Raw genomic sequence first — 63,680 nt, forward strand, 5'->3', positions numbered from 1 at the left:
TCTTCTTCTTCTTCTTCTTCTTCTTCTTCTTCTTCTTCTTCTTCTTCCACATCAGCTGTCAGTAGTATCTGCACTTTAGAATCCCTACTAAAGCCAAATGTCTCCTTCATATCTTTTTTCCTAAATGCTAGGTTCAATAATACTGTTTTGATTTTACTTTTATTTTCTCCTGTCCTTTTTCTGAAATCTCTTTCCCAGCAGTATCTACCACATGGTAGATAGGTGCTCAGTCAAGGATGAATGATCAGGAACTACATAGTTTAGAAAGTGAGATTTGTACTAAGCTTTGGAGAAAATTAACTAGGGACTCTAAGAGGCAGAGGTGAGGGTGAAGGGCATTTTAAGGCTGAGGGACAGCCAGGGCAAAGGCAGAAAGAGACAAGATGATAGTAACTAAGGAGTGTGTATTCAACTAACCGTGGAGGGTAGTGACTGGTCATCACTTGAACCCTGCCTAATTGCATAGACTTATCTGGATTGACTGACATAGTCACAGTAGAGTCTGGGGACTTAGGGCTTTCTGACTTGGATTTGACAATTCAGGGCCAAGTAGGTTCATTCCAAAATCTCCAATTAATCAGGGCAACTAGAGTTCCATTTTTGCCAATTTATCTTTTGGCACCTCTATCAGTCCCTCTTGGTAGGTGGTACAGTAGATAGAGTGCAGGGCCCTGAGTCAGGAAGACTCATCTTCTTGAGTTCAAATCTGGCCTCAGAACTTTTTGGTTGTGTAACCCTGGGCAAGTCACTTAACCCTATTTGCCTTAATTTCCTCACCTGTAAAATGAGCTGGAGAAGGAAATGACAAACCCCTCTAGTATCTTTGCCAAGAAAACCCCAAATAGGATCATGAAGAGTGAGATATGATTGAAAAGAGACTGAAAACCAGTCCCTCTACAGCTTGCTTTTTTCAATTTCTTTCTTTTTTCTTTTCTTTTTTTCTTGAGGCAATCAGGGTTAATTAATTTGCCCAGGGTCACACAGCTAGTAAGAATCTGAGCTCATATTTGAATTCAGGTCTTCTTAACTCCAGGGCCAATGCTCTATCCACTATGCCACCTAGCTGCCCGACTTTATTCCCTTCCCACTAGCAAGTAGGTGGTCCAGAATACACTAGAGAAGTTGACAACCAAGCCCTGTCCTTTGAGCTCCTAGAGCTGTTTGTTGACAGTTTGGGTATGAAACAGATTCTCAAAATTGGCTCTGAACTAGGAGGCAAAATTCTCAAAGCTCTCCAGCTGGAGGTGACATGTATTGCAGCAGTGACATTCTATTTACAACAGAGACACCTCTTGTTGTGTCCTTTTGGATAAGTGGGATGTGTATGAACCAAACAATTGAGAATTAATCTTTGGGAAATTCCCATGGGCTAAATGCTGGGTGAAGTCTAATTTGGATCAAACAGTCAGTCAATTCTTTGGTTTTGCAGGATTTGTTGTCGATGTCCTTAACCTTAAAGTGGGGATGTATGTTTTACCTGCCACTGTGGCAATTCTAATTGTCTTCTAATAACCACTATGGCTTTTTGTCACTGGGTTACTTCTAGCAAGAGGTTGTAAGCTACAATGCTTTTTGGTTGGTTAGGTCTCAGGGAACACATGTGTGTCCTCTAGACATAGTACCCCAAAATGGGAATAATGGTGCTTTCCATCCTACAGGTGTGAAGAAATGTTTTTTTAAGGGTTCGAGTTATAGCCAAAGTTCTGTGCTGAAGGTGAGTGGGGCAAGCAAGAGATCATCCATAGGGCATGAATCATGAGATATTGCCAAAGAGCTCTAGAAGTGCAGTAGGCTGATATGGTAGAGGGAGTTGGTACTCAGGGTTGGAGCAGATGACCTCAGGGATACTTCCAACACTCATTCTAGGATTGGGTGACTTAAAAGGATTTTCTCTCAGGCAGTCACTAGGACTCCTTGATATGGTGAAATGAAATATTCAGTGACTCAGGGAAGCTAGGTGGCACAGTAGATAGAGCATCAACCCTGAAGTCAGGAGGACCTGAGTTCAAATCAGGCCTCAGACCAAACACTTGACATTTACTAGCTGTGTGACCCTGGATAAGTCACTTAAACCCAATTGCCTTAAAAAAAAATTCAGTGACTCCTACTTAATAGTGAAAAAGAAACATAATGCATTTATGCTACTATTCACATATATGGCCACAGCTTAGAAAGAAGATTAAGTCTAAATGCTTGCAAGTTACTCTTGAGTATTGTTATAAGGATCTATGACCATTTATAGATAGATCCCTCGATCTGCAAACTTGGCTATGTCTTTAGGCTATAAAACATTTAGGGTCTTTCAAAACCACTAAGATTACTAGTTCTGATCTCAGATAAGCAGAATACATAAACTTTTTTTTTCAAGTAAGAATGAGCTCTATTGTTTTATTCTTCTTTTCTTACTTAGTCAAGTCATACTCTCAAAGACTTTCTGCCCCTAAAATAGAGGACCTTTTAATGTATTTCAGTCTCCTTTATATTGCTTAAAACAAGTGCGCTCAATTTCATATCTCCATTGCAATGCATGGATCTTTTCATTGGTTTTAAGTGTGTCATAAAGATTTTCTGCTTTTATTCAGGGCTGACATGCCTGTTTGCAGATAGTTAACCTTTTCGCAAAATGACATCTTTCTGCAATGGGCTGTTATACATTTTCTCATTTCTGAGTAAAACAACTAAAGATTGAGTTTGGAAGGGAATAAACTGTTTTATTTACAGTATGCAGTGGGTATGCCCAGGCATTGTATAGATGCCTTGTTGCTCACTGATCAGAACTTTTCTCTTTGGTGATATTTCCTTAACAAAACTTGTGTTGCTTTTAAGATTAACTCCTTGATATGATATCAACATTTTCCTTATATAAGTCATTTGCTGCCTCATTGTCACTGCATTAATAATAATAATTATTATTATAGCTGACATTTCTATAACACTTTAAGGATCATGGAATACTTCATATATCTAAACAATTAATTTTCACATCAATCCTGTGAGAGAGATGCTATAATTATTCTCTTTTTAAGGACAAGGAAATGGAGACTGAGAGAGGTTAAGTGTCTTGTCCACTGTAACATAGCTAAGGAAATCTCTGAGACAGAATTTTAAGTCATGTCTTTCTGATTTTAAACCCAACACTCTATTTCCTGTCCCCCTTAGCTATGGGACAGTCTGTTGCCAAGTACTGAAGATTTTGCCTTCACAGTAATATCTCTTCTATCCCTTTCTTTCCTCTGACATTTCCTATAACCCTGGTGCAGGACCTAATCATGTCATGACTGGACTACTGCAAAAGCCTTCTGGTTGTTCTTCCTGTCTTAGGTCTCTCCCTGCTTTAGTACATCCTCCATATATCAATCACATCAATCTTTTTGAGTGCATCTTTGGCCATATCATTCCCCTATTCAATCAATTCCATTGGCTCTGCATCACTTCCAGGATCAACTATAAAATCCTCTGACATACAAAGTCTTTCATATCCTGACCCTCTCCTACCTTTCCTAAATTCTTTTACCTTACTCACAACCACACACTTTAAGATTCAAGGATAGTAGCTTCCTTATTGTTCTTTTCACAAGACAATGCATTTCTGGCTTGTGCATTTACATATGTGTGTGTCTTTATACACACATGTATATACATGTGTACATATATATATACACATATATGTGTGTTTTTACTGATATCTTCTGTATCTTACATTATCATAGTTATCCCCAGTATCTTACCTTCTTTGTCCCCCAGAGAACTATCCCATATAAGAAATAGTATTTTTTAAAGAGAGAAAGAAATCAGCATAACTGATACATTGAAAAAGTCTAAGAACATGTGCAATGTGTAAAACTTGTGACCTCCCACCTCCATGAAGGGTTGGGTTGGGAGTGTCTTCTCGTATCTCTTTATTCATGTCCTGTTTGATCTTTATAACTTTGTTACGTCACTTTTGTTGTTCTTTCCATTTTTATTTTGTATATTGTTTTCTTAGCTCTGCTTACTTCACGCTGCATCAGTTCATGTAGGTCTTTCCATATTTCTCAGTATCCATCACAAACATCATTTCTTACAGCACAGTAATATTTTATTACGTTCATATACTATAATTTGTTTAGCCATTCCCAATCAATGACATCTACCATATTTCTAATTCTTTGCTATTACAAAAAGTGGCACAATAAATATTTGGTGTATGCAGGGACTTTCCCCTTTATTGATAGCTTTCTTGAGGTATAATTTGAGTAATAGAGTCTCTGGGTTTGTTGTTGTTGTTGTTGAGTCATTATCAGTTGTGTCTAACTCTTCAAGACCCCATTTGGGATTTTCTTGGCAAAGATACTGGAGTGGTTTGCCACTTTCTTCTCCAGTTCATTTTATAGAGGAGGAAACTGAAGCAAACAGAGGTAAGTGACTTGCCCAGGTCACACAGCTAGTAAGCATTTTGAACAATTAAGTAATAAGATTTGAACTCAGAAAGATGAGTCTTCTCTGACTCCAGTCTGGACACTTGATCCACTGTACTACCTAGCTGCCTTTAGACATCTTAGTTACGTTATTTGCACAATTCTAAATTGCTTTCCAAAAATGGTTGTATCATCTCACAGTTCTATAATATATCATTGTGCCTGTCATTCCACAAGTCCTCTAACATTGAGTATTAGTATTTTTGTCATCTTTAATTTTCTTTGATATTCTAGATTTTTTGTTTTTCAAAGTTATTATTTTATCAAATACTACAAAGTATTCCCTTGGTAACTTTATTGATATAACATTAAAAGTATATATTAAATTTGGATGTGTTTTCAATTGTATCATACTGACACAGCCTAGGCCATGAGAACCAATTATTCTTCCAGCTATTTTAGTTGTACTTTATTTCTTTAAGGACCACTTTGTAATTGACTCGATACAGGGTTTTTGTGTCCTTTGGTAGGTGAATCCCCAGATATTTTATGCCTTTTGTAGTTATTTGAAATGGTATTTCCAATTCTCCAATCCAATTCCAAATCCAATTGCTCCTTAGATTTTGTTATTATTACACAGAAATACTGTTGACTTTTGATGACTTATTTTGTAACCTGCAAACTTGTTGAAGCTATTAGTGGTTTCAATCAGTATCTTTGCTGATTCCTTAGGATTTTCCAAGTACACCATCGTGTCATGAACAAATTAGGATAGTTTTATCTCCTCTTTTCCTATCTTTATCTTTTCTTTACCTGCCTTATTGTTATTGCTAGCATTTTTGAAACTGTGTCAAATAAGGGTAGGAAGAGTGAACACCTTTGTTTACCTTTGCTATTTGTTGGGAAAAATTCTAGTATATCCCCATTGTACATGGTGCTTCCCTTTGTTTTTGGATAGATGCTTTTTATGATATTAAAAAAAGGTTCCACTCCACCTATACTTAGTGGAGTTTTTTAGCCTAAATTAGTATTGTACTTTATCAAAGGCTTTTTCTATGTTTGAGATGATCATGTGATTTTATATGTTTTAATTTTCAATATGATTATGTTGATCGTTTTCTCAATCATTTTTGTATCCCTGATATAAAGCTCACTTGGTCATAATGAAGGATTTATTGGTTAAATTGCTGTATTCTGCTTGACAGGATATTGCTTGAAATTTTTGAGTCAATATTCATTGGTAATATTGGCCAAAGTTTTCTTTATATGCTTTTATTTTTCCTGTTTAGATTGTTAGGGTGATATTTATCTCATAAAAGGTAGTATGCTTTCTTTCTCAGTTTTTGAGAATAATTTGTGAAGCATGGGCACTAACTGGTCTCCAAAAGATTGACAGACTTCTCTTATGAATCCATCAGGACCAGAAGTTTTATTCTTTGGTATTTCCTTCATAGCTAGTTCTATTTCCATTTTTGAGATAGGACTATTTAAGATCTCTATTTGCCCTTCTGATAGTTATGATATTTTATATTTTAAAGATATTTCTCTATTTCTTTGTAATCTTGGTTTCATTAGAATATAACTATGCATAATATGATTGGATTGTTCTTTTTATTTCTTCTGGTTTTGTCATAATTTCACTGTGCTCATTTGTTTATTTTATTGATTTTTTTGCCCTCTTCTTTTAAATCAGATTTAGCTAAAAATGTGTCAATTTTATTTGTCCTTTTGTTTCTGTAGCCCTTTCTCTACTCTATAATAGAGATTTCCTCAACTTATGGAGTTATAGGTCACTCTTTAGAGTGGTACAATGATTATATATGACTTTGCCCACTTATTAAATTACATTAAATTTTAAAATTTCTGTGTGAGAATATAACTTGTTCCAGGGGCCATCTACCTAAAGAAAGCACTGTCTGCAGAGAATTCTAGTGGGGTTATAAAAACGTTCTGGGATGAAAGTTGGCAAGTAAGAGTTTTTTAAATTAAAGCTCATCCCAGATTTTTAAACTTGTAAAAGACTCAAGTTCATTAATTTTTAAAAGATTTTTTTTGAGCTCTTGTGATGAGGTGTTTGATCATATTTTATATTGAAGTGGCTAATGTGGCTAAAAAATTTTATTAGTATTTTCAAAGGACCAGCTTTTATGTCAAAAGGAACTCTGCAGGGTAAAAGCTTGGTAAGGAAAAATGTGGAGGATAATGGGTGAAGGATAAAAATTTGGCTAGGCATTTCTCAATGTGCTCAACTATTGGAAAATGTTGAGCTAGACCTTAACTCATATAATTGTTAATTATGTGGATAGAAGGAACATAGCAAAGTGTTACTGGCAGAGCAAGCACAATAATAATAATAATAATAACCAATATTCGTATTATACTTCAAGGTTTGTAAGGGGCTTTATACATACTACTTTATTTGATGCAATTCCAGAGTAGGTGCTAGTATTAGCCCAATTTTACAGATGAAGAAACTGGAGGGGGATTAAATGACTTTCTCAGGGTCACGCGGCTAATGCACATCTGAAGTAAGATTTGAACTCAGATCTTCCTTACTCCAAGTCCAGTGTTCTCTGCACTATGCCAAGCTGCCTCTTTCATATATGTGAAATTAAATGTGAAGGCAATAGAGTCAGCTTTGCAATCCTGACCATATTTTTTAAAGTTTCCTCAAATGTGTTCATACCATAAAGATCAAATCAAAATTCAATGAGGTAAACATTCTATACATTCATATGATGAGATCACAGTTAAATACTAACATATTTCACTCAAGTATTCCCTTGAAAGTGTTTTCATGCATTTTTCCAGGGCACACATATCTTTCCTTCTCCTTTCTTAATGCTAAACATTCTTTGGGCTGTTCAGAATTTTTTTCCAAACAAAATATGAAATCATATGTTACAGATGTGAAAAATACTAAGTGAACTGTTTTGATTAAAAATGGAGTGTGATTTAAAGGTTAAAGCAAAGTACTAGTTAGTGGTCAAAATTTATGGAGTCTACATATGATTGAGTGAATGTTATTGAACATCCCCAAAACACATGGTACAAAAGAATGTGTTACATACTAAAAGAAAATAATGTCTATTGATTTGTTGTAATCTTGGGAAATTTTTTAGTCTTTATGGGTTTAGTTGCCCATTTAAAATAGGTTTTATTGATTTCTGTTTTTCTATCATAGTCATTTCTTCCCCAATCCAGTTGAACCCTCCCTCATAACAAAGCAAAGCAATTAAGCAAAAATAGTGAATATAGTGATGCTCATGATAATAGTGACCTGCCCTCTAGTCTCCCACTTCTGAGACTTCATTTGTTTTCATTTTGTTCTAGATGTGAGATTTCATTATACAGGGTGCTCCAAAAATCTTAGTGCAGTTTAAGCTATTAAAATATGTAAGAGTTAAAGCTCAAAACAACACTAAGATTTTTGGGACACCTTGTATAAGGAGCTTGGTGGTAAGGAAACTCTCTACTAAGAAAGATTGGCAACTATTATGCAATTAGAGAGTTGTCTGTGAGTACTAAGAGGATAAATAACTTGTTCATGGTTACACGGGCAAAGGTGGGACTTGATCACAGGCCATCCTGATATCCAAGGTTACCTCTTTTTATATCCACTATACCCCTCTATCTCTTTGCATTATGTTACCCATCTTCCTCACTAGGGAATTCCTAATACTAATGAAATAACAGGTCCTGTCCATATTCCAATCCTACTTTTCCTCAAACCAAACATAATATAAGCTTCATTATAGAATTTTTTTTCACTAAATTAATATTTGTGGGAAGGAAAATTGTATTTTGAAATTATTTTATACACATATGTTACATATATATCCATATCTGTATTTCATATGTATCTCCTTGTAGCATTATATACACTGGGAACTGCTGAAGAAAAAAACAAACACATAATAACTTGGTTACCAAAGATTTAATGGCTAGAAAGCAATTGGGTTTCTTGAGAACAAGACAGAGTTTTCTTTATACTAGTAGGAAGAACTACTAAGAATATTAGACTGCCTATTCAGTCTCTTCCATTAACCTCAGCAGTAGTCACGGTAAAATTGTTCTCCTGCCACAGAATCTCAGAGTTGAAAGGCAATTAGAGTCTATCTAGTCTAAGCTGTACCTGCCTGAGGATACCCTGTATAATACCCTCAATAATCAGAAATCCAAGCTTTGCTTAAAGACCTCTGGTGAGGGGGAACCCACCATAAAGTATTGTTTGGGCATTGCTACTGTTCCTTTGGTGAAATCTACAGGCTAGTGTCTTATACAATTAACTTTTGTATTATGACAATGACTAATATTTTCATTTCTGGTGTGAATTACTCAGGAGAGTCCAAAAAAAAAAATCCAAACTCAAGACATTACTACATTGGTTCTTTGTCAAAAGCCATATGATAGTTTCCCTTAACTATGGTAAGAAATTATTTTGCAGTAGCTAATGAGAGTAAACTGAATAGGTATCAAATACACACATACATACACACACACACACAAATAGGAGCCACTAATCCATACATAAAGTTCCCTGCCAGCTGCATATTGACTTCGTTTTAAAATGTAATGTTAACTATGTATTATTAAATTTTATTTATTTTGTTAAATATTAATTACTTAATTATAATAATACAATTATAAAATTAATATTTAATTGATTATAATCATTTAATTGTAATAATAATTAATTATATTATATTTTAATCTGGTTTTCCTGGCAGCGGGGAGTGTTGCTTGTCCTCACCTATAAGCAGTGTGTTTGACACTCCTGGTTTAGAATATTATGACCAGTGTAAGTGGTTGTCTGCCTGAGAAAGCTTTGAGATGCATTGATATAGAGGAATACTGTCCACAATATAATCATCCTTCTTGGTTTTTTAGTAAAGGCAAAGGACTATTGCTGATATGATTTTCCATTTGTTTAAGTTTAAGTAAAAATTCAGAGTTTTGTGCTAGAACTGTGATATGGTATATGATATGATATGATACATAATATAATACAATTGTTCACACACATAACCTGTCCATTAGTCACCTAATTCATTTTATTATCACCTCATACTTTATTTTTTTCTTTGACCTTGGGAGGATTCCCAAGGAATTCTAAAGCCCATTAGTATCTCTGACCACTCACAGAAAATCTATAAATGATTTCTTAATGGTTATTACTAATCAGTATTAAGCTTTCTTGGCATGGCTAAACATTATCCTATGGATGTTTTTATTTAATAATTTAAAAGAAAAATTTGATACACTCATTTTCCTTTCTTATGAAATATGATTTTGGGGATAGGATAATAAAACAATATTTCTCAAAAAATAAACCAAGGATAGTGAATGCATTAAATTAAGTTAAATTATATTCCCATGTTAAATTATATTCCCTAGACCCTTTGTGTTTGGGAAACAGGGCGGAGCATTACAAAACAAAGAGGGTGAGAACTGCTCCAGCTTAGCCAAAAACAGGGATGAGACAGCTTTGAATTGTTTTACAGTTGGAAAGCAATAATGGCTAGGGGGAGACTTAGCAGCTTGCATCTGAGCAGCTATTAGACCCCTCATCCAGAAGCTATCAGGCAAGGGGATCATTGTAATCACTTCGAGGTACCAGGTGTCATGCTAGCATTTGTATCAGTTTTGCAAATTCTTCTTTCTTCTATGGAGCCTCTCACTGTACGTCCTTTTCTGTGTCTATCTTATCCTTTCATGGATTGGGACTTTCATGATATATCAAGGTAAGATTCAAAATGAAACAAAGTGAAGCTCTTTCTTTGACATCTTCTCTACTTCTTCCACTTCCCTACACACTTTGTCAAGGGATGCTGGCATCAGAACACTCAGTAAGCTCAATGCCAATACTCATATGCTATGTAATCCCCAAAGGAAAATTGCAAGACTTAAACTATTAATAGGAGAACCTAAAAATGAAACAAAATAATTTTTTAAAAACCTTATGGAACTAATGCTACATTGAGGCAATAATTTGTCAAGCTTTCCTAAGCAACTGAAACTTCTCCCATGAAGATTTACAGAAAAGGCTGGAAATTTGCTCCCAGAGTTACATTGAATAGACACACTTTACCCCATGCACTGTTGTATGAGTTAATCAGAGGTGTAGAATTGTATTTGTCCATGAGTTAGACATTTGGGTCAAGTGATTCTGACCTTTTGAGACTATTGGACTGTACCTGTCTAAGTACCACAAAAAATTTTCTTGTTTCAGCCAACATTCTCATAGGGTTGTAAGAAGTTTCTTGATCATGCTAACTTAGCTCAAGAAGTAGAAGGATGAAGTAGATGAAGCAGCATGATATGGTATGGAAAGCACTGAATTTGGAGTCAGAATGCTTGGGTTCTACTCCTGCAATTACCTCACTGTATGACCCACCCCCCTCCCCAGGCAAATCAGCTGACTTCTTTGGGGTCTCTCTATCTCACTCAGATTGGAAATACAGTGGCCACTCATGGGACTGATTCCATTACTGATTGGCACAGAAGCTTTAACTTGCTCCATTTTTTTTCAACTTGGACAGGTTCTCCCCTCATTAGGGAGCCTAAAATTCCTCCACTCCCGGGAGCTCACCATATTTGTATCAGACTTAATGTAGACACCCAGTCAGATTTAGTTCTATTGCAGCTCAGAACTCCTGAACTCAAATAATCCATCAACCTCAGCTTTCCTTACTAGTAGGGATTCTGGGCAAATGCCCCCATACATGTCTTCACTTGACCTATATAGCTCAGTTTCTTCATCTGTAAAACAAGGGACTTGCTCTAGATCATAGTTCCTAACCTGGGGTCTGTGGGCTTGGATGTATATATATATATATAAACACACACAGAGAAAGAAAGAGATGATATAGATATATAAATGTAGATATATCTATATCTATGTATACACACATATACACACACATATATATACAAATGTGTATATCTAACTGTATTTCATTATTATTGGTTTCTCTTGTAATCCTATGCATTTTTATGTATTTGAAAAACAGTTATTCTGATAATGTGTCAATAGGCTTCATCAATCTGATAAAGGGGTCCATATCTCTCTCTCTCACACATACACACACACACACACACCAACCAACTAATCAATAAACATTTATTAAGCATCTATTATATGGCAGGCACTGTACTAAGTGCTAGGGATACAAATAGAGGCAAAAGATAATCCTGTCCTAAAGGAGTTTACAATGAAATAGAAAAAGGTAAAGAACCTCTCCTGGTCTAAATATCTATAAGGACCTTTCAGTTCTAAAATTTTGTCCTCTATGATTATCTGATAGGCAACATACTTTTCTGTTCAGACACTATGATAGATATTTTGTAAAATAAATAAGTAAATAAATGAATGCATTAATTAATTAATATAGAATTCGGGAATGACACTCCTGAACCATTTCAAACCTAAATGTCTCAGGTGCCTACATTATATTTTGGTTTATTTGCATCATAAGGGAACAGGAGTTAAAGATAAATTAACTAACAAGCACTTACTATTAGTATGGAACATTGTACAAAACTATCTACGCTTTTGTACACATTAGTTGTTTCTGTGGTGAATAACTAGCAAAAGATGGGTATCTCTAACATACCAAGTTGAACTTGAAAATATCAAGTCACTTCAGCATAACAACATAGTCTGTATTACTGAACTTATGGAATTATGGGTGCCCTAACATAACAATCACAAACTTCCAAGCCATGTTATATTTCCTTCTCTCACTAAAAAAGTATGCTTTGTGTTATGTATCATTATGATTCATATATAAAGAGTAGGGTGTGAAATGGCTTTGTGTAGATTAATATTTAATTCTGGACAGTAGTTTAGAATCAGGACTCCTTGTAGTACTTTAGGGAAAAGAAAAATCTAATAGATCAGAGGGAAGCAGGTCCTATCTTTTGCATTATGATTAATGAATTAAAATGCATTTATTATGTTCTGAGCATTAAGGGATACAAGTAGAAAAATAAGATAATCAGTACTCCTACAGATTTATCATTCTGCTGGTACAGACAACACATTTAGGAAAGCTGACCTGCCAGTCAGATGGAAAGGTCTTATGGTCTTTATGGCACAGTGGCAGGGTAGATGGTAATGCGTCTTTAACGTCATTTCCTTTGAAAAAAAATATCAGTTTCTTATGATGAACCATTTGAGAGCACCAAGGTCTTTGGTGGTCAGAACTTTCATTTTGGGAGCTTCAAAGGTGGTGGCTACAGCACTCAAAGAAGCAATTGGTTCCTGATATTGCTTCCCCTGATGATGGCTTCTGAGGCTGGGCTAGGAGCAAGATCAGTGGTCTAGGAGGTGCTGTCATTCCCCATGGCTTTTGGTCTTTCCTGCCATTCAATGGCAGTTGGTAAGAGATTGGTGTTGGTGGTGTTAGTAGTGGTGAGAAATATCTGCCCCTTTTTAGCAGGGGTTGTTCCCTATAATGAGGATGGTAAGGCCCAGAATAGAGACAGGATCAGTGGTCTGGGAGGCACCGCTACACTCAGTAGAATTGGTTTCAGGGTCATGGGTTATCGCCATCAGGGTCTGAGGGGAGATGGTGGTTGAGGTGATAGTGGTTTTTTTATTTGCCTGGCACATGCTGTCTGCAGTCCCACCCTCTGGGTGCCTTACCACTTCAATTAGGCTGACATAACTATTGTTACATGTGAAGTTGTTTGTTTGTTTTTTCCAGACCAATAAAATCTCCTTTAGGTGAGATAAGTGGCTTATATTCTTGAAAATGGGATGCCATTTTGTGATAGTTTAGGACAGTTAAGTATCCTGAAAAGAAAATACATACTAGCTTTATTAAAAAAATACAGCAAAAGACTATGGATCATATAGAATTTGGAGTACAGTTTTTGATATTTCCCATGGCCATAAGGAGAAGGGAAAATTATGAACAATGGACACAGAATAGTAGACTCAGAATGTTTTTATGGCTATATGATTCGAGGTATTCTGATTGAAGAATCATAATAGAAACAAACAAGGAATTAATTAAGGAAACTACAATAATAAACATTTTTTCCCTTGAAATGATATTTGACAACTGTTAGCTGATGAAACAAGTCCAGAAACCAGCCTAAAACTGGAAGAGAAATACACGTCCTGGCACTTGAGCAGGGAGTTGCTTGGCCTGCTCTGGCTCTGTTTGGCTTCAGTTCAGCAGGGTCTTACTCTTTTTTTTTCCCCATTTTATAAATCAAATTCTTTCCTTTGAATATACCATATATTAGCTTAACAATAAGGAATTTCTTTGAAAAGAATCCTGTCTTCGGACAGTCTGTCAGATGTCAGTACCAAGAAAGGAAGGATGAGAAAGGATTCAAAATTACTGAATTATGTTACTGCAGCCCTATTCTGGCAATTACAGGGGCATCATCTATGGAAACTCAGAAGTGCAGACCACCTCAATGTCTACAAGGTCACTTGCATAACATTAGAGGTATGTAGGTTACTGGAGATCCTCTGCTGTGTGAGGTTACTCAAACAATTGAAAGGGGTCGTATTTAACTTCCTCAAGGTTTAGAAACAGGCCACAGAGTTTATAGTTGATTCAGCCTTTTCTCTGTTCCTGTGATCTTAATGTTTTTTAGTTTATGCTTTATTGTAAGGACATCATGGATATAGACAAATAAGTCTCCAGGAATATGTGCAGAAGGATCATAAGAATGTAGATTTACAGCTGGAATGGATCTTAAGCATTATGTAGTGCTTCTCCTTATTTTGCGGATGAGGAAATTGAGGTCAAGAAAAAAATAAGAGGCAAATAAAACCCAAGCTTTACACCAGTCCTATGAGTTTGAGATGACTGTGTTCTTCTCCATCTCCAGGAAAAAAAGAGAGAGAGGGGGAATGTGATTATCAGTCCCTTGGAGATGAGAGAAACAAGAGCCATTTGTGTTTGTGTTTAGTGAACATTTATCAACTCATTCAGTTCCTTGTAATTTACTTTGCTATGTTGTTTTCATTAAATGCCTTTAATTAAGAAAAGAACAAAGCTGAGACTTGCCCAAGGTCACACAAGCAATAAGTAGCAGAATCCACGTTTCAAATCCATTTCCTCTGACTCTAAATCCATTGTTTTTTTCCTCTCCTTCATATTGTGTCCATCAGATTCTGAAATAAATAGAATTTTAAAACTAAACTATTTGTATCTCTAGCACTTAACACTGTGCTTCACTCATAGCAAGCACTTAATCCAACACTTTTTCATTTATTTATTTATCTATTGTTCTCAACTAGGTGGTGCAATTGATAGTGTTGGACTTGGAGTCAGGAAGACCTGAGTTCAAACCCTAGCTCAAAACATCCCTCTGCCATGCTGGATCCCTCCACTCATTGGTAAGTCCCTCTACAGACTCCATTCTGGTGATAGTCCCAGGCTGGCCATACTTCATTCACTTCCCAGCTGTCCTTCTGACCCTTCAGATTTCACCACCCTGCCCCTGCATGAATTCCTTCTCAGTCCTCCCCTCTCACTTTTCTTTTTACTTCCCTTTTATGTGTTGTCTTCTCTCATTAGAATGGAAGTTCATTGAAGGCTTCATTTGCTTGTCTTTATACCATCCACCCCTAGCATTGTGTCTGGCACATAATAAGCACTTAATAAATCCTTACTATGTGCTTGACTGAATTATCTGATGTTTTAATCTGATTAATTGAGAGGTTGATACATCTACTAAAGAACTAGAACATAATAACAGAAGACTGAAGATAAACAATCATAAGATCTATCCCCCTTATAACATGTTTTATATGGCTTTTATTGATACTTTTTGACTGAAGCTTAAATTGTATTTTTAGTATTATGTTAAAGCTGATCCACAAAGTCCTACTCTGATGCCTGAGGAAGGCAATGAGGTGACATGAGTCTGGGTTCTCAAAGGCTATATGATAAAAAAGTAAACACGGGTAGATTTTACCATGCTAGATAGGTTTGGTCTTGCCAACAGATTGTGTCTGCTTTCCAAGGACCATCCTAGCTAATTACAGAAAAAGGCATCACTGGAAGGCTGGCAACTTGGTGATGAATACTTTGTCAAATTAAAAAAAAATGAAATGTCTCTCAGTCCAGCTCAAGACTTGTATCTCTTTTTTTAATCTTTGATTTAAACTTTTTTTTTCATTTAACCAGTATTTATTTTGTGTCTTTTGGCCTTTCCATCTTACAAGCTTTCAAAAAAAGAAGAAAAGAAAAAAAACTTTTTTTTTGTCAAAAATGTGCATAGTCAAACAAAACAAATTTCCACATTTTTCATGTCCAAAAATATTCATCTGGTAAGAGTTCATGACCAAACAAAGGATATAGTGGATCCTAGAAGACAAAATGGCAAATTTAATTTGATAACATTGAAAATGTTTTGCACAAACAAAACCAATGAGCTAAGATTAAAAAGAAAACTGTTAACTAATGGGAAAAACACTGTTGCAACAAGTTTCTCTGATAAAGATCTCATTTCTAATATATGCAGGAATTCACTGAAATTTATAAGAATGGCAAAACCATAAACTATAAGAATATCCAGTTCTCAAAAGAAGACAACCAAATTGTCAACAGCCATATAGAAAACACTCCAACTCACTAATAATTGGAAAAATAAAAATTCAGGCAACTCTGAGGTCCCACCACAAACATAAAATTGGCAAAGAAGACAAAAAAATGAAAATGACAAATGTTGGAGGGGTTATGGAAAAACAGGCACATTAATGTTCATGGAGCTATGAGTTGGTATAGTCATTCTGGAGAACAATTTGGAGTTTTGCCCTATGCTCTTCTGCATTTGTGACAGAAAAATGATAGACAAGGGGGTGCTTCAGTGATAAAGGTGTCTTTGGTGCTAAGACTCATCATTTGTTGACTTCTATAAATGCTAACTTAGCTATTGGTACTCAAAACCTGAGATAGTCCAGTGACCAAAAAGTAGACATAATATCAGAGCCACTGAATCATATCAACCACTTCAAAGCAATAATGAACACAGGAACAGTTGGCAAAATAATGTCAGAAGTCCTGGTTTAAAAGAAAGTAGAAAGGCCAAAGATCTATAGACTACACATATCCTGACACCTATACGTAACAAACACCTAGAAAACACCTTTTCTCCTAGGAAAGAACAGAAACTCACTGGATATGATGAACAACACCAAAAATATTTTTTAAATGAAATTGATTACATTTTAATACAGGTGAATTTAACCATTATTGATGTGTCATTTCTTAATGAGACATATAGACAACTCAATGATTTGCTGAAGCAAAGATCAACACAACTAAGATATAATGAAAAATGAGGGGAAAAGATATTACACAAAATTAAAAACTCTAACCTGACCTTTAATATGAGTTATTGCCCCTGAAATATGGGGAATATATGGAAAGGATATCAACAATGGCTAAGCAATTTCATACAGGAGTTTTACCAATGTTCTTCACCTGATAAAATGAGACTTGCAGTCAGGGGCTGTCTGTTTGGTACTTCTGGTATAGAATATCAAATGTTAGTTTAAGAAGTTTGTGTCTTATCCTATAGGCAGGGAGCCACTGGATTTGGCCTAGGGCTTGGGTTTTGGTAGCTATTTGAATGATAGATTGCAGAAAGAAGGGATTGGTGTCAAGGAAGCATACCAGTTAGGAAGCTATTAACAATGTTTTAAGAGAGGGAGGTGATCAGGGTCTATGCTAAGTTGAAGGTGTATATGGATATGTGTGTGGGAGAGAAGGTTTAATGACCAGACCTATGCTTTAGGAACCTTACTTTATCATGAGTAAAAGATGGAGTGGGGAAAGGTTTGAGTCAGAGTGACCAACCAGAAGGCTATTGAAATAGTCCAGACTTGAGGTCTTTCACCAGAGTGGTAGCTATGTGAGTGGAGAGAAGAGGAATATACAAAAGATAATGTGAAGGTAAAAATGGCAGAAGTTCCAAACACTTATTAAGCCCCAACTATGTGCCAGGCATTATGCTAAGCACCAGGCATATAATTAATAAAAGAAAGACAGTCCTTGCTCTCAAGAACCTTACAACCTAAAGGGAGAAACAACACACAAAAAGAGTTAGGAAAATGGGGGCTGGCACTAGGGGGACTTGGTAGAGGGGCATCATGTTCTGTGGAGTTGAAACCAGGCAGGACAGCAGATGCAAAGTGAAGTGAACTCAGTCCAGTTTCTTCTTCCTATAAAAAAAGGCATTGTGAGAAGTTTGGTACTTTGCCCTCATTTCCTCTAATAATAGGAAAAAAGAGGATGAGAGAGGTGGGGTCAGTCAAGGCTTGATTTAACCACATGATATTGAGTTTAGTGATGGTAAACTTATCCTGGGAGGGCCATCTTGTTCCATGGAATTGAAACTAGGCAAAGCTACAGATCAAAAGTGAAAGCTACTGATCAAATGTGTGGGGTGAGTGAGAGTGAGCAATTGTAGATGATACTGAGCTTATAAGCCTGAGTGAATGGAAAGATGGTAGTTCCCTTAACAGCAATAAGGAAGTTTGGAAGATGGAAGGCCTTGGGATGAAAGATGATGAGTTCTGCTTTAAACATGCTGAGTTTGAGATGCTTATGGAATATTCAGTTGGAGATAACCAAAACACAGTTAGTGATATGAGACAGGAGCTTAAGTAGAGAGGTTAAGGCTCTCTATATAGAAACAAGAATCATCTGCATAGAGATGATGGGAAAGGATGAGATTAACAAGGGAGAAAGCATGGAAGGAGAAAATAAGATGGCCCAAGACTGACCCTTGGAGTACCTCTATCGATAGTGAATGTGACCAGGATAAAGATTTAGCAAAGGAGAAAGGAGTGGATTGACAGGTAGGAGAGCAAGGGGAACAATAGCACAAAAACCTAGGGAGGAGTGAGTATCCAGGAGAAGAGAGTGATAGTGTTAAAGTCTTCAGAGAGTACAAGAAGGACACAGATTGCAGGGAAGAGGGATGACCACTACATTTGGCAATTATGAGGTCATGGCCACAGTTCTTTGTATAGAGTAGGTGTTTGATAATTGTGTGATGAGTTGATCTGGGAAACCTCTGATTTTCTGGTCTGGGGAAACTCCTATGGAGTTGGACAAGTATTCTGATCTCTTGCTGAGAGACATAAACTTATCCTGAATAACCCAACAATTAATTGATCCCTATGAATGAAGCATTGTATTGAAGATGATTGGTGACTAAATGAATATATCAGGACATGGATTCTTATAGAGAAAGTTTCTCCAATAAAACAGTGAAAGTAACCCTTACCCTATTCTTGGAGACCTTTCTTTCAGGAAACTCTGCCCCTTGGATTTCCAGGAAGATGGGGTAAAGGATTTATCTTCCCTCCCCAAATTCTGCAGTAATAGAGGCTTGTCCCCCAAGCATATAGGAGGGGGAACATACTTGCTGAGGTGAGTCTGACTTCCTGGTTACCTTTCTGTTTCCTTCTTTGAACACAGATTGGTGATTAGCAATCAAGAAAAATGGTCATTTCTAGTGTTGGCAGTTACTTTATGAGGTTGGGAGTTCTTGGTTTGGGTGCTGAAGTGATTTCTGCAACATTAAGTTTCTCAGAGAAGATGTAAGCACTACAGGAAATGCCTACATATGATATGTGAAGTGTAAAGCAAAACCATGGCCAACTGGCCAGGAGATCTAGACCTTGTAATTGCTCAAACTGCTGAGGTCTTAGCTGAATGTGAAATATTTGTCCATCTATCCCACAAAGAGCCTTTACCTTTCTCAGGGATATAATTATTGTAATGTGCTATTGGAAATGGTTTTTTTCTCCTTTTTTTATACTTGTTATTTAATACCTTTTAGTTGTTTGTGACTTATTTTCTGTGCTGGAGGGATTGAAAAGCTGTCTTCTGTCTACTATTTAATTGTGCATTGAGTAAAGGACTCTTTACCCATATTTTGGGGAAAACCCCAGATATGAGCCATATATGTTTTGTTTTAAAGATTTACCCATAGTTTCAATCCTGGGTGGGGGCAAAGCCAGAGGAAAACCTATTCCTATCACTCTTGGCAGGATGAATCTGGGTCCATTGGAGCCAAGAGCCCTTTCCCTTTCTGTCCCTCACCCTGCTCTATGGGTTAGGGTTACAAACATTTGTCGAACTGAATTTAAATTTAATTCTAAGATTCTGTGATTTTTTGATCTGGGGTCCTACAGTTTAGGAACTGCTATATGCTGGTGACTTCACTTTAAAAGTTCCCTTTGCAGAGGAGGAAAAGTTAACTTGAGGATCACTGAGGGCATATACCAGCTTGCTGTAGGGAAACTGTCTACGGAGACAAAAATTTTCATTAGCAATATGGACAGGAATCTTGTGACCTAGGTCACATACTGTCCAATGATGCATTGGCTAATGAGGATATTTGTAAGAACATTTCCAGTACGGTAGTTCAAACCACAAAGGAACCTCTCCAACCACAACTTCATACTTCCTCCAAAACTGACAATGCATTAGTACAACCACTGCCCTGGTATAGTTTTTCCAGATGATTTTAGGACCATTACTCAAACATTGAATTCCCTTCATTTATCCCTTTCTAACCAACCATCTACACTAGTGGAAGACTTCACATTCTCTTCTCTTCCCTGTTCCCAGAAAGGAAAGTTACTGGGTCTTATCCTCGGATTTTACATAATTTTTGTCATGCTAGTATGCCACCCAAACCCTATCGGGTTTTCTAATTCTAAACAGAGATTAAATTGTTTGAGAACATATTGAAAGCCTTAGTCCTAGTACCTTCTTCTGTCTTCTGCTCAGTATGTGTTGTCTGCTACTTTGTCATTTAGAAAATGTTTTCTCATTTACCGAGACATAAAAGACCTAGTAAATATAAGAAGCTCTTAGTACTTAGCATTGTCCATTACACTTTTTAAAAGCCTGATTATTGTAAAATTGTGATAGTCACACAGGAAATACCTGATGTAAATTTTAATTCCTACTGCCTATAATCCATATATGTATATGTGATTTATATATAATATATACACATATGCATACACATACACCTATGTGTGTTTTCCACTGACCATATCATTATTTCTACTTTTTTTTGAAACAACAATCATGCATTCTATTTTGTTTTTTTTTCCCTACAGTTGAGGTATTGAAGAACTTAGAATTGATATGGTCTCTATTTTTTCTAGGTCAAAAAAATAGGTAATACAGATGTATTGCAGAGGTTAGATCTTAGGCAAAGCCAAAAATTAAACATTGCAAGTTGATTTTACACTTGTCATGCTACCTGGAACCCTCATACTCCTTTTTTTTCTCATTAGCTTTCACAATTATTCTTTTCCTAAAGACATGATAGAACTTTTTTTTTAAACAAAACAACTCTAATGATATTTGCAGGTAAAAATGATCAAAAGGACTGATTGACCAGGTATGTTATTTTCCTTTTTAAGAAGGAGTTCTAATATACACATAAATGTGATTTTCCCTGGGCAAAGACAAGCTCTTTATATTCTCATAGGAGTCAGCAATAATATTGGTATGGCTGGAAAAGCTCTTTGTATTCTTGTAGGAGTCAGCAATAAAACTGGCATGGCTTTGGACAGTCATTCGGGTTGTGTCCTCATATCTAAAATGAGAAAATTGGCATAGATTTCCTCAAACGCTTCTTTCAGCTAACATTCCATAATTTTGTAGATTAATTCCATACTTGTGTAAGTAATATATAGATAAATTTTCAGAACTACTTTTCTTGTGATGTTTGGGGCAAGAGGGCTTTGCTCCATGGGAAGAATTCTTGGGGCTCCATTTCCTCTGAGATTGTCTATTTAGGTGCAGTGAGATTGAATTATTAAATGAGGTCTTTTATTTAAGTGTCTTCTGAGAGGACAAGGACTTGAAGAGGGAAGAGGCGAGCAGTCAGAGGAGTTATTTAGAAGGAGGGGGTGAGCCAGTATTGTAGCTGCATTCCTGAACCCAGGAGTGCTGGTAGAATCTTGACACAGAGCAGACTGAGATTAATGCCCATACAGAAGAGGTTTCAGCAAATTCTCATATCAGCAGCCAGGAATGGAAAAGAATGAAAATGGATCCAGGAGGATACAGACAAGAGGAGTTTTCAAAGTATGATGTAGGGAAGAATTCATTGAAGCCTAAACTTATTCCCACTGGTCCATAAGTCTGTAAGAGAAAGTACCGATTTGAGACATGGATGCTAAGAATGTTTTGAATATCTTACATTTCCTTTTCTTTTCCAGTTAAATACATTTATTGATCTTCTTTTAAAGCTAGGTTTTTATTTGCATGATAGTAACTTACTGTCTAGACTTGAGTTGATTTTAGAAATTCTTTGTTTTATACTGGATGGAGTCTTAGGACAAGAGTGGTCCACTTAACAGAAGAAATGTCAACACAGCTAGATGGTGCAGTGGATAGAGCACTGGCCCTAGATTCAGGAAGACCTGAGTCCAAATCTGGCCTCAGACTAGCTGTGCGACCCTGGGCAAGTCACTATACCTATTGCCTCGTTCCCCCCCCCCAAAAAAAAAGAAAAAAGGGGGGGTGGAGGCAAGATGGCAGAGGGAAAGCGGTGACTTGCTTGAGCCTCCCCCAAACCCCTCCAAATACCTGTAAAAAATGGTTCTAAACAAATTCTAAAGCAGCAGAACCCACAAAAGGACAGAGTGAAACAAATTTCCAGCCCAAGACAGCCTGGATGGTTGATCAGAAAGGTATATTGCGCTGGGTGGGGAGATGAGCGCAGTGTGGCGTTGGCGCTCAGGCCGCAGCAACCCTGGAGCAGGCCTCAGAGGCCTGAATCATGGGCAGCTGTGACAGTTTCCAGACTTCTCAACCCAGAAACACCAAAGACAACTTAGAAGGTCAGTAGGAAAAGTCTGTGACTGCGGTGAGAGAAGGAGCTAGGTCTCAGCCGCAAGTCCCGACCGAGCATGGCCTCTGGGGCAGCAGCTGGCTGATCAGAGGGGGATTGCAGGAATCTCTCTGCCCGTGCTGAGGCAAGAATCTCTTGCTGTGCCTGTGCTTGGATCTGGGTCACAGTTCTGAGGGGCGGTCCTAGGGCGAGGAGGAATGCTGGTGTGGTGAAGCTTGTTGTGGTGGTGGAGAGGAAACACCTCGCCCCTTATCATACCACCTTGGAAGAACTGAAAATTTACAGGTCCCTAGAAGTACCTCAGAAAACAGCTGTACAAACCCCCAAAGATTAGAACAGTGCATTCTACACATTGGAAGCAGACTCTTACCTTAACAAAGAGTTTAAAACTCAAGTAATTGACTGGGATCATGAGTAAGCAGCGCAAAAAGAGTCAGACTATATTATCATACTTTGGTGACAAAGAAGATCAAAACATACAACCAGAAGAAGACAACAAAGTCAAAGCTCCTACATCCAAAGTCTCCAAGAAAAACATGAATCAGTCCCAGGCCTTGGAAGAACTCAAAAGGGATTTTGAGAAGCAAGTAAGAGAAGTAGAAGAAAAACTGGGAAGAGAAATGAGAGTGATGCAAGAAAATCATGAAAAACAAGTCAACAGCTTGCTAAAGGAGACCCAAAAAAATGCTGAAGAAAATAACACCTTAAAAAATAGCCTAATCCAAATGGCAAAAGAGGTCCAAAAAGCCAATGAAGAGAAGAATGCCCTAAAAAGCAAAATTGGCCAAATGGAAAAGGAAGTCCAAAAGATTACTGAAGAAAATACTTCCTTAAAAATTAGAATAGAGCAATTGAAAGCTAGTGACTTTATGAGAGATCAAGACACTGTAAAACAAATCCAAAAGAATGAAAAATTAGAAAACAATGTGAAATATCTCATTGGAAAAACAACTGACCTGGAGAATAGATCCAGGAGAGAGAATTTAAAAATTATTGGACTATCTGAAAGCCGTGATCAAAAAAAGAGCCTAGACATCATCTTTTAAGAAATGATCAAGAAAAACTGTCCTGATATTTTAGAACCAGAGGGCAAAATGGAAATTGAAAGAATCCACTGATCTCCTCCTGAAAGAGATCCCCAAAGGAAAACTCCTAGGAATATTGTAGCCAAATTCCAGAGTTCCCAGATCAAGGAGAAAATATTACAAGCAGCCAGAAAGAAACAATTCAAGTATTGTGGAAACACAATCAGGATAACACAAGATTTAGCAGCTTCTTCATTAAGGGACTGCAGGGCATGGAATATAATATTCCGGAGGGGAAAGGAGATGGGATTACAACCAAGAATCACCTACCCAGCAAAACTGAGTATAATCCTGCAGGGGAAAAATGGTCATTCAATGACATAGAGGACTTTCAAGCATTCTTGATGAAAAGACCAGAGCTGAATAGAAAACTTGACTTTCAAATACAAGACTCAAGTGGAACATGAAGAGGTAAACAGGAAAGAGAAATCATAAGAGACTTATTAAGGTTGAACTGTTTACATTCCTGCATGGAAAGATGATATTTGTAACTCATGAGACCTTTGTCAGTATTAGGGTAGTTGGAGGGGAAAAATTATATGTATGTATATGTATGTAGAAAGATAGATAGATATAGATATAGATAGATAGATAGATAGATAGATAGATAGATAGATAGATAGATAGATAGATAGATAGAGGACACAGGGTGAGTTGAAAATGAAGGGGTCATATCTGGAGAATAAAATTAAGGGGTAAGAGGATTATACTAGGAGAAGGAGAAAGGGAGAGGTAGAAAAGGGTAAATTATCTCATGAAAAAAAACAGAAAAGAAAAGGCTCTTACAGTGGAGAGGAATCGGGGAAGGTGAGAAGGAATGCGTGAATCTTATTCTCATAGGATTTGACTTAAGGAGAGAATAACGTACACACTCAACTGGGTATGGAAATCTGTCTTACCCATCAGGAAAATAGGGGGGGAAAGGGACAAAAGAGTAAGGGGATGATAGAGAGGAGGCAGATTGGGAAAGGGGGTAATCAGAAGCAAATACTTCTGAGGAGGAACAGAGTCAAAAGAAAGAATAGAATAAATGGGTGGGTGGGATAGGATTAAGGGAAATAGAGTTAGTTTTTCACAACAAGTTTACAATGGAAGTGTTTTGCATAACTGCACATGTATAACCTCTATTGAGTTGCTTGCCTTTTCAATGAGGGTGGGTGGGGAGAGAGGAAGGGAGAAAATTTGGAACCCAAAGTTTTAAAAACACATGTTTAAGAAAAAATGTTTTCACATGCAACTGGGAAATAAGAAATGCAGGAAATGGGGTACAGAAATCTACTCTGCCCTACAGGAAAATAGAAGGGGAAGAGGATAAGAAAAGGGGGGGAGAGATAGCTGGGAAAGCAGACTAGGGGAAGCGGTATTCAGAATGCATGCCATCTTGGGGTGGGGGGAGGGGCGAGATGGGGTGAAAATTTGGAACTCAAAATCTTGTGGAAGTAAATGTTGAAAACTAAAAATAAATAAATTTATTTAAAAAATTAAAAAAGAAAGAAATGTCAGCACATGAAGGAGATATGATGTCATCAGAATCAGAGATTTCCAGGGTAGAAAAATTTTCCACCAATGCAGATCAACAACCTATCTAGGTTTTAGTACATGTCAGGGTTGTTAAGATTATTGAATCAGATAATATATGTTTAAGTGCTTTGTCGCCTGGAAAAGTTGGTCTGCTATTATTATTTCTGTGTAATTCAACAGAATAAAGTATTAAAGTTGGAGGTCACCTAAAGGATAATGGAGAGGCACATGGCAGAAAACATGTTACAAACCAAGAATTTCATAAGATAACTAACATCAAAGACTTCATCAGAAGGATATGAGGGGTTGGGGAAATGTTGTTTTCATGTGGTGAGAGAGAGGAATGACCAATGGACGATAGGTGTGCCCCACTGGCATTCATGCAATGTCAAGAGGTCTAGATAAAGGGTTCTTTTTTGTGTTATCAATCCCTTTGGCATCTGAAGAAGTTTATCCTTAGGATTATATTTTAAAAGGCATAAAATAAAATGTAAAGGATTACAAAGGAAACCAATTATATTGAAATATAGTTATCAAATTCATAGAGCCTAGGTTAAGAAGGCTGATCTAAATAAAGACTTCCTACATGTTGAGCAGTCCCTGTACAAAGAATTTATGGGTAAATATGGACAAGAGTTGTACAGGATAAGGCAAAGAAAATTGTCATCCACAATCTTTGCTACAGGAAGTCCCCATATCAATGAGATTACTGACCAATGAAACTATTGAAATACTTATATCTATGTATATGTGTATATATGTATGTATATATATATGTATGTATGTATATAGTAGACCTTTTAAAATAATCAAAGGGGGGAAATACCTTGACACTGTTCTAATACACTATACTTGTTAAATGAGATATTTGTGTTAGGAGCTTTGCTTAGGCATGCCTAGATCCTAACATGAAGGTGCCCTCAGTCCTTCTTTGATTGGCTGTGTAGCTACAGCAGGCTAAAACTAGCTCATGCTCCCTCCTAAACATTCTTTTCTGCTGCAATCCAGAGAGTGAAGATCACAGTTCATCTACATTGTGGACAAGATGAACTGAACTGGTGAGAAGTGAAGGACTTTCTTCCCCTCCCCCCCTTCTTTTAGTTCCAAGTTGGTTCGTTGTTGTCCTTTGTTCTCAGAGAGGACCAAAATGACATCACTATGCTATAGTCAAGTTTCAGTGTGTCCAACTGTGACTGATCAGACCAATATGAGCTCAGAATGCTCTACACAGCACAGGAAGTTCACATGAACATTTGGGGTGGATGCTCTAAATTTGTGTATCCTTTGTTTCCTTTGAGCTGTTTCAATTCTGCTTTACTCATAGAGCATGGCACCTTCTCTGGGCATGCCATTCTGAGCAGTCCTGTGCCACTGTCTTCCACATCACACAATCAATTCCAAAGTTCTTAAGAGAGACCTTGAGAGTATCCTTGTATCGCTTCTTCTGATCACCATGTGAATGCTTGTCCTGTAGTATTTGAACAATGTGGCCAGCCCACCAGAGTTGCGCTCTCTGAAACAGAGTTTGAATGCTTGGCAGTTTAGTTTGAGAAAGGACCTCAGTGTCTGGTATCTTATCCTGCCAGGTGATCTTCAGAATGGTTTCTTTAAGCTTCCCTTCTGGGTTGACTGACTGCAACATCCAGTATGGATCCTAGCTCTAAGGTCATGGCTTAAACTCCCAAGTCTGGTAGGGATTATTGCCGAGAAAGACAAATGAAAAGGAATAAGACAAATATCATTTCTCGAAGCCAGGGTAAAAGAAGGAGTAGAGGAACCTCTCATCAATTCAGTTCTTGGCACCCATATTATGGATTAACTATGATCTCCAATTTCTGGATGTAGCAGGAAGGAGAATTTAGGAAATTCTGAACCAGGAAGACAGTGACTATTTCAGATTGGCCAGTTTTATAAATGTAGTATGTTCCAGCTACACTGCCAATCAAAGGATGTTACATCCACCTATTTGATAGGGGATATAGGGCACCTCTGTGTTAGGTTCTGAACATGCCCAGGTAAGCTTCCTAATATTTGTAAAGCATTTAGCACAGTGCCTGGAACATAGTAGGTGCTTAATAAATGCTTGCTTTCTTTCCGCTTTCTCAATAACTTATTATCTTTGTATATTCCTAGACTTATAACTTTCAGTAGCAATTTGGTTGACTGTCAGCTATAGCCAAAGGTGAGATTTATGGAGCCTGTTAATGAGGAAAAATGGTGATAACATCAGAGAACCCCTGCCCAGCCTTTGAGTAGGTAGTACCTCATATGAGCATTTTTTCCAAAGGACTTTACCTCTCTGAAACTTTCCTGAATCGACTTTACCTACCTCCAGCCTCACTGATGGTCTTTGGCACTTACAAGTGTAGTTTCACAATTTTGCTTCACTTGTGTCTCCATGCATACTTGATTTATATAGTTCTTCTTTTTTATGAGATCATCATGTTGCTTTTCTACCTTGTCCCTGTTTCCTTATTAAATATTTAAGCACAAAGTGATGATGTCTTTTATTTCCTTAGTGATTCATTCGTTTATCATTTAATGTGTATTATAGCTATCTCTGTTGATGTCATCCCCCAAACACATAGTGTGATCATGTCTTATTTAAACTTTCAATGACCCCCAGTGCTTAGTGTCAATTTCTGTACACACATGAATTTAATTCATTCATTTGTTCCTTTTCCAAGCAATTGTTAAGCCTCCATCCTGATACAACAGAAAGCACACAGAATTTGGAGTCCTTTCCTGACTTCAGATCATGGCTTTGTCACTTATTACCTGTGTGACTATGGGTAAGCCATTTACTTTCTCTGGGTCTTATATTCCTCATCTATAAAGTGGAGGGTTAGGATAGATGGCCTGTTTTTGGCTCCAATTCCCACACTCTATCCACCATACCATCCTACCTCTTACTTCCCATATGTGTGGTATGTACCAAACAGCACTGACCGCTTATGAACTTAATCACTCATCTGGATGCTGCATGGGTTCATTAGGATTCTGCAGGATATGACTGTAATTCTGTCTCATCCCCTCTTTTAAACTGATCCTCCCACCTGCCAACCTCCCCAGTTTTAAATTTTCTATTGCTCAGAAGACTTTTCACTAGTCATGATCCTCATCTCATGATATGATCAGCCTGGGCCCAGTTACAATCCCATAGGAAGTTTAGTCCTGAAAATTTCTCCTCTTGAGCTTTGTTCTTTGGGTTCAAGCATCATGACCATGTTTACTACACTTTAATAATTCATTTTTATGCCTCAGGCATCTCTGAGCTCTTTTCTGTGTGTATGGTTCTTTAACTGATTCAGATGAAAACCTTCTAGACTGTTTTTGAGAGTTGCTGGGGCCCCCAAATTCTTCCCCCAATGGCTAATCAGTGGATGAGTCTCTAAACTTCCTCAGGACTAATTTGCAGATGAAAGACATAGGTCATTCTCAATCCCATATTAAAACCTTTCCAGCTTGTCCTCTGCTGGAATATCTTTTAATAATCCAGGTCATCACAATAAGGGATTAGAGCAGGAATTTAGGTGGAGGATAGTTTGATTCATATGGGTTTAATTAAATTATTGTTCTAAATGAATATAAGCACTTGATTTGATAGCATGTATACTTGGTATAATACAGAAAAGAGTAACATGGCCCCTGCGCAAGAATGAAAAGTAAAGTTATGAAATTCATATTTTTAAAAAAAGATACATGATAAGAAACACCAAACTTTTTAGATCTTAAGAATATTTTGTTCTACTCTTTTTTTATGTTGGGACCCAGAAGTTGTTCTCTACCAGACATAGTTCAAATTAAATCTGGGTGTTTTAAGTTAGATATGAAAGAAAGCCAAAATTTTTAAGTGTGAACAATTTTCCTTCAAGTATGTTTTTCTTTTCTTCTTTTAAAATAATATTCTATTTTTACCCAATTACATGTTAAAACAATATTTAACATTTTTATAAGTTTTGAGTTCCAAATTCTATCCATCCATCCTTCTCCTCCTCTCCCCTCTCCCTGAAACGGTAAGCAATCTGATATAGGTTATACGTGTGCAATCATGTAAAATATTTCCACATTAGTCATTTTGTATAAGAAGACTTGAACAAAAAAATGAAAGGAAGAAAGAAAGAAAAAGGAGAAAGTGAAAAATAGTATGCTTCAGATTGTATTCAGACAATATCAGTTCTTTTTTGGGAGGCAGATAGCATGTACCTATGCTATGCTTTAATCTAGGGTTCTTACTGGACATATTCATTGTTAAATATAAGAATTCAATATTAATTAATGTTCATTGGATCTATTTGGAAGTTCTATATTTGCTATGGAATAGATGTGGACAGATCTCAGTCATCGGGCATCCAGAGAAAAGATTTTGACCTGGCCTGCAACAACTAGAGAAAGCAGGAGAGAGAAACTGACTTTTGATGAAATGGAATCCATGAAGAGTGGTTAGTGCGGGCAGGTGGGACCATGAGGGCAGTTATGGTAGTAAAGGATCTGATGTAAAGACAAGGTCACTAGAGTATATCAATGCCAGAGGTCTTTTAGCAAGTACAAGAAAGCGGGGACCCCAAGGCTTTAGATATGAAAGGACAGGTGTCATCAAATATCAGAATCCAAGTCCATGTAAACCAATTGTTCCAAGAAGAGATGGCAAAACAGTACAGACAAAACCAGAAACTGAAGGAGGCCTCGATCACAAGCATGGTGAAGCTAAATGGACACTGAGAATTGCTCAGTGCTGAGATGAATAACTCAATGACAGGCCCTAGTTGATGCTTTACTCCTTTTGATGGAATATGGTTCCCTATCCATTTCAAAGTCATAAAGGACACATTATTCTTCTAGTTAGGAATTTCAGGTAGTAAGGAAATAAGTCAGAGTAAATCCTTCTGATTTTATTCTGCATTGGATCTCAGAACCCAAAGAGTATAATGCCTGCAACATCTGTACATTTGTCATTATATTTCCAAAGGAAAATACATTTAACTTTTGCAACTTCAAGCATTCAGTGATTTTATTAGTAATCTCATTTTCATTTTCACATTGGCAATCACACACATTCACATCTATGTGCAATAGAGAAAAAAATAAGAGGTGCAATGCCTGCAATTTTATAGAGTAGCTAGTATCTTACTAGGCACTTCACTGTAACCTCTCCCAGTCTCGTTGTAATCTCAGCAGCAACTAAAGTCCCAGCACCCCCTCCCTTGGTTTTCAGAGGGTAGCCAGGGTTGAGAAGTTTACATCAATATAATATACAGCACACTGCCATCTGATACAGAGGAAGGTAAAATTCAAGTTAAAAATGTTTTAGTTTAAGAACTTTATTTGCTCTATAATCATTATGGTACTATAGATTTCATGTGTTATGAAAAGTGAATATTGTCATGGAAATGTTTTATATGATTGCATGTGTATAACCTATATCAGATTGCTTTCCATATCAGGAAGGGGGCAGGGGAGGAAAGGAGGGATAGAATTTGGAACTCAAAACTTAAAAAAAAGGGTGTTAAAATTGTTTTTACATGTAATTGAGGAAAAATAAAATATTAAAAATGAAAAAAGTAAATATTTTCTGAAATCAATGTTTTTTAACTGAGATGCTAGTGTAAAACTTTTAGGGAATTACTAGCAAGAAAAAATGTTTCGCATGTTACCAATTTTTTGTGTACTGAATTTTCTGGGTTATTTCATGGTTACTGTGTTAGGAAAAGTGCATATTATCAGAATTAATGTTTTGTTATAAAGAATTACATGTGGAAAAATACATTTTCAGCAATCTCTGGTGAAAGATTATAGTTTTTAGTGGTTGCAGGAACCTAATCCCCTATTTCCCATAGGTTCAGTGCATCAACATCTGTATTTTTTATTTTTGTGTTTTCTAGGAACATTACCCCTGCAAAAGTTGAGGATTGACTATATCCGAGAAGTTGTGATATGATTTAAGTTATGCTTAACTGTTGATACTGGGTAATATTCAACACATTAGAAATGACAGTTACAATTATAATGGCAACTACACCCTGGTATTTTAATCTATTGCTTGATTATTTTTGGACTACAAAACTGTCTTTCTTCATTTTTGTCCATAGTGAAAGTTGGACTGTTTACGAATATTCATTACTGGGGATTAAGCAGTATGTGGCCCATTTACACTTACTCCAAGTGTGGTCTATTGGAATGTTATGCAGGAAAATAATACAGGAGAGACTTCCTTTGGGATTATTCCAACACAAAATACATCAACATAACTCTTTTCAGCCTTTTCCTTCTGCTAGTTTTCTTGATCACATTTATAAAAAATACTCTTTCCCCACACAATTTCTGTTTCTTGTAACTTTCCACTTCCCCACCCCCCTTTTTGATTCCTTAATTCTGACAACAATTTGGAGCAGGCTGTTTTCCTCGTGTTCAGTCTCTAGGTCTGCAGTCTTAGCCCTTGAGTCATATAGTTTCTGAAGCCTTTACTTTCTGTCTTGGACGTTAATAGTAATCAGGCATCCCCTCAAGACTTTCTTGGATATGTCCCAAAAATACCTAAGTTTTTACTTTGTTATTAGTTTGAGGGAATTCCAGTCAAGCTAGCAAAAGCCTCTTAATTATGGCTGGCCACCCAATTGAGAATAACCACACAGAATTCAAGTTTGGCAAGGTAGCATCTCTGGCTACAATCTGTGTTTCCCATTTGTCACATCATAGATTTACAGCATTAACATTCCAAAATCACACCCCAAATTTTAATTTCATGGGTGAATTTCTTAAAAGCAACAATTTGTGCTACTGACTCCTTTCTGTTTTACCTGATGGGAAACCTATAAAACCTTGGGAACCAAGGGAAATTAAAAATCATCCAAATTAAAGGAAAACTATGAAAGTTATTCTCCAAGTTTGACTTTATATAACAGACATTTTAAAAAATGTTTTACTTTGTTTTAAATCTAGGAAACACAGGCAATATCTGGGAGATAAATAATGTCCATGAATCCCTTTATTTAATTTTCAGTATGCCTGCCATTTAAATTACCACTCTTTTTGTTATTAACAATTCACATGGACATTTGTGAATTATAATTAGTTATTATTATAGTAAGGCACTCATATTGATGACAGATGCACAGCAAACTAATTGAAGGAATTCATGGACATTATTACCTACTAGCTACCACCTGGGTTTCCTAGATTTGAAACAAAACAAATCCTTATTAAACTGTTTCTTACATATGTAAGAGGGAGAATCCCAAGAGACTTTGGCAAAACATGAAAGTCTGGAGGGACTAAAGATAGAGACATTGAAATATAAAAGGAGATGGCCTTTTGATGCAAAATAGATATTCTCCCCAGAGAGGGCATGAGACTTAACCAGTTTAATTGCATTTGAACTTGTCTCAGATTAAATTCATACTTTTGTTCCTACCCACTCATCTGCATAAAAATCCCCAGTGGAGTATGGGAGGTAGAACTGATTGAATCAAAATTGATTACTCTACCACAAATGAATTAGAGGAACAAGGAAGAAATTACTTTTGAGATGTATGCATATTGGAAGAGTTCATGACCGAAAAAAGCAATAAGAGAAGATCATAGGTGATGATATGGTTCATTTTCATGCTGTTAAATTTTTAAAGTTTTGTACAAACACATCTAATATAGTTAAAATTAGAAGGAAAACAGGTAACTGAGGGAAAAAATCTGATAAAGGTCTCATATCCAAGATATATAAGGAACTGATTCAAATTTATAAAACTAAGAACCATTCCCCAAATAGGTCACAGGATATGAACAGGAAGTTTTGAAAATAAGAAATCTAAGCTATCACAACCATATGAAAAAAAAGTTCCAAATCATTAATGATTAGAGAAATGCAATTAAAGTAACTCTGAGTTTTTACCTCATACATATCAGACTGACAAAACTGACAAAAGAGGAAAATTGCCAAGGTTAGAGTAGCTTTGAGAAAACAGACACACACTGGTGGAGTTTTGAATTGTTCCAGTCATTCTGGAAAGCAATTTGGAATTATGCCCAAAACCTTACTAAAATGTTCTTACCCTTTAAACCAGCAATATCACTGCTAGGCCTATTTCCCAAAGAAATCAAGGAAAGAGGAAAAGTACCCACATGTACAAAAATTCTTATAGCATCTCTTTTTGTGATGATAAAGAACTGGGAAAAAAAAGTGGTACTCACCAGTTGGGGAATGATTGAACAAATTATAGTGCATGAATGTAATAGAATGATATTCTGCCATAAGAAATGATGAAAGTAGCAGTTTTATAGAAACCTGGGAAGACTTATAAGAACTGATTCAGAATGAAGTAAGCAGAACCAGGAAAACAATTGCTAAGGGCCCTGCCCATCCTAAGCCAAGAACAGCTGAGCCTGGCAAAAATTCAACATAGCTACCAAGTATCCTACTTGATTCAGCCCAGTAGTGTATTAGCCCACCCACCAGAAACACTGGCCCTTGTTGTTCCTCACACGAGGTGCTCCATCTCTAGACTTTGGGCATTTTCACTAGCTGTTTCTAATGCCTGGTATATTCTTACTCCTCATCTCTACCTACTGGCTTTCCTGGCATACTTAAGTTCCAGTTAAAATCCCACCTTCTATAGGAAGCCTTTCCTGATACCTCTCAATGCTAGTACTTTTACTCTATTGATTAACTCCAATTTATAGTTGTTTTCAGGTTATGTCCCCCACCAGACTATGAAATTTTTAAGAACAAAGACTTTGTGTTTTTTTATTTTTTAATCCCTAGCACATAGTACAATGCCTACATAGTAAGTGTTTAATAAATGTTTGTTGACTGACTAAAATTACACCCTAAGTCACCCCCAGGTGGCTTTGGAATGATCCAGGGGGGCAGTAGTAGCCTCAGATGCAATTGGAAGGCATTGAATAAAAATAAGGGGGCAGTGGAAGCATAAGAAAAGAAGAAAAGAGAAGAAAATTTTGAAAAACCATTTGTACATGTTTCATCTCTTGTGTAACAGAATTAAAGTCGTAGTGATTACATTATTTTCAAAATAAACACACAAAATGCAAGTTATAACTGATCAGTGGTCAAGTCCATCAACAGAGCTTAACAAACAAGAGTTGGCAAGTGAGTGTGTTATTGGGAAGTTCAGCATGCATCAGCAAGAATATTCTTGTAGTGACTTGTTTATAATATGATACTATATGGTTACATGACACTATATTGCATCATCAAAATTTCAATGCAGGAAAAAATTTATAATAAATTTTTAAAAAGCCACAAATTTACAATAAATTATTAAATTTAGGATGTGTCATTTAAAAAAATTATATTTTTTGAACTAATGCAAATTTTTTAAAATGTTAAAGGGTTAAAGAAAATAATTTCTAAGGGGTGCTGAGTAATTTTTTTTAAAAGGGGGAAGTAGGTCAAATAAGTTTGGAAACCTCTGTCCTAGGAAGAGCAATCCCAGTTAAGCAGCAAAACAACCTCAGCCATCACCACCATGCCCCATAGCAAATGACCAGAGAACCCTCTAGAAAGAGAAAAGACACCATCTTGCCATTTTGGGGTTGTGAAATTGTCTTAGCCATATATGTTCCCTATGTATATGCTTCATTGTAAGTTTATTCCAGTTAGTCTCCCTCTCTCTCTCTTTTTATATTCATCGGAGAATGCATTCTTAGTGCTGGTGGAAATGCTCTGTAACTCTTTTTTCTATGCTATTTGAGTAAATGTCTTTACTCAATATTTGAGTTTACTGTCTGAATTTTAAGACAAAACACACTTGTAGGGGCTTTCACAAGCTAGTTTTGGGGGATAGTTAGCTATAGGGTCATACCTAGAACCCTGAAAGTTGTTATAGCCACTTATTTGAGGACCCAATCTGACATTTCCAATGCAAGTTGAATGAGTGAATCTCAAGGTGGGGGGTAGGGTGTGGTGTGATGGTTATATTAAAACGTAATAAAGGACATGAACAAAAATTACACTGGATTGATAGACAAGGAGAGGTTGCTATCTACATCACTGGAGGAACCATTCACATGAATGAGCTTGCAGGTCTATTTGAGTTAATGGCTTACATTTATATAATATTTAGATGTTTACATAATGCTTTCTTCACAACAACCTTGTGAGCTAGGTAATACAGTAGGACATGTCTTCAAATTACAAAGACAGGAGCGACGTTCATCTGGTTTTCTATACCTCTCTGAAGTTTCCAACTTGAGCCTTGCTTATTTACTCATCCAAAAAAATTTGAGCATTTACTATGTGCACAATATCTTCCCATGCATTGTGGAGAAGAGAAAGAAATTTAAGAAAAGGTTACTTACACCGAGCAACTTATAATTCACATGACATGAAAAATTAAATAATAATTCAAAAATTAGATAGCAATACCAAACAATTGTACAAGACATGTTACAAGGGAGTACATGATTAGATGGCAAATGAGATATGTAGATAATAAATTATGTAAATCCACAAATATTTATGGATAGCCTGTTGTTGTTCAGGCATTTTCAGTTGTGTCTGAGTCTTTGTGATCCCATTTGGGGTTTTCTTGGCAGAGACACTGGAGTGGTTTGCCCTTTTCTTTTCCTGCTCATTTTCATGTGAGGAAACTGAGGCAAACAGGGTTAAGTGACTTGCCTAGGGTCACACAGCTAGTCTGAGGCTATATTTGAACTCAGAAAGATGAATCTTCCTGACTCCAGGTACCTGACCCTCTATCCACTGTGCCACCTAGCTACCCCTATGGATAGCCTATCATGTGTAATGCACTGCGATATGGAAAATACAAAGGAGGCACCTCTGCAAATTTATAATTTAGTGGAGGAGAAGCATGTGACTGATGTGAAATAAGTGAAAAGTGCCAAATAAGTCTATTCAGATAATAAATGCAGTCATTTCTGATTGAGGTTATCAAGAAAGACTTGCTAATCAAGAAAGATGGCATTTTCTCCAAAGACTTTACCAGTTCTGAATGTAATGGAAGAATAATTTTATTGTTCCTACTTGTTGTATATCTTTTGTACATTACTTTTACTAGAACATGAGCAAGTATGAGAAATTAAGGAAGCTATATGACACAGTGAATGGAACAATGGGCTTAGAGTTGGGAAGATGTGAGTTTAAATTCAGCCTTAGCTGTGTAATCCTGACCAAATCACTAAACCTCGGTCACTTTACTTTCCTCAACTGTAAAATGTGGATAATTAGCACCTACCTCCCCAGGTTGTTGAGAGGATCGCATGAGATAATATTTGTAAGTGCTTAACACAGTGCCTGGCACATAATAGGGGCTTATTAAATTCCTTTTCAAGACTTTTCTTTGCCAAACTTTGCATAATTGTAATGCCATAAGAAGGATTTATTATCATTACTCTAAGATCCTTGAACTCTAAAGTCCCTTCCAACTTTAAAATACATTGCTGATTTATAATAAATAATTATGGGCCTTAACTAGAATAACAACTTTAGTCTACATATTGTTATATATATATGAATGAACAAAAACAGTAAGAGTCTCTGGGATTATTTATTGTCTTGCACTATTCTCAGCTCAGTACAACTCATTTTTTTGGAATTCTGTGAGAGGATATTCTATCTTTTGTTAAGGGACTTAACTGACCACAATAATATTAATGTGCCTAGGTCTATAGAAAAATTTCAGGGAAAAGCAGAAAAAATATCAAGGTATTTGGCAAGAATCAAATGAAGCCAGTTTGAAACAAGAGTACAAGGAAAAATTTGTCTGAGTAGTAAAAGAAATTTCACAATTATTTTTAAAAGCACAATTGCATGCCATAGTTTTCTAGTCTTCTTTCCTGCAAATATCAATTTTTAAAATAATAATGAATAGTAAAATTAATTGGTTCAGGAGGATGTGGAGGAAGATACAACCCTAGTTCATAAATGAATCAATCAGCAAGTACTTCTTATTGCTAACCACTGGGGAAATAAGTACCAAGAAAGAAACAATCTATTCTAGCAATGAACTTACCTTCTAATGGGGTCTAATTCTTCTTTCATGTACACTTTAGCCCTTTATCATAGAAAAAACAATGTTAAGTGATGAAATTAAAATTATAGAGGCTACATGACATGATGGAAAGAGCACTGGAACACATAGAGACAGGAGACCTGAACTGCATTGAATGAATATATGCTTCTTGAATACAGGAAATGTATCATTTTTATCTTTGTATTTCAAATACTTAGCAAAGTATGTGGCATGGAGGAAGTACTTAGTAAATGTTTGTTGAATGAATGAGAAGTGGATTCTAGTTTTCTGGACCCATGGCTTATTATTGAACATCAAACATAACACTTACCTCCTGCCAGAGAGAGGATGAACTTAAAAGGCAGAAAGAAACACATGTTATTGGGCATGGCCAATAGGTGAATTAGTTTTGCTGAACTATGCATGTTTATAATGAGAATTTCATTTTTTATTTTTGTTGTTTGCTTATTTTTTATTATTAATCAATGGGTAAACAATTAGAAGTACAGATTACAAATTCAGGTAAAAATAAGGCAATCAAAGGTCTCTTTCAGTTTTTTGATTCTGTACTCAAAATACTTTCCCTATGGACCCCATCAAGCCTTATCATTGTTTAAATTTTTTCTTTATTTTTAAGGGATCAATGATAGAGGACCAAATAGAGTCAATTTCTAGCTGAACTTCATTTAATTGAAAATAAAATCTTGTCTTAGATGGTTCCAAGGTAAATCCCAATGTTTCTTTTAATCCCTACTCCTCTAGAATTTTCAGTGAACCAACTGTGTGTTAAAAAAAAAAATCCCTAAAATCTGGGATATTTTTCCAGGAACCATCCTCATCAAAGGAGAAAGTCTGAAATTGGGCTCAGAATCAATTTTTAAGAAAGGAAAAGCTTTTTCTTTGGAGGCTTTTTAATCTCCTCACCGCTATATAATGGCAATAGACTGCCTTTTTAGAGTATTCACTTGGGGATATTAAAATCTTAACATGTTTTACAGACAATTCAAGTAAGCATCCCAATTTTATGAGTATGAGAAATATTGAGTCAGCTCAGGTTGTGGGATGAGTTACTGGCACAGCCTAAAGTACAACCCCAGATTTTAGTTCCAATTTCCACATGACTGAATGGAATATTCAATTAGCAAGTCTAACAATTTGTCATTCTCCAGTGGATGGATGGGATTCCCATAAGAGGAGGAAGAGTATGGAGAGAGATGGTGCAGAAGGTAATTTTTTTTAATCACATACAATCTAAGAACTTGAACGGCCCTCAGAAGTCACTTAGTCTAACCCACACCTGAATAAGAATCCCTTTTATATAGCATGTTAAACAAATGGACATCCAGCCACTTGACCTCGAACAACGGGGAACATACAGCTTCTGGAGGAAGTCAATTTCTTTTCTGTCACTCTAATTGTTGGGAAGTTTTTTCTTTACATCAAGTCTAAAGTTGCCTCTCTACAACTTCTATCTCCTGTTCTTAGTTCTGCCCTCTGAGGCCAAGCAGACCAAACCTAATCTCCCTTTCACAATATAGACTTTCAAATGTAAACTAAGTATCATTAACATTATTGTTGGAGAGGGCACATGTTATAATGGAGAGAACTTTGGATCAGTTACCATAAGACAGCTGTATCTCTGGCAACTTGCTAGCTATTTGACAATGGACAAAACACACTCTCTCTGAGTCTTATTTTCCTCATCTATAAAATGAGAATAATTATGCTTACCTACCCATCTCTGAAAAGTTATTGTGAAGCTCAAATGAGAAGTAAGTACTTTGTGGACTAGAAACCTCAAGACATAAAATAAGATATTTTGGCTATCATTTACTAAAATGTTATTGTTTCTATAGCCTTATCTAGAAATTTTGGGGTTTTCATGACCTATTAAGAATTATAGAGGCAGCTAGGTGGCACAGTAGATAAAAGTACCAAACCTTGAGTCAGTAGGACCTGAGTTCAAATCTGGCCTCAGACTAACCACTTGACACTTACTAGCTGTGTGACCTTGGGCAAATCACTTAACCCCAATTGCCAAAAAAAAAGAATTATACAATACAAATGTAGAAAAGAGATCAAATAAATAATAACACATATATTATATATATTTATATATTATACTATGATGTATATTTGAAGTATAAATTCTTGCTATGGACCCTCTATTAATATAGCAGTGTTTATGTTATTTTTCAGTTAGGAGTCTAATCCCTTTCTAATACTTGGGATGGATTATGAGGAGGAAAAAGAAGGAGAATGGAGGTAAGAGAGACACATAGGAAAAAGTTTCAATGATTCAGGTGTGGAGTGATGAGGGGCTACACTTTGCTAATGGCAGTGAGAATGGGGATAAAGAGATAAATACAAGAGACACTAAAGAGTAAGAATGGAGACTTGATGCCTGATCAGCTAGAAGGATGAAGTGAAGAAATGAGTAAAATATGACTGAATTTTTGAGCCTTAGAGAGAAATGATGGTAGCTTTGATAAAGACAAAGAAAATGAGATAGGGAGACAGTCCGTTTGGGGAAAAACTGATAAAGCTATGTTTTGACCATGTGAAATTTGACACGATGGAGTATGTATGAACAAAAATGCCCAGTGAACACATGGAGAATGGAATTCTTTGACCTCAGGACCACTAAAAGAACAGATTTGGGAGACATAAGCACAGAAGTTTGAAGCTGTAAGTATGAATGACCTCTATATGATAGATATTATAGAAAGAAGAAGGCTTAATCTTAAGTAAAGATCACAGCTAGGGGACAAGAGGAAGAAGGAGAGTATAGAAAGGTAGGAAAAAAAAAACAAGGAAAATGCAGGATCATCAAAACTGAGATAGTGAATGCAAAACAAGTCAATGGGAATGAGCACAGAAAAAAAAAATACCATGAAATTCAGCACAAAGGAATGAATAAATGGCAAAGCATTTATTAAGTACTTACTGTATGATAAACACTCTGCTAAGTACTGGGGTTACAAATGAAATAAGACAGTCTTTGCTTTCAAGGTTTTTGTATTGTAATTAGGTGACACAACACTAAAGGAGGGTACATATGAAGGATATATGGAAAGGCCTGGTGGTCCTTAGGGTGTAGTAGCAGATCAGTTGTCAGTGTCAAGGACTCAGAAGAGTAAAGAATGAAAAGTCCCAGTCATCATTTGTGGGTAATTAATAATCAGTTTATTAATTAGGGCCAGCAAATAATTAATAGATTGAAGTCAGTGACTTTCTCTCATAAACCAGAGACAAATCTTGGGGTTCCTTGAACGCTTCAATACCCTTGGAAGTGTGGGTGTTCCTGACAGGAGGAAATCAACTCTGGTTAACAATTAATGAGAGGGTGAATATTACAATGAGGGGTGGGTTTAGTGTAATAAAAAGCTGGGGAATGAGACTCTGATTATGTCACTCTTGGACAAAGAGACTCATCTCCACCCAGATCATTTTGCCTCCAGCAGTCTACACAAAAGGATCTATCCTTCATCCAAATCACTTATATAGTTGAACAGTGGGCCAGAATTGACCTAGGTAAGATGGTCTTTACCTTTTAATCAGAGCTAAGCTTTCTGGTTGGGTAGTGCCCCAACCAAGATTGAGGAGAATGTTAACCCAAAATCATCATAGCCATATCCTTCACAAGGACTGGGCTTTGAATGAGGAAATAGAAAGGGAAAAAACCCTGGATTGCCAATATTAATTTATTATTAATAATAATTTCTTTCAGAAGAGTATAAGAGCATGGCATATGGTAATGGACACTGGGCTAGATTGCCATCAGCAATATACAAGAGATAAGTTTAAGGAAAGCAGTGGAGATACAAACCATATTGAAGGAAGGTAGGAGTGAACAAGATGAAGAGGAAGTGAAAACAGTGAGTCCAGAATTCTTATAGTTGGTCCACAAGAGAAAGGAAAAACTAGAATGGTAGAAGAGATAGCAGAATTAAGCACAAAAAAAAATTAAAGATAGATGTACCTGTGAAGGTTTAAAATCTTATTGGAGGACTCATTTAAATAGTAATGATGAATGATTATGGAGAGAAAGTAGATGAATGTTGGAGCAAAATCCTTCAGAATCTTGATCAGAAGATCAAGAATCAGGAGGGAATAGGATCTAGAATACAGAACTTGACCAGAAGTGTTATGAATCTGATCAAAAGAGTTTTAAACTGAAAATTGAGAAGGAAAAATACCTATGAATCTATATCTATGTCTTCTATAACTATTCTTTATCTATCTGTATCTCTACATCTAGCTATCTAATCATCAGTCTCCAAATACCTCTATGAGTTGGAAGAGGCAAGTAGACAGAGTGCCTAACTTAGAATCAGGAAGACCTGAGTTCAAATATGTCTTCAGACACATACTTGTGACCCTGGGTAAGTCATTTAACCTCTGTCTACTTCAGTTTCCTCATCTATAAAATGAGGATATTAATAGCATCCCTCTTAGTATTCCACTACCTCCTAGGGCATCTAGGTGGCACAGTGGATAGACCACAAGGCCTGGAGTCAGAAAGACCCATCTTGCTTAGTTCAAATCTGGCTTCCGACACTTACTAGCTATATGACCTTGGACAAGTCATTTAATCCTGTCTGCCTTAGTTTCCTTATCTGTAAAATGAGCTTAAAAAGGAATGGCAAAATACTCCAGTATCTTTACCAAGAAAATTCCAAACGGGATCATGAAGAGTCAGATATGACTGAACAATAATCTCCTGAGGGCTGTTATGAGGATAAAATGAGTTCAAATTTGCAAAGTGCTTTGCAAACCATTAAGCCCCATAGAAATGCTACCTATTATTATTCTTATTAGGAAGAATAGCATTAGAAAGGACTGATAATTCATTGAATAGAATATGGAAGAGAGAGCCAACAATAAAATACATGACTTGTGATGGCTGTGTACCACTACACAAAGTGTAGTGAACAAGTGAATCAGAAATATTACAGCAGCTGATTTTACCTATGTAAGGCCATAGGCTATTCAGAATGAACAGAAGAGATTAAATGAATAATGGAATAGTGTTTTGTATTAATAAAATATTCTAAAAGGAAATTCAGGAACTGGAGGGACAAGTATGTAGCTAAGGATTAATAGAAGGAGAAATAGAAGCATATTGTGTGAACATTACAGACCACTTGGAAAGTACTTACAAATACACAGAATGAGGTGAGGCTGGAAGTGAATTTTAAGGGACACTGAAAAGAGGTTGTTGGGGTTTTTTTTTAATAATTCTAGAGGCAAACAGATTAAAGAAAAGCTTGGATCATCACTTAGGGAGAAACATTCACAAAAATAGTTAATAAGAAGCTTAAACCTAAGATGAAGTTGTGGGCCTGGGTGACTAAAAGGACGGTGATAAAGTTTGGAAGGTGGAGAGTTTGAGAGGAAAATGAATGAATTTTCTTTTGTGACTATAACTTAGTAGAGTGATGAGGAATAGATATGTAGATCTGGGAATCATTTCCATAGAGATCACGAAGAGAAATAGAAGAGAGAGAGAAAGGGGGCCATGTCAGAGTCCTGTCTAAACCAGAGTCCAATCTCAACCTGGACACCCAGGTTTAGAGGAAATGACTTGGATGAAGAGCCAGGAAAGGAGCCTGAGAAGGAGAAATCAGACAGGTAGGAGGAGAACTGGGTCAGAGAGGGAGCCCTTGGTGAATGGCCTCCATTTTTTCAGTAAAATCTGAGGAAAGTTCTCAGCTGAGACGGTGGGGGAAAGGGGTCAGCCTGGTAGCCCTGACTCAAAACCTAGGTGTCATCTTCAAATCCTCACTCTCACTCACCCCACATGTCCTGCCTTTTGCTAAGAACTGTTATTTTTACCTTCAAAACACCTCTTGTTTATGCTGTCTTCTTTCTTTTGACATAGCTGTCTCCCTAGGCATCCTTTCATCACCTCACACCTGCACTATTTCAATAAACTTCTGATTAGTGTCCCTGTTTCAATTATCTTTCCACTCCAAACAATCCTTTATTCAGCTGCCAGAGTGCTCTTCTTAAAGTATAGGTCTGACTATCACCCCTTCACCTACTTAAGAAATCCTAGTGGTTCCCTATTACCTCCAGGATCAAATAGGAAATCCTCTTTTTGGCTTTAAAAGTCCCTGGCCGCTTCCTCCATTTCTAGTCTTTTTATATTTTATTCCCCATCCATGTGCCGTGCCATCCAGCAGCACTGGCCTTCTTGCTAGTCTTTGTACATGATGTTCCATCTTCCAACTCTTTGCCTTTTCACTGGTTGTTCATTATTTCCGGGAGTCCCACAGAATTTATGCATTGACATTCATTTTCATTGGGAATTTGGGAGGCGCTTTTCATCACTGCTTAATATTTACTCATTGTTTTGTGTCTACTTTTTATTGTTTACGCATTTTCTTTTTTTTCTTTCTGAGTCTTGCTGTTGGTATTTATGCTTGGGGACTAAGTTCAACTCCATATTTTCTCTTTTGGACTTTATGTTGTTCATCACTACTCTACTAATCAGTTAACATTATTTCAAGCTTCTGTGATGTTTGGTCCTTCCTCTAACCACTGCTATGCATTTTCTCCTGTCTAAATCCTCAGGAGGATGTGCTTTCAAAGACCTTCTTGAATAGGGACAGGAGTCAGTATTCAGTTAAAGCCTTACAAAATGAAACTTTTTCTGTTACTGGTCTGAGTGAGTTCAATGCTCTTCAACGGTTATAGGCTAGGCCTGATTCAGGCTGATATGCCATTTCATGTACGGAACTGGAATGAAATGTGGCAGTTATCATAGACCATCTAACAGTTAATGAAAAAAACTACACTTAGTGTGGAAAAGATGGTTATCAGGGATACAGTATTGATTCAGCTGAGCACAGTTTCTCTACCACTGCGTTGGCCATGCTGGTACGCTGGTCAAGTTTGAGGGAGAGCACCTCCTTATTCTCCATGTCTGATCTTTGTACGTACAACACTAGGAAGCTCTTTACCTCCCAAATCTTTACCATAGTTACTCTCCGTTGTTTCCTGGAGTTCCTCATATCCATGTATATTCTTAAAATAATGTTATTCCCAATAAAGGTATACTCCACCATTACCTCATTCCAAGCATGATGTGACATTTTAAAAGTTTGAGAGACAAAGCTTCTGGGTAATTAATCATTTTATTAATAATGCTAGCATATTATTAATAAAAAGATTGTCATTTGGCTGTCTCTCTTAGAGCAAAAGACCTCTCATGAAACCCCCTCAATGCTTATATGCCCTTGGAAGAGTGGGTGTTCCTGAGGGTGGAAATCTGCTTTGATTGTTTAACAATTAATGAGAGAATGAATTTATAATGAGAAGACCTATTCCAATGAGGGTCTTGGGCACTGATCACTCAGTCTTGGTCAAAGAGAATTATATCAGGGCAGCTAGGTGGCGCAGTGGATAGAGCACGGGCCATGAAGTCAGGAGGACCTGAGTTCAAATTCAACCTCAAACACTTGACACTAGCTGTGTGACCCTGGGCAAGTCACTTAACCCCAATTGCCTAAAAAAAAAAGAGAGAGAGAGAAAGAATTATCTGTATCCATATCACCCACCTGACAAAAGGGAGACTCTAGATTTTCCCAGAACTGTCTGAGTAAAACACAATGGGCCAGAATCCATCAATTCACCTAAAGTTATCTTTTGAACAGATATGAGTTCTTCCTCTCAGTATCAGCCCTGCACTTCAAAGTCTGTTTGAATAACCTACAGGGGTTGATTTCTGAATGAAGAATTAGAAAAGGAGAAAAGTCTTGGTCCTAATTCAAAAATTAGTTATTAAATACAAGAGAGAAATAATCATTTTTCTCAATGAGTTATATGCCTCAGTGTACCAAGTCTTAGTCTGAAGGCAAGTTTGCCTCCTTCCATTAGTAATCTCTATTTCCCCATGTTTGGTGCTTATATTTTGTTCACCTTTTTTTCTATTCTTCTTATGTTACCATTTTTATATTTTATTTTTCATTCTTTGTTGACACAAAAAAACACTACAGTGAATATTCTGGTGTATATAGGGCTTTTGTTTTTGTCATTGACTTCCATGGGGTACATGACTAATAGTTGAATCTCTGAATCAAAGGGCTTAGATATTTTAGTCAGTCAACATGCATTTATTAATAGCTTACTATGTGCCAGGCACCGTGCTAAGCAATGGGGATTCAAAGAAAGGTAAACATACACTCCCCGCCCTCAAGGAGCTCACATTATAGTAGAGGAGAAAACATGCAAACAACAATATACATACAAGAAATATACAGAGTACATGGAAAGTAATCTCAGAGGGAAGGCATTAACAGTGGAATCAATCAGGAGAGACCTCCTGCAGAATATAAGATTTGAGCTGAATCTTGAAGTAAAACAAGGTATAATGTTGGAAGAAAGGAAGAAGAATTACAGCCATGAGAGCCAGCCAGTAAAAAATGATAGAGTGGGGAGATGGAGTGTCACTTTCAATTTAGAGTAAGAAGGACTGTGGCTAGATTATAAGTATGTAAATTGAAGAACAGAAAGGGACCAAGAGACCAGCTTGTGAAGGGCTTCAAATGCCAAACAGACATTTTGTATTTACTTTATTTGCATAATTCCAGATTATTTTCTAGGATGGTTATGCCAATTTACAGTTCTACCAACAATAAATTAGTATGCCCATCTTTCTATAGTCCTACACCATTGACTTCTCATATTTTGTCATCTCTGCCAATTTATTGGGTGTGAGGTGAACTCTCAGAGTTATTTTGATGTACGTTTTCTTATTATTAGAGATCTAGAACTTTTTTTTCACAGATTGCCATTCTTCTTTTGAGATTGCCATTCTTCTTTTGAGATCTATATGCTAATACACTTTTACTGCTTTTCTACTTCAAAATGACTTTTAGGCTTACACATTTTTGTTAGTTGCCTCTAGGTCTTGTATATCAGGTCACAAGTGTAGTGGTACAATGTCTGATTTCATATTTAGAAGGAACACTTTTTCTCCCCAAGATTATCAAATTGTGGAAGAATATCAATGGGACTTTGTCATGCTTTTACTATAGCTACCCTCACCCCTCTCACCTAAACCTATAGGCTGGTTTTGTTGAATAAGAAACACAGAGCAAAGGAAGAAAGGAGAAGCAGAGTGAAGGATGTTTTTAAAATGCTTTGCATCTAAACCTCATGTCTCAGATTAGATTTAAGAACCTCAATCTCTAAAGGACTTTATCTCTTCTCTATATAAAAAGCAGAAGCCCTGTAATACATTATCACTGGAAGGGAATACAGCATCATAAATTATTCAGACTAAGTGCTATTCATCAGAATGAATGAATTGGAACTATTTTATAGTGCCAACTCTCCAATTTTGATCATGTTAATTTTATAACTCAATCTTGGTTCATCTGTAATGGGGTTCTCAGCTATTCCTTTAAATTAACAAGATTCTTTCCACAATCCCAAAGTAACAATAACAGTTTCCAAAAGTTGATACTTACAAGAAAAAAAGGTGGCTTGATTTGCAAGCTCAAATTGATTTTTACAGTGAAAAGGATCTTTGCATTATTCAAAGCAGATCATGCCTTTACAACAGCTGGAAGGAATCTAGTTGGCTTAGATTAAAAACAGACCAATGTAACCAGAACACAAAGCATTAGTCCACACTGTGTGACCTTTGGTTAATTCCTTCATTTCTCTCTGTGGGTTGATAATAGTGACCCACCTCCCAAGGGTATAATGAGAATGAATTAATACAAGTGTTTAAAGTTATTTGTCAAGATTACATATCTTAGTTTACATTTGTTTTTATGCAGTACCAATGATGACTATGGATAAAATAATTCACCCTTCTCTACTGTTGTACTAATTGCTCACCCTACATAGAGATAACTTTTTTTTCCTTTGCTCTAAGAATATGGAGAATTTGGACAGTAAAGGGCCAAGAAAGATGTCATCAATCAACATGGTGCAGTGGGATACAATTTGAACTTCTTAATCTGGTGTCACCAGATCTGAGTTTGAATTTTGCCACATGTGTAACCTTGGGAAAGTCACTTAACTTTTCTTGACCTCAGTTTCCTCAATAAAATGAAGTTGGACTAGAGCAGTCTGATGAAGCTGATGAAACTCTTTTCAGAGTGATGTTTTATTTTATAATTCATAATTGAAAGAAATACTAAATTTTAGTTGGAGGTTAGTGAAAATAAAGATGTCATTTTTTCACATCCAATTTCACCAAACCCCCAAAATCAATCCAAGGAACCCCCATCCTTGAGCCCCAAGTCAAGAATCCCTGGACTCAAAGGTCTCTGAGGTCCCTGCCAGTTGTAAATCTATGATTCTATGGTTTGAAATTAGGGTTACCTTTCTCCAAAGCAATCATTGGGTAATGATATTTTCTTCTAAATTTTTCAAAGACCTTTTGCCTTTTCACTTAAAAGGGGACTTTAGATTGCTACCCCTCCTCATTTGTGGATTGGATTGTACCATTTTAGCACAAGTGACAAGGATATGTAAACTATAGATATTTAGTAACGGGAACTAAAAAAGAAGAAGGAACATGGAAAAAAGGAACAACCAAAGAAACAGGAAATAAAATAGCTAAAATCATTCTATAGGATTAATCAATATGAATCTTTGGTGCAACTCAAAAAGTCTAAAAAGCAAAACCAAAATTTGATGGTCTATGAATAAATCTTCATCGGAAATAGGTAGTACTGTATTTATAAATGTAAAAAATTTGACTAGGTTCACAGTCTTTGGAGTTCTTTGTGAACTCCCACAGATAAAGTGGACTGGTCAACTCTTATTCCTTGATCATTCCTATACTCAACATATTAACTTTTGTAGTCGTTACCAAAATTACCATCATACAAACTTTGGTAATCCTGTATATATAGACTTCCCAAAAAAACTTATCAGAAAAAGGAGAAGGGAATGCCAATTTTAAGGATGTGAAGAGAATTGTCTACTAGGAACAAAAATACCAAGATTTTGCATAAAATAAACACACTTTTAAACATAATGTAATTGTAGGCTATAGATTCAAGGGAATTTGGAGAAATTCCCAAATTTTTACCTACTAGAAGATTTCATTATCCCAGGCTTAATGTTGTATTCATAATATTTTTAGGGTTGCCTGTGATGTGCCCTTAGATTCAAATTTAACTCAGAGTACAGTTATTTTTATTTATCAAAAAGTTTCTTTGGGCCACTATCAAAATTCCTATCATTTCAAGTATGTATGTGTATATATGTGTATATATGTAACTTATATATAACACATATATACACATACATATATACATATCTTTATATATGGTATGTATGCATACATGTACACACATGCATAAATACCTACATGTGTGCATATTTTAATCATTGAAAACTTTTTAATGCCTTCATAACCATATGTCCTTATTTGGTGATGGCAGTAATTGTTGTTCTTTTTCATAACATACATGGTATTTGAATCAATGACATGCTTTTAACTTCTACATGTGAAATCCTTCACTTCATATGTCTGTCATACTTAAGACTATTGGGTGGTGCAGTAGAGTGCTAGAGCTGGAGTCAGGAAAACCTGTGCTCAAATCCAGCCTGAGACACTTGCTGGCTGTTTTGGCCTCATGCAAATCACTTAATCACTGTTTACCTCAGTTTGTAAAATGGGGACCCAGGTTTGTTGTGAAGATAAAAAGAGATGACATTTGTAAAGCACTTTGCAAACCTTAAAGTGCTAGATACATGCTGTTACTATCCTTTCTTATAGCATAAAGATTATTTTTCTGTCCAGACCTAAAATACTACTCCCTTTAAAGCCTTAAAATTATATCAGAATGCTTTATATTAATGTTTTTAATCATAAAGTCACTGACGATTAAGGAGTTGATATGTCTTTGCTATTTAACTCATTGGTTGTCTGATAACTAACACCCAGCTCTTTTGTGGAGGTTGAGATCTTACTTTAAATAGATTGTGAAAATACTATGGTAGTAAAGTATTTTGGTTGTGAAATATTATGGTAGCAAAGAATTACTCAGGCTGTTACTCTGGGTAATTTTGGTTAAAAAATGTTTCTGAAACTTTTTTTGCATAAAAATGTTTTCTTATTCAAAATGGTTAAAAGTCTTGATCACTGAATTCCATAAGAGAAAACAGGAAACCTTCCAGAAATTGTTGTTGTTCAATCATATCTGACTCTTTATTACCCCATGGACCATAGCAGGCCAGCACTGTTCAGGGGGTTTTCTTGGCAAAAATACTGGAGTGGTTTCCCATTTCCTTCTCCAAATCATTTTACTGATGAGGAAACTGAGGCAAATGGGGTTAAGTGACTTGCCCAGGGTCACACGGTAACTGTCTGAGGCCACATTGAAGTTAGGTCTTCCTAACTCCAGGCCCAGTATTCTGTCCACTGAGCCACCTAAGTTGCCTCCTGGTGGAGAATGGGAGCAAATTCTAGTGCTTTAAAAAAAAAAAAAAGGAAAATGGCAGCATAGATACATTTTGAAATAGAGATATTTCCTATCAATAAGTACACTTACAATGCTTGATTCTGAGACCAGTGCTTTGTTCCGTGGACAGTCTTCCATAAATGAAAAGTATGTTGTGAGAAAAATAGTGTTCAATCCTGTGATACAATGGAGAGAGTAAGGAAACAGGAAAATAACAATGTACCACCATGACATACACAGGATAAAGTGGAGTTAATCAACATAGGAAAAGCATTAGCATTAAAGGGGATTAGAAAGGCTTCTTGTAGATAATGGGATATTACTTGGGACTTGAAGGAAACCAGGGGAGCCAGGAGGTAGAGATGAGTAGAAAGAGAATTTCAGCTATGAAGAACAGTCAGTAAAAATGCCCAGATTTGGAAAACGAAATGTCTTGTTTAGGAAATAGTAATGAGGCCAGTGTCACTGGGTCACACAGTACATGTGATGAGGGGTGGGAGTGGAAGGGTAAGTAAAGTGTAAAAATACTGGAAAAATAAGAGGGTTGCCAGGTTCTGAAGGGTTTTGAATATTGAACAGAGGATTTTATATTTTACTTTGGAGCTAACAGGAAGCTGTTTGTGTTCATTAAGGGGGGGGAGGAATAGTCTTGTGCTTTAGGAAGATCAATTTGACAGTGTAGGATGGATTGGAGTGCAGAGAGATTTGAGTCAGGAAGACCTACCTACTAGTAGTCTATTGAAATATAGGATTCAGAAGTGAGGTGATAAAGACGTGCACCAAGCTAGTGACAGGATAAGAGGAAAAGGTGGTATGAGAGATTTGTTATAAGGTAAAATCAACAGAAATTGGAGATAAGGTATAAGAGGACACAAGGAGTCAAGGATGACACTTTAGTTTGTGAGCCTGGGTGATTGAGAAAATGGTGGTACCCTTGGCACTAATTAGGAAGTTAAGAAGAGGGAAGAGTTTTGGGAGAAATATAAAGAATTTAGTTTGGGGCATTTGAGAGGGCCAGAAGGAGTGCATACAGGAAGAGGCTAGGTAAGGAGAATAGAAGAGAAAATCAAATCAAAATGACATTTTTCTCCTCAGGTAGACAAAAAGAGGTCAGATAAGGAATGCATATTGCTAGGTTGTGCAAATAGATAGTACTTTTGACTAAGTCACACAGATCAAGTGACATTTTACTCTTCAATTCTGTAGGACCAACTAATATCTTCTAGTAATGACTTAATATGGACCTAATAACCTTTGGTCTCATAGTTTCCATTAGATCCGACTTCATCATTTGATTGCTGGTGTGCTGGATATGAGGTCTCAGTCAGATACTGTCCCACTGTAGTCTTCACCACCTTCAGCTTCTGCCTCAGCTGAAATCTTTGATAAGTTCTTTCTCAGGAAAGAGAAGGTACTGTTGCATTTTTCTTAGGTTCAAGCCAAACCATTTCTGGCCAAACATATCTGAATTTCAAGGCTTATAAATAAAGCTATACCAAAACTCAGGGGGGCTTTGGGAAATTCCTCAAAATCAATCAGAAGGGAAGGAGACCTTCAAAAGAGAATGAATAGCCTCTGTTATAAGGAAAAAGAAAGGACAAGGAAATAAAAAAGCAGCAGACACATTCTCCAACACAATGAAAAAAATGCTATGAACTATAAGGACCCCAAAAAGGAAGTCACCAGAGGAATCTCAACAAGGGCTAATAAAGGAATCTGATGCTACCAAAAGACACACCAAATTGGATAATAGTCATTAAAAAGCATATATTAAGAACGTATTATGTGCCAAACATTCTGATAAGAGTTCTGGATTCAAAGAAATACAGTAATAGTCCCTGACCCCAAGAAGCTTCTTCTGCAATTCAAATTAGAATATGGACCACTAATTATTAAATTATCTAGTGTTAGATTTTTTAAAATAAAAATAAGACAAAAGGAAGAAAATTTAAATGCATAGAATAATTTAGCATTTGATTAATCTAGATTCATAAAACATTGAGTAAGGTATGCATTGTTCAATAAAAATTACTTGGAAAATCAGATAGTAGTTTGGAAATAATAATAATATTAATAACTTATTAATAGAATACTAATGTTTGTAAAGTTTTATTCATGTATTATCTTATTTGAGAAGATAATAAAATTCTATATCATACAGCATGATAAAGCCAAATGGAAGAGCAATATAAATATTTTTTTAAAAACATATAAAGTTATAAGACAAAGTATTGTTATATCTTTCAAAACTGGGAATAAATTCTTAACAAGTTGGATATTGTAAGAGACAAAGAAATTTAATTATAAAAATAAAAATCTTTTGCGTAACGGAATAGTAAGGAAAGAAATAAACTGGGTGGAAAATCTTTGCATCAAAGAGTTCCTAAAAAAGTCAGTCATCCAAAATTTATGAGAAATTTACATATTCATAAAAAGTATATCATTTTTAGTTAATAAGTTGTCAAAGGTAACATAATATTCATAAGAAAGCAAAGCAAGGCAACAAACATTTATTAAGTGTTTACTATGTACCAGAAACTGAACCAAGTTCTATGGATACAGACACAAGTAAAATCGTCTCTGCCCTCAAAAAGATTACATTCTAATGGAGGAAGATAACAAAAGGGAGCTAAAAAGGGGGAGAGGAGAAGTGAGGAGGGGAAATTACCTAGAAAAGGTTATACTTTCAGAGCCAAGAAAGTCAGGAATAGAGCCAGGAGGAGAATAAAGGTTGACTGGCTTGGGCCCCTCCACAAAATGGAAGCCCTGGTAGGAACTCACCAATGGAAGAATGAGGTTGACCTGTAGAGATATATTCCAGGATAAGAAGGCTATAGGAAGAGTAGGATGTTCCAGGGTGAGGAATCCCCAAGCTCTGAGGGAAGTTTCAGGAAAAGACTGTAACTGAGCCATGGTTTTGAAGTCCAGAAAATCAAAGGCAGAGACAGGAAGGGAGTGAAACAAAAACCATCAACAATCACATAAAAAAAAAAAAGAATGTTCAAAATCTAACAATCAGAGAAATGCTTGGTATTTAACTAAAATTAAAACAACTTCGAGCTTCCCCCTCACTTTCACCAATTTGGCAAAGATAATAAAAGACAAAATTCAAAGCTGGCATGACTGTAGTACTATAGACATGCTAGTCTACTTTTCTGGCAGAGTTGCCTTGCTAATGACTTTGATCTTTGCTCTAATTATTTGATGCTTTGACTGAACACCATCTGATGATTTAGAAACGGTTATGTATCTATAACCAATTATTTCCTGTATGTTAAGACATAGTCACATTTTTTTCTGTGTATGATATCTTTCATGTATTCACCACAACCAGGGCCTTCCAATTCTCTTCCTGGAAAAAAAAGTATTCATGATAAATAGGCATGAGGCCTCTAAATAGTTTACAAGCCTTTGATCCCAAATCATTTTTTCAACAATTGTGTGTTTATTTATTTGGCATGCATGTGCATGTACGTGAGTGTGTGTCTAAGAGAGAGAGAGAGAGACAAAGAGACAGAGATGGAAAGAGACAGAGAAACAGAGAGAGAGAAAGTTCTGGAAAACACAGCACGATATAGCAGATAGAGGACAGGCCTTTAAGTCTGGTAGACATGGGGTCAAGTCCAGTCCTCACTCTTTTACATACTATGTGAGCTAAGTGACATGGGCAAGCCACTTAACTTATTAGTATTCAAGGCAACTCTCTAAGATTGTTACAGATGATTTTCTGATTTGAGTCAATGGCATTTTCCCCCATAGATGAAATCCCAGGTCTGGAGCACAGTGTTCCTATGAATTTCAAATCATATAATATATGTAAAGTGCTTTACAAACCTTTAAACACTATATAAATATTAGTTATTATTATTTAAAATACCATTAATTTAATATTTTGAGACACTTCTAAGCATTACATTCTATCCAGAACTGACTAGAAGCATGTCTTCAAAAGAGTGTAAGATTTGGAGTCAGATTTTGTCAGTTCAAGTCTGTTCAAGTCTCAGTTCAGGTCTGGCTCTAATGTTTGCTCCCTAATTTCCAGTGTCGTTTTGGGAAAGTCACTTCACTCTCTGGACCTAAATTGTCTTATCTGCAAAATGGGAATATAGTTTGGTCAAGGCAGGGCTTGGGGATGGATCACTGACTTAAAGAATGATATAGTCAGAAAGGACCTCAGCAGCCATCTAATTCAAACTGTACCTCAAAAAGAATTCCCAATATTGCATAGCCAACAAGTTGTCATCTGTTATCTGCCTGAAGAACTCCAGTGAAAGGGAAGTCACTAGCTCTGGACACAACACATTTTACTTTTGAGCAGTTTAATTGTTAGGAAGTTTTTCTTGACATCATACCTAATTTTGCATCCTTGTTCTTTTCATCCATTGCTCCTGATTGTGAACCCCGGGACCAAACAGAACAAGTCTAATCTGTCCTGTGAGGGAATTGAATGGACTCAGACAGCAAGTGGTTAATTGTGGAAATTGAATGAACCACACCAACTCCATCTTGTGACTCAATTTTGGAGTTAGCTCAGTTCCCTTTCTATTCAATTATGGGTCTAGTCCAAAATCTGTCTTGTGAGAAAAGTTTAAATTGTGGGTATTGAGAGAAAATCTCATCGCATTATTTGAACCAAGCCCTGAAGGCTAGAAAACTCAACCACCCCTACCTGTTGTCACAGACCCTTAACTAAGGACCTAGATTATGCTGACCAGAAACCCAGTCAGATCCAAAGACTGATGCAAGGAATTTTCTCAGAATTATATATGTCAAGCAACCCATATTTCTTATCTGAAAACTGGTCCCATACTGATCAATCAGTTATTATTTCCATGTTCCTTTGATTGTTTACAGACATTGAGGGGAGTGGGACACCTCCTTTTCTGATTCAAGAAATTTTACCTGTTCACTCTCTCCCTCCAGTTTGGAAAGTCTCTAATCTTTCATCCAACGAGAAATCAGATTATCTGATGCTGTATTATTTTCTTTTAATTAATTGGCCTTATTTGATTTTGATATAAAAAGTCTGTCTCTTCCTGTATTTAAAGTCCAGCCTTAAGCTGAGGAAGGGGTCTGATCCCAATTTCGGAGGGGGGGAATTGGTATTGATTGCTTAATAAATTGATATGCTTGGAAGACTGAACCTTTGTTTCCTCCGTTATTTCATTTCACTTGCCACGCCTGCACATGACAACCCTTTAAATACTTGATCAATTCTATCATATCTCTTCTTCTCTTCTCCAGGCATACTATCTCTAGCTCCTCAACCAATCCTAACATGACATAAACTCAAGCCCCTTCACCATCCTATCAAATCCCTTTATGACTGTATTACCAGAACTAAGTCTGGGCACCTGAACTATACCCACAGACTTATGGGTTGAGGTATGCCTATAGAATGGATAAGGGTCTGCTGGGCCTGGGAGAAACCAGAAGCATATAGCCTGTATTGACTTCTTTTTGCTAATTTTGCTAATTCCTTTTTCTTTGCCTGTTTTGATTATGTGTAAAGAAACTATATAGTGAAGCCATGTTTATATGGTTGACTCCATTACACCACTACCTTATGATTAGATAGTTCTATGAAATACAGTAGATCAGATAGGAAGCTTGAGCCAAGATTCTAATTGAATAAAATTCTCATTGAACAAATCCATACTGGTCACACCCCAACTCCAGACTAAAGAGGGGAGTAACTGTCACTTACAAAAAGCAGGGAAGAGGGGAAGATGGTTTAAATAGAAGCATCAGCTCTTTGAGTACCATACAAATCTGGATGTTTTCCACCTGGTTGGTGAGCAGATCAATTTTCAGGATGACTGAACTTGCAGGCACCAGGGATCTCATTACAAAAAAAGGAAAATGTAACCAGGTGGAATGCCCCTGGTTACTAAATGGGAGAATAGAAGGAGTAATTCTACCCATGTCCTGCTACAAGAACCAAAGAAGGAATACCATCCATCTCATCTTAGGATTTTATGATAATTACCCCTCTTTACATGGAAGGAATCTAGGAACAATCAGGAACTAGGTTGAATACAATTTTAGTTACATTCTACTTGAAGTATTCATTTGTATCCATCAGTTTGAGAGAGTATGGTGTGGTGAAAAGTAGACTGAATTTGTAGTCTGCATACCTGCATTGGAATCCTGGTTCTACCTCCTCTTACTTACATATGGACAAATTATTTGTGCCTCTGTCAGCTTCCACATCTGTAATATTAGGGAGCTGGATAGATGAGGAGTTCTTAACCTGGGGTCCACAGACCCCTTCAATAGATAGATTTCAGGGGATCTCTAGTTTTGAATAAGTAAAAATACATACATGGATGTCTGTGTATCTTTATTTTCAAACTGAAATTTAGCATTTCCTTCAATCATGAATGTAGGCAACAAAACGTTATTCTGAGAAAAGGTTCATCTGTCTCACCACATTGCCAAAGGGGTTCATGAGACAAAAAGATTAAGAATCCCCTGGATTAGATGATCTATAAAGTCTCTTCTAGCTTTAGACTTCTGATTCTATAATCACCACAGTTACCACATTGACTTTTCTGTCTTTTCATCTTTACTTTGAAAAGAATTTTCCGAAAAACTTTTTTTTTCCTTGTATAGTCTCTCCCACTTTTTCTTTCTTTTTCTGACTTAAAATAGCAACTGTACTATACAAGGAGAGTCTTCTTGAAGTAGAATGCACTTGCCTTTGCCAGAGAAAACAAGGAATAGGAGGGGAGAAGGAGAATTGGCATTTGCTATTTCATCCCTGGCCAACTGCCTCTAGTCCTCTACTCTACTCATTTCTTTCTCTCTTTTAGTTACCCTGAACTGTTTTTCTCGATTCAATTCGATTCAGCAAACATTTGCTAAATAAAACAGAACACTGTGTCTCCCAACCTGTCTTTATTTTGTGGGTTGCAGTGGTAAACATGAGTTTCAACAATTTCCTTGTCCTTTCTAGCCTGAAGGCGCTGAAATTCCAATCTAAAAATTGAAAGGAAAAGAAATATTAAATAAAAACATTATTTTTAATAACTAGTAAATCTTTTTCTTGCCAAACACATGAGCTTTATTTTTGAGTTGTCTTAAGGTAGCTAGAAATTTCAGCAGAAAGGAAGAAATGTTACAAGAGCTAGAGTCTAAGGACCTCTACTGTTTTTAGCACTCAGCATGGCTCACTCCACTTTAGGAAGGAAACAAACATTTACTATGTTCATTGTGCTAAACCATTTATAAATATTATTGCATTTGCTTCTCACAACAGCCCTCTGAAATAGGTGGTATTATTATCCCCATTTCTCAGTTGAGGAAATTGAGGCAGAGAGGTTAAGTGACTTGCCCAATAAATATCTGTGACTGGATTCAAGCTCATGTCTTCCTTGTTCCAGTCTCAGCACTCTATCCACTCTGTCACCTATTTACCTCTAGGGAAAAGGTATGAGAATTCCATGGAGGTTATCAGGGCAATATGGTACTTAAACCCAATTCATTCTGGAGCTCATAGACTGGACAATAGGTCCCTGCCCAAGCACCACTTAATGATTTTTGGGGGGGCCCTCCTGGCTCAGAGTGAATGAAAATAGTAACTGTTTCTCTTTTGGCCAGCAACCCTGAGGGTCTTTCCCTCCCAGAATTAAAGGAGCTATCCCTTGACTTACTTTTTAAAGAGGCCTATCCACTGAATGGGCGTTAACCTCACTCAAAGTGAGAACCTGAAAAGACCTTAGCTTAAAAGGACTAGGGTCTCCCATTGCATCCTATGCCATTTCCAGTCATTCTGATGAATATACGGCCACTGGAGCCAGATGGCTCTGGAGGAGAAAGTGAGGCTGGTGACTTTGTACAGCCCTCCCTCACTCAAATCTCAGTCAATTGCAAGTCATGTCATCATCTGCCTAATGTCAGGGTCCTCTTTGAGAACGAAGGACAAATGCAACACAACCCATTGTTACACATTAGTACTCCTCCAATGAGCATTTGTGGATTTGTGGTACAGCAGCAGCTTAAAAATATGATATTGATGAAACTGGGGTTAATTATATGATCTCTCTCATTTCATTATTATTCACTTTTGTAATAATCTGATTATGAATAAGTGAATATCAACTTTTTAATTATAGGACTGTTTTTAAGGTTAAGACAACCTACAGCTTTCAATAATTGCATTTTCCTTTTGTATACATAATCCAAAAAAAAGTAGCTTTCATAGCTCTCATTCTTTGGAATGCAAAATGATCCTTTTTTTTTTTTAATTACAGCATCACGTTCTTTCCATTCTTTAAGTTGTGAAGAATCTCAAGCAATCCTTTTCCACTATCTCCTCCAGAAAGAGTAGGAAAGCAGGAAGTCTTTGTCATCTGATTCGTTTTATGGGTGGTGGGAATTTTCCTAAAGTGGAATAGTTTAATATTTTCCATGCTTCTCTTGTATCTGTTGACATTTGCAGCTCTAGATTTCTTGACTCAAAGGATCTAGGTGGCACAGTGGATAGAGCACTGGACTGGGGTCAGGAATGACTGTTTAAATCTGGTCTCAGATACTTACTAGTTGTGTGACCTGGGGCAAGCCATTTAACCTCGGTTTGCCTCAATTTTCTCAACAATAAAATGGAGATAATAATAGCATTTACCTTCTGGGGTAGTTGTGAGGATCAAATGAGATATTTGTAAATCATTTAGCACAGTGGAGGTGCTATATAAATGCTAGCTATTACTGTTATTACTCTTATTGATTTGAAGCTCAAGGATTGTCTGGTTTAGACACTATAGGTTACTCTTAAGACAATATGAAACCCAAATCAGGTTATTCAGTAATAATGACAATGATGACAATAATGTCTACAGTACGTTGCAATTCACAAAACACTTGCATCTACATCATTTCATTAGAGCTTCAAAACAACCATATATAAGCAAGTCTTTTTATCCCTTTCTTTCCTATAGCATATAAGGTCCAAGAGGACTAGGAGTCTTTCATTTTATCCCTCATATTTCAAGTATATAGCAAAATGCCTCACATGGTAGGCCTAAACAATCTTTGCAGAATTGAATGGAATTTTACAGTGAGGTAACTGAGACTCATGAAAATAAGTTGTGTTCAGTTAATCAGTCATTTCTTCATATCTCTTAAGTGCAGGGGATATGATGGAAAACACAATGAAACAGTCCTTGCCCTAAAGCAGCTTAGCCATAGAGAAAACATGTGAATACATAAATATCTGCAAAACGCATACAAAAATTCTTTGTAATTTTTGGGTCAAACTCATTAGCAGCTGTGAGACTCAGGAAGGGTTTTAAGTAGAAAGTAGCTCTTGATCCAAACTTTGAAAGAAACTAGGGTTTAAAGAGGTAGAGGTGAAAGGGGGTGCATTCCAAGTATGAGGGACAATCAGTACAAAGGTACAACCACAGAAGACTTGAGTGTCTTGTGTGTGGGACAATAAGAAGGTCAGTCTGGATGGACCAAAGGGAAAAGGGAATAATATTGTTTTAAGGTATAGAAAGACAGATTTAGAGCTAGAAGGGACTTTAGAGACTATAGAGTCCAACTCCAACTGACAGGTGAGGAAACTGAGTCTCAAAGAGTGTTAAGTGATTTGGCTAGGGCAGCAGAGCACCAGTGTCTGAAACAGGGTTGGAACTGAAGTCTTCTTTACTCTAGTTCCAGCATTTTATCTACTGTTTCTTAGCTGCTTCTTTTAAGAGGGATGTTGGAGTCAATCACTAAAGGTTTTAATTACCAAGCAAAGAAGTTTCTATTTGACTCTCAAGGTAATAGGAAGACACTAGAGTTTATTGAATAGGGAAAGGACATGGTCAAACTTGTGTTTTAGGAAAATCGCTTTGAAAACTGTATGGAGCACTGGATTGGAATGGAACTAGACTTGACTTGAAGCAGAGATACAAATTAGGAGGCTATTCAAATAGTCCCCAGTGACAGGTGATGAGGTCCTAGGCATAAGTTGTGCCTATATGAGCAGAGAGAAAGAACTAGAAATCTTGTGGAGATGGAATTGAAAATATATGAAAACTGATGGAATATGTGAGAAGAGTAAGGAGTCAAGTAAATAATATTGCATCCTTGGGTGAAAACCTGAGTGGATGAAACAATGATCACCCACTTAACAGAAATAGGGAAGTTTGGAAGAAGGGTAGGTTTTGGAGGAAAGAGAATGAGTTTGGTTTTTGGAATATTGAATTTGAGATGCCTATGAGTAATATGTTATTGGAACTCAGGAGACAACATGTAGCTCTATGAGTCATACGTATAGCAATGATAACTAATCCCATGGGAGCTGATGAAATCACCAAGTAAGAGAGTTTAGACAATAGACCCCTTAATAAAAGGATTTATTCTGTAAAACTTGGACTCAGTCAAAAGGCTGCACCCAAGGACCTAGAAGGCCACATATGACCTTGAGGCCACAGTTTCCCCATTCCTGGTTTAGAGAAAGAAGGGAAATGAACCCTGCCCTGAGTTTTAGGTTATATCTACAGTTGAGGAAGGGAGTGGAATATGGATGATGAAGAGTAGTCAAACAGGTAGAAGGAGAACCAAAAAAGAACAGAGTCACAAAAACATAGAGACAATCTTGATGAAGAGAGTGATCAACAGTATAAAAAGCTAAAGAAGGGTCAGGAATGATAAAAGACTGAGAAAAGGGCATATATTTTGATAAGTAAGAGAACATTGGTACTTTCAGAAAGACTGGTTTCATTTGAGTGAAGAGTTAGGATGCCAAATTGCAAAGGGTAAGAAAATGAATGAGATAAAAAGTGAAGGCAATAGGAGCTGATAACTTTTCTTTTCATAGATTTGGTCATGAATGGAAGGTAACAATACAGGACAATAGTTAGTAGGGATGTTAGTATCAAGAGAGGAGTTTTTAAGGATGGAAGAGACCTAGGTGTGTGTCAGAAAGTTGGGGCCTTAACTAGGCTTTCTGATCTCAAGTTAGATCAGCTAACTATCCTCCAATTTTATTTAAATTATGAAAACATGTTTCTCCTCTTTAAAACAGCATCTCCTTCTCTGCCCAGCTATATAAGGCTATTAAGTAAAGATGATTTACTCATGGAACATTCAATAATAAGTATTATAATTAGAATTGAACTAGCCCTCCCACTTTTCAGTTACTAAATAGTTAATGTCCAAAGGAAAGTAGATTAATATTATCACCAACCCATTCAAATTTTTCATTTGGAGAAACCAAGATACCCTTCATTTTGCATATTTGATAATGGCCTGGGTAACAACTTTATTGAAGGAACTACAGCATTATTAAGTTCATCATAATTAAAGATGCGATAATAAGTAGGATACTTTTTCTTTGCTTAGTATTTATCACTGCTGGAACATAGATCTTTTGAATCATTTTAAGAGCAGCACATAGTAGGGGCAGCTAGGTGGCGCAGTGGATAGAGCACCAGCCCTGAAGTCAGAAGGACCTGAGTTCAAATCTGGCCTTAAACCAAACACTTGACACTTACTAGCTGTGTGACCCTGGGCAAGTCACTTAACCCCAATTGCCTAAAAACAAATAAACAAACAAAGAGTAGCACATAGCATACCCAAGTGGCATAACTTTGAAAACTTCTGCAAAATCTGGAGTTGTTAGAACACTTAATTTTTCATCAAGACCCAGGGGGTATCCATGGAATTCTGAAAGGTGGACTCAATTCTATTTATAGCATATTCTTAACGGTGTGAAAGACTTACAGTTCTATGGGTTTGTTACATATTTCTACTAGTCCATAATGGTCTTGATCTATATCTGGCCACTGGACCCAGATGGCTAAGAAGGAGAAAGTGAGGCTGGTGACTTTGCACAGCCCTCCCTCACTTCAATCCAATTCACTTGCAAGTCATGGTTTCATCTTACTGAGGTCATGGTCCTCTTCGAGAACAAAGGACAAACCACAACCACAATGGTCCATAACTCAGTTCATCATTAAGCTTCCCTAACTGACCTACCCAAGAAACCAAAGAACTCCCAAGAGTTTAAAATTATTCCCCTACTCAATAAATTGTAGTGGTTCCCTACCCATTCCTTCTTTGTTGTTCAGACATTTCAGACTCTTTGTGATCCCATTTTGGGTTTTCTTGGCAGAGAAACCACTGAAATGGTTTGCCATTTCCTTCTCCAGCCCATTTTAAAGAAGAGGAAACTGAGGCAAATAGGATTAAGGGACTTGCCCAAGAGTGTCTGAGGCAAGATTTGGACTCACAAAGATAAGGCTTCCTGACTCCAGGACAGGCACTCTATCCACTGTGCCACCTAGCTGCTCCTTCTGGGATCAAATATAAATTACTTTCTTCTGTATTTAAAACCCTTCACAGCCTGGTCCCAACCAAGCTTTCCAGTAATTTTTGTATCACTCCCCTTCATACAAACTATGAGCCAAAGGGTCCCTCTTGCTGATTCTTATATGTAACATTCTACCTCCCATTTCTGTGCCTTTTCCCAGGCTGTTTTCCATATGCATTCTCTCCTCATCTCCACCTCTCAGACTCCCTACTTTAAAATAAATAAAAGAAAAAAACATTTATTAAGCAATTACTATATATAAACTACCATGTGAAGTGCCAGGGATATAAACAAATAGCAAAATAGTCCCTGTTCTTGAAGAGCTCATAGTCTAAGGTGGGATACGATAAACACATCTAAGTGGTTTCTGCTGCAAGTCAGATGGAAAGGATCAGTGGTGCTTAGGGTAATGGCAATTTAATTTGATAAGCTTAATGTTTTGTTTTTTTTTTCATTTGATAAAACCATATCCATTTCTGATGGTGGCGCAAAAGATAGAACATAGGACTTAGAATCAGGAAAACCTGAGCTCAAATCCTGATCTTGGTCAAGTCATTTAACCTGTCCGTGCCTCAGTTTTATCATCTATAAAACAGGGCTAATAATAGCACCTACCTCTCAGGGTTGTTGTTGAGGAATGAGTTAACATATGTAAAGTGCTTTGCAAACCTAAATGCACTATATAAATAAATTCTTAACTATTGTTATGTTGAACCACTTGATAGTGTCAGGGATTTCATTGGCACCAACTTTCTTTTTCTATTCTTCAGGACCTGTGACTGCTGAGGAGTCAGGTTATCAAGGGGAAGACATATAAAATAGAGGCTCAGGCTTTCAGGCACTCTTTCCCTTATGCACAGCCTTGCTCTTTTTAAAAGACTCTTCTGAATCAGCACAGATTCACGGACTACCGCACTCCATTGAAAACTCTTTTGCTCCATAAACCAGTTTATACACCCAGGAGATAGTCTACCTTCACATCTTTCACTTACCAGGATCAAGGGTGTAATATGATGCTCTTAAAAGTTTCTAGGACATAATTGCCATCTGTGAGCAGCTGTAGGTCTGCTTATCCTCCCTTGCATAATGGGTTCTCTTTTCTGTCTATTGTTATGTATGGTCTAGCAAAGAAATTATTTATGCAACGGACCTGTGATAGATTGATATGGATACTCCCTTCAGCAATGCAGATCACAGTCCACCCATAACCTCTTAATCTGTGGGACTCCTATTCACGTCCTTCCATAAATCCTCCATAGGATGTACTGTGGTGGGTGGAATCTGAAATGATTGAGGAAACAAAGGTTCAACTCCTGAGTGTATTGATTTATTAAGCAATGCATGCCAACTGCAGAACAAATCAGGGCAGCAAGGCACTGGATCCTGAATACAGGGGGAGATAGATTTTTATGCATTATAAACAGTCAGGTAAGACCAATTAGTTAAAGGAAAACAACCAGGATTTAAAAAAAAAAGTAATCTGATTTCTAATTGGAGGAAGGATTAAAGGCTTTCTAAGTCGGGAAGGGGAGAGTGAACAGGCACAGTTCCCCGAAATCAGAAAAAGAGGTGGTTCACTTCTCCCAAGTATCTGTAAATAATCAATGGAACTTGGAAACAATAACTGATTGATTAACCTGGGGTCAATTTTCAGATAATACATATGGGTTGCTTGAAATATATAATTGTGGGAAAATTCCTTGCATCAGTCTCTAGATCTGAGTGGATTTCTGGTCAGTACAACTTGGGTCTTTAGTTAAGGGTCTCTACACAACAGGTGGGGATGATCCAGCTTTTAATTGAGGTGGAGTAGTCCATCAATTGGTGTCAGTTCAGAGGAGCCTCCAAGGAAGAGCAAGCCTGTGTATGACTGACAACTTGGCATCTGTGAATGTGTTTTTTAAGAAAATTATTTTGATAATTGCATTTTAATTTAATTGGTTTCCTTTGCAATCCTATGTATTTTATTTTATACATGCAAAAATATTATTCTAAAGAGCCCATAGGTTTCACTGGACTGCCAAAGCAGTGACATCCACACACACACACACACACACACACACACACACACACACACACACACA

The 63,680-nt window shown here is 36.7% G+C and overlaps 1 non-coding gene across 1 annotated transcript; it reads left to right on the forward strand.

Moving 5' to 3' along the window:
- Window positions 1–28,458: 28,458 nt before the first annotated feature.
- Window positions 28,459–28,561, forward strand: LOC114034369. Its single transcript, XR_003568091.1, has one exon. It is a non-coding gene; the product is annotated as a U6 spliceosomal RNA (small nuclear RNA).
- Window positions 28,562–63,680: the final 35,119 nt, after the last annotated feature.

Source organism: Vombatus ursinus, unplaced genomic scaffold (assembly GCF_900497805.2).
Source record: "Vombatus ursinus unplaced genomic scaffold, bare-nosed wombat genome assembly UNPS02008961.1, whole genome shotgun sequence".
Taxonomy (NCBI): Eukaryota; Metazoa; Chordata; class Mammalia; order Diprotodontia; family Vombatidae; genus Vombatus; species Vombatus ursinus.